We start from the raw sequence: 72089 nt of genomic DNA on the forward strand, positions 1-72089 counted from the left end.
CCTCCAACGAAATCCTTCGACACTTTGCTGTCTTATTTTGCCAAGCATTAACTTGCGCAGTATCAGTAGGATTTGGGACCTCAGCCTCTATGAACTCCTTCAGCCCATTATCATCTAACATTGCCTCCATCCTGTCTTTCCATGCAATATAATTCGAGCTGCCCTCAAGAGCATACTCCAATCGTAATCCATTGAAAGACATTGCAACGTTGACACCAAGAAAACACTGCTGCAAATTCAAATTCCACTAGCTCAAAACTCAACCACCTTTGATCTAAAATTCGTGAGAACAAAGTATTTCTCGTACAGAGATTGAATGTATGGGCTTTTACCGAATATCTCACCTTCCAAAGGTAGGATGAATCTAGAGGCTACCTGGCCCGATTACAGACTCTGCTTGAAGAAATAAAATGTAAACACTTTCTGAATAATAGATCTGATGATCAACTCTGCTCCGATACCATGTAGAAATTTTTTCTACAAATCATCTAGCTCTAATACCATGTAGAAATTTTGAATAATATGACACTTATTCACAGAGATTATCCTGATTATACACTATTGTAGAATGCATGCATAATACATAACCTCCTCTACGTTGATCATCAATTTAGCAGCATTAAAATCAATGAAACATCAATCGCATGCACACATTAACACAGTATGTAACCCAGGGAAAGCATACAGCTGAAAACCCCACACTATCTGTATATTATATTGATTGAGAACATGTAACAATACATAGTAAAATACTCCTCACAAGTACTCAATACTATCTCCACTTGTTACACACAAACTAGCTCAGATCTGATGCCTCAAATCTCCTCCACTGTTTTCCTACCTCCACTGCGCAATCCTGCAAGAGAATAATGATGAATGGTTGAAACAAACTTGTCTTTCCTTGGCTGAACCACGCAATCCTCATTGGAATTACTCAATCCCACTGATTGTGCAAGATATCATGCAGAACTATAGTCATGCAGGCTCGACTGTTAAGGATGCATAAGCAGGCTCGACTGTTAAGGATGCGTAAGAACTGATAGCAATCTCAACCTCTAACACCTGTCTCCACTGAACTATCCATGCACTGAGTTACTTGATGTATTATTTAGTTGCTTTATGAGTTAATAATTAGTGAATTAACTTAACAATTAATTCACATCACTCATCACTAGTGTATTCTGCAGTTAGACTAAATACAACTAGTTTAACCAAGTCAAACTGAACACAACTCCATTAACTCCAAAATCAACTCCACCAAACTCAACCACATGAGTTCTAACTGAAGTCCATCATGCAATAGCTCAACTGACCCACAAGAAAAGTGTATTTCCTTCTGATAGTTGCATGTGCCACATTTGTAGCTCAAACTGAAGTGCTCCAAGAGGATAAGATAATGTTTATAGTCCAAATATTATTATGAGCTAATAATATTCGACTCTTCTATTTTTAGCTTGGTAGTCTAAAAATAGAATCTGTCCATATGTCTAAAAATAGAAGTCCATCTATTTTTACCAACATGAACAATCATCCACAAATAGCATCCTGCAACTCATAGACCATGATCCATATGTCTAAAATAGACATCGTCTAAAAATAAACTTTGCGCCAAAAATACCTTGCTTGCCCACTCAGTGAAGGCGACTTCTTTCCACTAAGCTCCATCATCTTGTTGCATTTTCAACATAACATGCCCCTCTCCTTCAAAAAGCGTTGTCCTCAATGCTTGAGTAGTTATTGATGCTTCTGTATAAAATTCTTGTCCTCCCATGTGGAATCTTCAGCTGGTAAGCTCTTCCACCTGATGAGATACTCTGAAATTGATCGATTTCGTAGCTGTAGGGATCTTGTTTCTGTGACTGCTCCAGGTTCCAATATGAGTTTTCCTTCCTCTTCAATTTCTGGCAATATTGTTTGAATAATTTCTTCTAAGGGGTCATAACATAATCAGAGCTGACATAACAATAATAATGTAAGGGCACAATAATAACAATAGTGGGCTTCTATGGGGCACAATAGTAACAATATGGGCACTACATGGGTACATCAATATAATAAGTGGGTTGTACTAATAACAATAAGGGGTTACACTAGTAGTATAGGGGCCTAACACCCTCTTCCCACATTTACCCAAGCTACTGGCCTACCAGGGTAAACATGTGATGAAGAGTTACTATGATATGATTCAACCTCTAAGATAACCTAGGAGTCTAAGGGGTCATAACATAATCAGACCTGACATAACAATAATAATGTAAGGGCACAATAATAACAATAGTGGGCTTCTATGGGGCACAATAGTAACAATATGGGCACTACATGGGTACATCAATATAATAAATGGGTTATACTAATAACAATAAGGGGTTACACTAGTAGTATAGGGGCCTAAGAGAGGGTGTTACATAGTGATATCAGAGCATGGTTTCATTCTCTTTGGGTGGTGTATGGTTTTTGTTCTCCTTGTGTGATATATGATACCATAGAGTGGTATCAGGACATGGTTTCATTCTATTTGGGTGGTGTCTGGTTCTATTCTCCTTGTGTGATATCTGATACAAGAGATTGGTATCAGATTGGGTTTCGTTCTCTTTGGGTGGTGTATGGTTTCCGTTCCCTTTGTGTGATATCTGATACCACAAAGTGGTATTAGAGCATGGTTCAACACTTGGATTGGATGTGAGGAATGTGTTCATCTTGCATGCATGTAGGTTGTTTATGTGCCTGATATGTATGCTTGGTATTGGTCATTGTTTCTGTTGTGTCGCCATGTGGAAGTTGATGATGTTGTTATTGGGATGTGTTTGTCATGAAGCATGTCAGATGTATATGCATTTGTTATACGTGTCGGTGTCTATATGTTGTTATGCATGCATTTTCATGGTTATAGTTACAGTTGTGCATGAGGTAATTGTAGTCATCTTAGGTCATCATAATGTTGTTAGTATGCTATGATGTTGATGTGTCGGATGAGACAAAGCACCAGATGTAGATCATCATTGTGAAATTGTAGCACTAGACCTCGGAGTAAGAGCAGGTCGTCATATAGGTTTATATGTTTGGCATGCAGGTATGTGGCTAATGGTTGTTATAAGCATTAGGGTTAATTATATGATTTTCATTCTATTGCTTTTATGGTTACATGTATGATAAATTCTAGTTGAACAATAGTGTAGTCATATGCACATGTGTTAGATATTCATGAATGGTAGTAACCTATTGTTGTATGCATTGTGGTCATATGCCTGATGATTATGGTAATTGTAGCTGAGGTATTTATGTTAGATCTAAGAATTTTGTGATCCATAATGTAGATATCAATATTTATGTTATCATGTTTTGTGCTAATTTGGATTGACCTATGTAGATGATTATGGTTATGACATTCAGGTATGAGTTAATACATTGTGATATTATGTCATACTAATCTAGAGTGGTTGTGCATATGAGATTATTAAGCATGAATGACAATTGTTTATGAGTTTATTATGTGAATTTGTTAGCTAGTTACTGTTATGGATAGCATGACCTTATTGATGTTTGAGTTTATGTGTTGTGAAGTTATATCATGCTAATCTAGATTGATTTTGTAGACAAGATAGACTCCCTTGATATACATTAAGATATGAATTTTCTTTTGTCATATCCTTGGTGCTTGAATGTTTGATTATGTCGTCTATTTAGTTTTTGAGAGTTTGGTGTCTATTACGTTGTGTATATGTTGTTTGAGATTAATTGCATGATATGAGTATGTGCCTGTAAGATTGCATGAAGAAATGATCTTGTTTTAATATGGTTGTACTAACACCTATGTGTTGAGATAACTGATATGTACTTGACTGTAAATAGGTGATTGTTGTAGAATTATGTATTTTGAAAAATGAATGTGAGTTTACTATTGATTATTACATGGTTATTAGACTTGGTAAATGTTGATTTCAAATTGATATATATGTTGTCTTGATATTTGGAACATGTGGCTGACATGTGTGTTCAGTTACAAGGTAACGTGTTTGGCACAACAAGGTAAGATAACTGGTATATTGCTATATTTATTTATGTGCTAATAATTATGTGTTTATGGAAGTGTGATGTAGGTTATTGCATGGCAATATAATGCCATGAAATATTGAATACGGCTCGAGTTGAGCTTTCCTTTGGAAGCACTGGGAACCCTGGGGATTGAGTCATGGTGTTTGTTACTAATATTGTGATTTTGGTATTTTGTGATTTTTTGCACTTGATTTGTGGTTTTGTTTATGTCTTGTGCAAGGCCTTACCACTTTGTTTGTGGTTTCGTATTGTTATTGGATTTCATGGTTTTCTTCTTGTCCATTTCTTCTTCCTGCATTTTGTGTTTTGAGAGTCTTGGGAATTGGTTGGGAAAGGAGGAAAGTTGATGGACCTCGGGGAGATTTGTGTGGTGCCCGAAAGGTAATGTAAGACCTGGATGAAACTCAGTGCATGCATAAGGAAAATTAAAGGCAAGAGTATGACATTCATTTGAGCTGGTTGGGTCCATTGGGATAAATGAGCGATGACAGAGAAGTCATGAGAAAGGTGAAGTCAATGGATTTGAGGCATTAGATGCCTTAGCTATGTTGGGAAATGTTGTTCTCGATGTTGTGCATGCATTGCATGGATAAAGGAACTTCTCTTAACCTTAAACCTTATGATATCTATTAAGTGTGATGTGAGAATGATTACGTTTATGTTTATATATGCCTATATGTATGTTGTTGGATGACAGGTTTGTTAGGATTTTTTTGCACTAGTGTTCAGATGTGTGTATATATATATATATATATCTACTTTCTATATATATATATATATATATATATATGTATGTATATGTATGCAGTTGTCTGACATGGTCGTCTTGGATCACGATTATTTTATGTTGATGTTTTTATGTCTATATGTATGTAGGTATGTCATTTTTTGATAAAGTCTCTAGGGATCATTCTTGTGGAGGAATGATTTCTTATGCAAGTGAATGGCATGAAAAGGTTCCTATTTTATGTGGAATCAAGTGGGAAGATCAACCCTGACAGATATGCAAGGTCAGTATCACGTGGATATGAATTGATATTATATGTGTGTACTATGTCTATGTTTATGTTATGGAAAGGTAATGTTGAGGGATACCTTAGCGAAATGGAAAAAGTGTGATTGGAAACATGTTGGAACATGCATGAATAGTGGAAAGACATTAGAAGAAAGGTTTCTTGGTAGAGTTAGTGTGTGGTCTATGGATGTCTAGTACTACTATTGTGTACATGTTATTTATGCAATGCTATGTATAGATAGTGTTGTGTACTGTTGTCTATGCAGTGTTGTGTACATATGGTATTGTGCACATGTTGTTTATGCAGTGTTGTGTACAGAAGGTGTAGTGTGCATGTTGGATATGTGGTGCTGTGTACATATGGTGCTTTGTGCATGTTGAATATTCTGTGTTGTGTACATATGGCGCAATGCACATGTCGTGCATATGGTGATATGTACATGTGGTTTTGTGTGTATGATTATACATGTGGTTTTGTGAGCACATGGTGACGTGTACATGTTGTACATGGGGTGTTGTGTGTAGTTGGTGTTGTGTACAAGTTGTGCATGGGGTGTTGTGTACATGTCATTTTATGTACATGTTGTGCATGTGGTGTTGTGTACATGTTGTATAGGTGGTGTTGTGTACGTGTTTTGCAGGTGTCTTGTGTACATATGGTGTAGGTGGCACTGTGTATAGGTGGTACTTGTGTACATGTTCTACATCTGGTATTGTGTGCATGTCATACATGTCGTGTTGTGCACATGTGGTATTATGTGCATATTATACATGTTATTTTATGTACAAGTGGTATTGTGTATGTACATTGCGTAGTCGTGGTATCATGACTTGTGTATTCATTTTGTTGTACTATGTGTAGGTGCATGTATTATATGATATTGTACACCGGGTGTAGGTGTATGTGTTGTGATTTACAGCACATACAGCTGTATGTGTTGTGTTGTATACCGGGTGTAGGTGTATGTGTTGTGATGTACACCGGATGCAGGTGTATGTGTTTTGTTGCACGTCAGGTGTAGGTGAATGTATCGTATGATGTTGTACATCGGGTGTAGGTGTATGCATTGTATGTCAGGTGTAGGTGCATGTATTGTCTGGTGTTGTAAGATGTATGTGGGTATATGTGCGTGATGTACATTGTATATATGATTACGTGATTAAAGAGAAGGAACTAGGTTCTTGTCAGGTGTGGAAACTAATACGATGTGTGTATGGAAATGACAAGCATAATAGTAGAAACAATGGACTGATTAAAGGATAAGTATAACTATTTTATTTTAGTTTTAATTATACATGTGATATATGATTATGGTTTATGATGATTGTATGCAATTCATGATTCTTGATTTATGATGGTTGAGTTTGAGCTAACCAGATGTGATATGTTTATACATGATGATTTGGTCAAGATACTAGTTTGACTTGTTGTGATAGTAAGTGAGTAGGATTGCAAGTGTACCTTATTAATAGGACATCAATGAGGTATGATTTGGATTTATTTCAATTTATTTTGAATCTAATGGAATTTGTGTGTTTGGTATAGGAAAGCATGGAAATGCCTCGTTGGGTGGTTGAAACTAACTGCAGTCATTAGTAGTAGCAACACAAGGAATTGGAACATGCAACAGTATGTTGGTAAAGCACTAGAGGAGTAGGGCCATTGTGGGACACTGGTACCCAATAGTATCCATTGATTTCCATGAGAATGCTGTGACTAGTATGATGCTTTTGAGGTAGGTATATGCCTTCATTGTTTGATCTTCTGATGCAAGGAAGCCTTTCCAAGGGATGGATCTCCTGGGATAGGGGATGGCAGGGAACTTAGAAGGTGAGTGACTGCATGGAAGTGGGTGACCAGATTTCCCAAGGGACTATGTAGAAGAGAAGGGAAGGTCGGGGAATACATTTTTTTTGGTAATTTGCATTTAAATATGGAATCAGATGCAGATTGGGTTGTGCCCTAGAAGAATGAGTCGGTAATTGGTCACTGAGAAGAGAATTGGTGGGTGATTGTAGCACTAGAAATTAGATACAAGTTTGACTTTGGTTATGGATTGTTGTCATTGGCATGAGTTTTTCTAGGTGTGATAGTGTTCCTCAACCTTTCCTTACCATTTCTAGATAGCCATGGTGTGATGGTGTTTTCTCTTATTTGGTTGAGCTGGATTGTCCTCTGGTATCGAAGCTAAGTGAGGTGGTATCTGAAAAAGAACACAAGGCCTAGGAAACCCAGACTAGAGAAGGTGGGATTGCGGTAAAGTTGTATTTTGTGTGCCTCGATGGGGTTAGGAATCCTCGACCAGTGAATGGAATGATATATGGTAAAGCCTAGAGGTGTGTGTCCCTGATTAGGCCTAGGAATCCTCAACTGGTGAATGGCAGGATATATGGTAAATCTTGGAGGGTGGAGTCTCGTTCAGGCCTAGGAATTCTCTACCAGTGAATGGCGATATATATGGTAAATTGTGGAGACTAGAGTCTTGATTAGGCATGGGAATCCTCGATTAGTGAATGGCGAGATATACTGTAATGCTTAGAGACTAGGAGGAATCCAAATTCCTCACGGTGTAGGTGAAGATATCTAGAGGCATTCATGCTTGTTTAGGGCCTAGTGATTTGGTGGTGATTGCAGTAAATCCTAGTTTTATTGATGATGGTTCAAGCCTAGTGACCCATTGGGGATTGCGATAAAGAATAAGGAAACCTTGGTCAGTTTTGTTGTGAGTCCCACATTCATGCTTGAAATATGGCACAAAGGTGATTGGTTGAAAGAAATATTTGAATCAACCCAATCTATGGTCGAGTGGTTCATGGAAGTCCCAGACCTGGTTGGTTTATGCTTTCATTAATAAAAGCTCTTTCTCCTTGGTATTTCATGTGTAAATGTATTGATTCATATGTGATTTTTATGGTTGTTATATCCTTGTTATTTATATTAATTATATGTTAGTTATTAGTATGTTTTATGACAAACTTGATGTATGGATCTTATCATGTTTTGATTAGAAAATTAATGAACAATGAATATATGAACTAATATATGATAATGCATATGTTATGATGATGCATCAATTCTTCCTTACTAATCTCAGATAAGTATGAGACCCCTATGTTCAAATGTGTATTTATGACGAGTAGATTTCATGTTTATGATATGTTTGATATAATTTATGTCATAGCTAGGCATTTTTAGGTCTAGTTCTTGTTTAAGATTTGTATGGAAGGATTTGTCCTTATGTCATTCACATTTCTAGAAAGTGTCATTAAGTTATGAGCAGAGGTTTGGATCTTAGCTTAAAAAAGTGGCTTAAATCCCATAGTCGTAGGCACATAATTGGGTGAAAAATACTACAGTCGCTCCCTTATAGAAATCATGCATGCGACTAGAGGGTTTCAGTCAAAAGCAGGTAGTGTTGTGTCAGCGTTTGGCAGATCAGGGCACTAAAAAATAGGTTTAATTTAGGGTCTCAGCACTCGAAAAGGTGGTTTAGCCCTTGGGAGTCCTATAACACATAATAGGGAAGTCATTAAGTGTTTTGGTTTGTCAATTACACTTCCTTAGGGTGATCTAGGACGTTGAATCATATCATTGTAACTCTTTGTCACATGTTTACCCCGATAGGTTAGTAACTTGGGTAAATGTGGGACTAGGGAATTACGTGAACCTAATCCGTCTTTGGTTTTTTAGGAGGGTGCTCGTCTTCATGAGAGTACTTCGCCCCTTCTCACCAAGGTTCAGGTGAAGCTTAGGATTAATTGTAACTGTCTAATTTTGGCCAACTTTATCTTATAGTTCTTTGATACTAGGTTTCATCTCTAGCTAGTTGTGACTATCGGACAAAGTTTGATTACTTACTGATATCATAGAGCTTTTTTCCTTTTCAGGAGTGTGCTATTTTGGTTATTGAGATGATATAAGAACATCACTTAATAAAATTTTTGTAAAAATATATATCATTCACCATGGCTTCCACCAGACCTCGTTATCAATCTTGATGACTGCACGGTCTTCCTCCACTTTTTGTGGAGGAATTTATGAGTGAATCGGATTCTCTTTTTACTCAAGGGAGTTGATCTCTATTTTATAATTCTGAATCATTACACATAGACCTAGAGTTAACTATGCTCAAAGTCCCTTTTACTAAAGGTCTAGTACCTCCTTTTAATCCTCCTCTGATAGATCCTCTTATGTATGTTTTGATCCAGGTAGCACCTTTCCCTACAGTGTCTTTGTTTGTTTCCACTCCAAATATTCCAATGACTACTGGTGAGCCATGGTATTTTGTGGAAAATTTTGGTCCATTATCGTATACCCTGGTAGTTTTGGCTTCTACACCATTTGTTGGTTATCCCATTGTCCAAACTATGTCTAATCCAGGAACCTTAGCTATGCCAACTGTGGGTGGTGGGTTACAAATTGTGCCTCCTGCCAACCCTTCTCCTCTTGTTTCGACTCTTCAACCTTCAAATAACACTCCTTTCAGTGTGAATGCTTCACTAACCTTTAATAATCCTTTGGGATGGAATCCACTTCTAAGTTAATTCCCACCTTTACCACAAGGCAGGGGTAACGTTTCTAGATTGATTCTATTCTTGTTTGTGGTTATCTAGTTAATGCTAATACCATTATTCTAAAAGGTGGAATTCCTATGCCTAACTTACCTTATGTTTCCAACAGTGTCCCATATCCTAGGCCTATTTCATCTCCTTGACGCCTTCCAACTCAACCATCAATACTTGTTGGAGAAAACCTCTATTCTGGGGGTAACTAGTTTACTTCTAACCTCCCTCGGGATGGGGGAATACCATATGGCTCGCCAATTTAAACGATTCCACCTCCACCACAAGGGAATTATTATCTGACCACACGCATGTACATTTCCAGAAACTATTTGATCACTATACCTTCTTGTCCTTCAGGTTAACCTAGTTTTCCCTAGTTAGATTCCAAGGTGCCTACTCCATTTGCATTTTTGGCTACTATTGACATCCAAAATCCATACAAGTTAACTAATGACCCCATCAACCAAAAATTTTTGTGGCCTCCAACCCCACACAAAATTCTTACTGAGATTCCAAAGTTTGAAGGAAAGCAGGGAGATCACCCAAAGACACATGTCACTAATACCATCTTTGGTGTGTTTCCAATTCCATGATTGATGGTAATATTCAGCTTAGGCTCTTCCATTATACCTTGAATAGTAATGTTGTTGGGGTGTAGTTGGATCTATTCCATGAAATCCATTGTCTCATCGGTCTTCTGACTTATCTCTTTTCCTTACCAATGAAAAATTGTGACAGTCAACTAACTGTCTTTCTGTGCCCCTAATTTTCAATTGCTTACTTCTAGCAACGTTCCTTCAATGGGTGGTACTCCTGAACCTTTTGTTGGTATTGGTACTGGTCTTTTAAAAGATTCTTGTCTTTTGGAGCATTTCCCTCTACCGTCTGTTATGTTCCTATACCAATAGGTGTCATAATTTATGTTTGACTTAGTTTATCTCTGAAATATGTACATACCTTTGCTTTCTGCAAATGTTTTCCATATTTGTAAAAATATCAAAAAATTAAAAAATGTAAAGAGGGTATGTCCTAAAAGAAAGATCAAAAGATGAAAAAAAGAAATAAAGAAAAGGTCAAAAAAGATGAAAAATATGAACCCCAAAGAAAGAAAAATCGTGAAAGTGTGCAAGCCCAAATGCCACTACTATTTTACTTTTTGTACAATAATGATTGTGTACAAAGTGTTGTTATGCCACAATCCATGGTAACCAAATAGTTTAATCTTGGTTATTCCATGTTTTCAATTTCATACTTAGAGATAGAGAATAAAATCTGACCAAACTGTTTAATCTTGGCAGATAAGTAGATAGGTAGAGTAAATAAAGGAGCTCAACAGTTTAATTTGAGCCCTTGGATGTAATAAGGATAGACTTAGATAAATTTTCGTTGTAAGGGAAAATAAAAGTTTCATAAGTCTTTGCCAGTTTAAGTGCACCCTAATAAAGAGTAGAAAAAATGGTAGGATGTGTAGGTGGGTAAGTAGATGGATGGTTGCAGAATGATGTATGATGGATGATTATTTGAAGCTCATATCATTTACTTTCATCATCATATTACTTTGAAAGTATGGATAACAGAGACATTTACAAAGTCAGGTTATTAATTTCCTCATTTTCTTTTACCCCTAATATCACTAATTTCCCACAAATAACAATCAAGGCACCAAAAACCTTAAACCAAAGGGGCTCAGAGCATTTCTCTGACTTTTGGAGGGACCGAACCCTTGGCCTAATGATTTACAGGTTCCAAGTGCTAAATCATCAACATTCATTCCTCCATAACTCATCCATTTCATCTAAAAAATCCCTTTTCCTAAGGTGAAATCATTATTTGCCTAGGAAAAGTAATTAACCTCATATAAAACCCCTTTTTTTCCCACAAAAAACCCACAACATGCATCTAAGCCTAAGTTATGAATGTTTATATGAGGAAATATAATATTTTTCGAAACATTTTACTTAGCATATTCTCATTTCCACATCCATTTCATATTAACATAATTTACTATAGTTAGCTCCTGAAAAATACACCCCATCCCCTATATATTATTAAAATCCCTTATTCTAATATCCCAGCATGGTTTGAAATATAAAGCATAAATAAAAGAATAATTCGATAGATTGATTAATCAATAGATTAATTAATCTATCCACGATCAAACTAAGCCATATAACCTCTCCGCTGCATTAAAAAGGAATTAATTAATCAACCTGTGATTAATTAAGAACCTTCCGCCAATTGCATCACCCTCGACGTAATTAACCTCCCTAATCCGCAGTTACTACCTCGTCGGGCCCCTCCATTAAATCTCGATCAATTCCTTTCCCCGACCACCGTATCATCTAACACCGTCATACCTAATGGTCCACGCTCATATCAGGCAGGCCCCGATGCCAAACTTTACCTACCTGATACGAGCAGTTTCACTGTTCCCCCACCGCTACGTGTCACCCGATGAATGGAATCGGGCAAACCTCTCCCAATACCACTACACCCTCATAAGTGGTGCGATAGAATCCACTTACCACCTTTGCTAAATGACAAAATGTCCCATCCGTTAACTAGCACCAAATGTCATTTTCATCATACCCGCCAAAACATTGACTTTGCCAAATAAAAACAAAAATACTCATTATTTTGTCCTACCGAGAAAAGAAACTTCTGTTCTCCATGCACACTCAGAGTACATTGGAGCCGCCACCCTGCTTCCAACCATCAACTTTCAGAAGCTGCTGAGTTCCAGATTGCCATTGCAAACCCGTGCACTCCATGCAAATAGTGCACTAGAGCCATTTGTTCTTTCATGCAACCTTAACCAAGTATTTACCCGCTTTACTGAGAAAACCCTATTTTCATATTCAACCTGGACTGAATTGCTATGAAAATCAAGTAAATTTAATGATAGCAAGTCATTCTACAGTCTATAATCTCTTTGAAACGACCCCATTCTTCACAAATTCCCTGAAATTCCCTACCCTTATCCTTGAATCCACAAGAACCAAGGATGGATTTTCAAGTTGCTTTGAATGCCAGGCCCATTACCACTCCCCACAAAGATTTAGACCATCTTCCCCTGGTTGACAAGGATTTCCAGATAAAGAACCTCACCTTTGATGAAACCCCTCTAAAATTGCATTGCAGATACAGAGATAATTACTTAAACCATGTAGATAAGATAGGTCTCTGGGAGTTAAACCTTCCAAAATATCAATTCCTAAGTGTTCACGTCTTCCTTGAAATTATTCATTACCGCCATGCAAATTATGACCCCGTTTTGAAAGCTATAATTTCCTCAGACCAAAAAATCCTTTTCACCATTACAACTGAGTCCATAAATGAGATGTTACAGTTACAACCTGGTCGAGACCTCATCCCCCTGTTCATCCCTAATTTTCTTGAAAGGTTCACCAAACCGTCTAGTTCTAGATGTACTCAAATCCTCCAGACTTTCATTTCCGAAGAAAAATACATGCCAAAGGACCCCCCTCCTTACATGTCAGCCTTCTTTTATGATCTAGGCAAAGATATCACAACAATGCTATCATGCATTCTGGGTTCTACCACTAATGAGTATATAGATGAAACTATTTTTGCTGGCATGTCTATATTTACCTCCGGTCAACCTCCTGCAGTCAAGTTTGATTATGCCAAATTCATAGCAAATAAAATGCATGATTAGTTTATGAGACTCGAAAATGAGAGGGTGTTTAGGTATTCATCAGTCTTGTATCATTTGTTTCTTTATTACCAAACTGATAGGTTTCCCTTCTTTGTACAAAAACTTGATACCAGATGGAATCCTAGATCTGTCATTTTCTGGACTTCTCTTTTCCACGGGTCTTTTGATTCTCCCTATTCATATATAGATTTTATTTACCAATTTATGCATCCAGTAACTACAATGTTGATAGGAAATCCCCCTCGCAACATTAGTGCAGATATTAAGAGGGTTCTTTAGTACAAAGTTGGGGATTGGTATTTATACCAAAACCATACCGAAATCAGGATTTATGGGTGTGAGCTGCCTCCATATAAATTACCTAGATATCTCCCCATTCGATTATTTGCCTTGGAGTACTACAGGAAAATGATTAATTCTGATGAAATTCACTTTGTCAAGACCAAGAAGAAGGCCCAACTGAGGATAAAGGATCATCTAGGCCCATTTATTTGCAATAACAGAGAAGCCGGAAAGGTGGCAGATGAAATCCTTGAGAGATTGAAATTAAAAAAGAGTTTCATCTGGCCCTATGACCCTCATGGATTCATTTGTGACAGAAGGCAGAAACATAAGCTATCACCATATATCCACCATGGGATCCCAAAGTTTGAACAATATGCCAACCAATCAGAATGTGTGGAAGGCACACTGATAGATTAGGATAGCACTCAAGTTGAAGTTGACAGTGTAATGGAGGACTTAGGAAGAAGATTTAATGAGAATTCATTTGTACAGGTGTTTGGAGAAACTTCATCCAGGAAGCAGTCATAGGAACCCAATACACAACCATCAGAGCAAAAAGGGACCTCATAAAGAGAAGAATATTCAGAACAACAGGAAGAATCTGAGCAACCCAAAATCTCAGAGGAGCTAGCTCAACCTCAGCAAATCATGGACAATCCTCCTGTGGTGCAGACTCCTCTCAATGAGGAAAGAAATCCAAAAAGAGATAGAGAAGAGGCCACTCCTTCCAGCAGGCCTATTGATCAAACTTTTCTTAAAAGGCAAAGGTTGAATCCCTATTCAGAAGAATAATATACTGAGGAGACCATAGGTAACACAGTAGCACAAAAGACAGATAGTTTGCAGACTATCCCAGCAGGTGGTACACCATCCACCTCTCATATAAAAGCATTGGAGAGACAACAAAGCACATAAGTGTCTTCTTTCAGAGCTTTCTCTGAACAAAGCTTAGACATTAAAGGGAAATACAAAGAAATCAAAGCAAGGAATGAGAAATTAAAAGCTCAAACCTATGCTCATTACCTCAAAATGGCTCCAACTAATTAGACCAGGCTTATGTCAGCTTTTGACATAAAAGAAGGGAAAATGAAAATGAGTTTCCTAAAACCAACTGTACAGTAGCCGAAGTCAATGGCTGACTATTTGAAAATTGATTTTGAAGTTTTGGCCAAAGATATCCATCCGATTGACCAAATAGAACTACACAAGCAGACTGGTGAGATGGTCTATTCAACATTGACTAGTAAAGCCATCACACCACACCAATTGCAAAATTCTTTCCACAACAAAACAACACAACTGCAATTGGAAAAAGCCTCCTCTCAGGCTAAATACATCAGAATAAAAACCTTATAAGAGTTGGTGATAGATTTGGGACATGATCCCAAGGATTTCAAAGCAGTTGAACAATTTATCAAAAAGAAGAATGATGATATAGCTGCATTGAAGAAGTAGCTTAAGATCCCTCCTCTCCACCATCCCCAAACTGCAGAGGTTAAAGAGAAACATAAGGGAGAAGAACTTATGGACTTAGTAAGTTAAATGAACAACTAATGGAAACTGAGAGGGAATTGGAAAATGCAATACAGTCTAGGTAGAGTGAGCTGGCCACTGCTCCTCCAACTGTCACACCCGCAATTTCTACAGCAGTACCCTCCACTCTGGTAGTATCTTTGTCACCAATACTTCCACCAGTAACAGCACTGCTAGTAGCAGAAGCTATTCCAACTATAGGTACATCGACTAGTGCAGGGACAACAATAGAAAAAATAGATGAAGTGATCAAAGCCATGGAATATATGAGTATCTAGGCTACAAAATTAAAAAAGCTCAAAGAAAAAATATCAAGTATGGAAACAGATTATGAACTGGCACAAATTCAAAACAAAGAAGAAGAAAGGAAGAACAAAAGGATGGAGGAGAGAATCAGAGTCCTAGAAAAGGACTTAACACTAGAAAAGCCACTAGGAGATATGAGAAATATATTGTGGGCCAATATCATTGATTCCATCAATGATATTTGGCCTTCTATCCAGATAATTTTTGAACAGACTGAGCTAGTCAAGATAGCTATGGAAGCTATACAGAAGACCAAAGAAGAATTAGGAGATAAGCCTGAAGAGGAAAATCAATTGATTGAATTCTTGAACAGCAGGAACATGTACCAATTGGATGCATTAGAGATTGAAGATAGAACAACCACCATCCTTGAAATTAAGAAAGTTCTTACTAAGAGGAACTTGATGCTCAACTTGGAGAAAGGATGTCAAAGTATTCAAGCGGATGTAGATGACTTCATGTTGAAGTATGGCATCTTGAGAGAGAAAGGTCTTCCAAGCCCACTGATCATAAATGACAAGCTGATGACACAGGATGACTACATCGAGAAACTAAACAAACAGGCCAGGAGCCAAGCCAGCTCTTCAGCAGTAAAGGCACTACCTACAGGAAAGGTGCTTTATGATGGCTTGGAAAACCTCTTTTACATAGAACATGAAGTGAAACACCTTTTCACCAACATGCCCAATTTTGTTAAGTATACAGAAGCTAATGAAGTGTACTGGAAAATGATCAGAATGAAAATACCAAATGATGAATGGTGGATCAGTATGACCGATATACTATAAAGTTACTATAGTAAATCCATGGAGTAAAAATATTTACTACGGTAAAGTCCAGTGAATATAGGTAAAGAGTATCAACACAGGTAAAGAGTATCAGTAGGTAAATATAAGAGTGAAATCCAACACAGAATTACCAAGATAATTGCATGAGACAAATTCGAGTTCCAGCATCCAGCACATTCACAAAAAGAGGGACAACAAACAATCTGTTTTCCATCTATCTCTACCTTCTTGGGGAAAATAACTTTTGTTTCCTATAATGAATCTCGTATAATTATGAGATATTTTGTAATATTTTTTGTATAAATACTTCAGAAATTGAAGTAATTAGGGTGGATTGAAAAATAATTTCTATAGACTTTCGTTTGAGCTAAAGGAGCTACTGTAATCAAGGCTGGACTGGTTTACTGGATTGAATAAAGTTGAGGGCATTTCACTCGATTCATGTGCACTGTGGGAAACAAATAAGTATCTTTTCTCTAAGTTTGAATATCGTTTTCCTTCATGCTATGAAATATCATATGTATTTTTCTTATAAATTCTTAAAAGAAAACAAGGAAAAATACTATCAGAATTAGCTTGAATGCTCTCTATTTTAACTGTTTGCTAATTTATTGTTTTCTACGAAATCTCTTAAGTTTGGGAATTCTTAGTTGTTGCCTTATTTTTGTGATTCATTCCCTTTATTGGTCCTTGGTATAGGATTCTTAATTGCCCTTTCTATTTTCCAAACTTCCCTTCTTCAGCTTGATCCTTGCTAAGGATTCTTCATTTCCCTTGGCCCTGGTTGAGTTCTCCATCCACTGAAACCTTCAGATTTGCCGTTCTATCTTGCCTTGTGAACTCTTACCTCAATGATTAATATGACCCTGATAAACCTTTCCTACTCGACTCCATAGTCCAATGGCTTGAATATCTACTCTGCCCATCTGTCCACCAAACAAATCAAAACAAATCCCTTGAACATTAATAACTAGCCTAACATCACCTCAAAACAATAATAAATCATAAAGAGAGAGCTCTCTCTAAGTATAGATTGGCTAGGATATGTACTTAAGAGATTGGTTTGTAGTTACCTTGTATCCTTTCCTTCTTTTGGATATCTTCTAAGGAAAATCTGAGTGATAACATAGTGGCGACCATACTGGGGAAGAACAAATCCTCAGTTAAAATAAACCTTTGAGAAACCTAGAAGTTTAATTTAAAGCATCTTGAAGGATTGTTAGAAGTTATTGTGAAAATTCATAAAAGAAAAGCATTTAAAAGACTTGAAATATGGCTTCAGGGAGAACTCATTACACCAGGGCTAACCCTGATCCAAATCCTCCCCTTGTGTTTGAAAATCCCAACCTGATCCCAAGAATCATTAGAAGATAGGAGAGTTCAGTCAACCCTAGACTTTTGTTCGGATCACATTCCTACCTTATTGAGTGGTTGTTCTTGGAAGACCTCCCTTTTGACAAACATTTTGAACTTTCTCTGTTTAGAACCACATATGATAGTGAACTATTGGACCTAGTCCAAGATCTAGAATTCCTCAGAGAACTTGAAACCCAACGAGCCAATTTGTCAATTGATCGATATCTGCAGAACTCCACTCAGTCATCCCTTACCACCAATATAATCCCTGAACTTTCTGAAACAACGTCACTTTCTACTAGTTCATCATTATTTCCTCACTTTTCTAAAGTCCATTCCACCCCTCCATTCATCCCTTCACTTCCTCTCCAGCCAATCATCACCCAACAACCCACCACTACTTCTAGTTCTTCCTCCACAACCCAAACACCTCCTATTACCCCAACTCCCATTCACACTACTACCCAACCTAGAATCATGGCCAATAGATATGCCCCCCTCGTGATGCCTACCCCCCAAGGTGCAATGCCACAGGACTACCAGAGTAAAATTGCTACCTTTGATGGCACTGGAACATACACAACCCTACAACACACTAGGAAAATGACAGATTACTTTGAAATTTATGAGATTGATGTGGCTGATGTCCAAATGAGAATTTTTGTTCAAAGTCTAGCTAGAGAAGTGAGAATGTGGTTTAGATCCTTGACCCCTCAGAGCATAGATAGTCTAAGAGTCCTTTACCAACAATTCTTGAATAGGTGGGAAAAGAAGAAGGATCCCCTCCAAATTTTATTCGAATATAAAAATCTTAAAAGGGGTCCCCATGAAACTGTTCAGGACTATTGTACTAGGTTTAATATTGTGTACAATGCCATCCCTCTTGACCTTAGACCTCCACCTGGTTTAGCCCTGATCAAATTTTCGGATGGATTTGATTCAGACATGGATTTTCAATTAAGAGAAAGAAATCCCCCCACTCTGGAGGAAATGTAGAGCGTAGCAGTAAGTGTTGAAGCTAACCTACTTGCCAAAAGAGCTAGAGCTAGGAGTGAGAGAAGGATACCCTTGAAAGAGGAAACTACCCCCTTTGAACAAAAAATCGATGCTTTAGCTAAAGGGATGGAAATACTATTAGACAAAGTTGAAGTTATTGAAAGGAAACCTCACTGGGATAACCAACAGGCTAATCCAGGAAGAAATCCTAATTTTAGGAAAAACCAGAACTGGAATACTGGAAAGAATATTCCTGACCAGAATATCAGATCACTTTTCCAAGAAAATTATGCAGAGACCTCACACCTAGAAGACCCTAAACATGACACCAAAATAAACTTGATGGGTTTAGACGATGAGGAAGATATTTTCCTAACTCAGGTTGACCATGCTCCAACAGTTCCGAACCCAAACAGGGGAATCATTTGATTTCAAACAGGGGTATGGCTTTGCTATTTTTGAAGTACATAAACACTACAACATAAGAAGCAGAAAGAATACCAATGCCTCGGAAAAAAACAAGAAAACAATTCCTAGTCAGCCTAAGAAAGGAAGAGCCTCAAATCATAATCCTCAAGTTACAAAAACTCTAGACCACCTCAAAATCCTCCTAACCTCACCATTGAAGATGTAATAGATAACCAACCTTCTAATGAGCACCCTTCCACTTCAGTTCCCCTCAAAGGAATAGTGGAACAACCTCTAGAAGATCCAATTGAAAATACTCCCAATAATGAAAAAGAAAAATGCACTGTCCAGAGCTTTGGTTCTAAAATTCCAAATATTCAAACCGATAAATCTGTTGGCATTATGATTCTAGTGTTGTCCTTGATGGCAACTCACTCAGAGGTTGGTACAGATGCTCAGAAGTTGGTACAGGAGATGGCAACTTAATCAGAAGACATATCCTAGTACAGCTTGCCAAGGAAGTTCATACACGCAGGTTTGTTAAGACCAAGTCGCGTGTACACGCAGGTTGGCTTCAGAAAAAGCGCGTGTATGTGGAAAAGTACCTTTGGTCCATGGCGGTTAGTCCTTGGAAGTTGTGCCTATGGTTTCGGACCATTATGTTTCGACGGACGTGTTGATCCCTAGTTTCAAGGTTGATGGTATTGTGTTTCTATGGTTTTGGCTCTTGGTATTGAACAAGGCCTAAGGCTATATAAGGAGAAGATCACTAGGCAAAGGAGTATGGATTGTGGGTGTCTGACGCAGTGAGAAGATCTGGTATTGCTGGTTATCTGTTCGGGACGCTTGGCAAGGGTCGGATCTGACAACAAAGGCAGAAGTAATCATTTCTAGATCTGCACGCGGGTTGCCTTTGGAGAAAGCGCGTATACACGCGGTTTTGGTACAGTGAAGTAGCGTATGCATGATAAGTGTTAATATTTCAGGTTGCTGCTGATTCTGGTGGTTGTTGCAGAGTTCTAGATTCTGGTTTGGGTTCTGTGTTCTTGATGACAGGGTTTCAGTGATTCGGTATTGGGTTGTTTAATGAATTATGATGCAAGTATAAGTTGATGATTGTATTGGGGTAATGTTTGCTTTGTACTCTTGGATCCAGTATGAAAATGTATGAAACGTGGTCCCTGAAGGTTGTAGGGTCAGCACCTACGTACTAGTAAATGGATCAGCTAGTACAAGAGCTGAGGGGGTTGTAGCTCCCTTCCAAAAGTAGTTGGAAAACGAGAGAGGGTTGTAGCCCTCTGCAGGTTGTAGCCTGCGTGCTGGTAAAGGACTGCACCAGTACATTGTAAAAGAAGTTTCTCATTAAAGAAGAAAGAGACAAATTGCAGCAGGTGGTTTTCACCCACATTGGGTTTCCACCTTATATCATGGTGTTCATGTGTGTGGCTTTTGTGTGATGATCTATTCTGTTATACTGCATCTGTTTACTGTTAATATGCTTAATAATATCCTGATGCATTTACTGAAGATAAGATTAACTGAATCATAAGATCTCTGCATATACGCTAGTTGCTTTAGACACAGTCGCGTGTACACGCGGGTTCACTTAACTGAAGTCGCGTATATGTTTCTGAGTATGAAATTGAAAAGTTTTATCTGATCTGATAATACTGATTCACCCCCCCCTCTCAGTATTATTTCCAACAATTGGTATCAAAGCAGGTCCTTCAAAGAAAGCTTGATCGCTTGAAGGAAAAGATCCATCAAATGGCTAATCCAGAAAGAGAGGCACACATCAGGCCACCAGTCTTTGACGGGAACAATTTTACTCACTGGAAGATAAGAACCACTGCATATCTACAGTCGCTTGGAGCAGAAGTTTGGGGAATCGTAGAAGGAGGATACAAATTCCCATCAGCAACTCCTACAGATCCAGCAGAGAAAAAGCAATATGAGCTCAATGCCAAAGTAGTTACTGTCCTATTGAGTACTTTGACTCAATCAGAATTTATGAAGATCATGCATCTCAAATCAGCTAAGGAAATATGGGACAAAATCGTTACAAGCTACGAAGGAGATGATCAGGTAAAAATAGCAAAGCTTCAAACTCTCAGAATCCGATATGAAACTCTTAAGATGCGAAGTAATGAAAGCGTAGCTAATTATTTCCTGCGTATGGATGAGATTGTGAATTGTATGAGGGATCTGGGTGAAGAATTTGAGGAAGTTGTCTTAGTTCAAAAGGTTTTGAGATCTCTGTCTACTAAATTTGATTCTAAAGTATCTGCCATAGAAGAAAAGGAGAATGTGCGGAAAATTACCATGTCACAGCTTCACGGGATCTTAACTGCTTTTGAAATGCGACAAGAGGTACCACCAGAGGCCGCATTCGAAGTGTCAGAGGAAGAAGATGAGGTAAATTTTGTCAAGAATCTTGAACGGGGATCTGGACGGTTCAAAGATAAGCTACCTTTCAAATGTTTTCTATGTGGTAGAGTTGGTCACTATGCTGCTAGATGTCCTCATAACAAAGAAAAGATATATGAAGAAGATGGTAGAAGCTATTATACCCATATTAAAAGTTCATTAAATGATAGTGAGGATATTAGAAGTCTCATGGCACATAAGAAGAAGAATGCTTCATCCAATAATAGCGAGGATATTAAAAGTCTCATGGCACATGAAGAGACGAATGCAGAAACTGAAGAAGTTGCCAAACTAAAAGAACTATTGGAGACAGAAACCAGGGTAAGGGAGAAATTGCAGGATATAGCAAAAGATCAGAGCACAACTATTCAGAGACTTGAATCAAAGATCCTCTCTCTAAAAGAAGATCTTGAAGATCAAGAACATGAAGTGATCAAACTAAAGCGACAAGTGGAAGAAGGGAGAAAAGTTGAAGAAGACCTAAGGAAGAAGTATCTGAAAAAGGAAGAACAACATCAAGTTGAGGTAAATATCTTGAAAGGTAAACTAGAAGAAAAGGATAAGCTTTTACGATTTCAAGATAGTTCTAAAGTCTTGGATGATATTCTTAATAGTCAAAGATCTCCTGCTATCAAGACTGGTCTTGGTTTTCATGAATATGTTGAAGGTGAATCTAGTTCACAAGGTGAGACAAGAAACTCTAATGAGAAATCTGAAATGCTCAAGGAACAACCAAGGAAAGAAATTCCTCAAGGAAGATCCTTTACTCCTAACTATGGACGTGATAGACGATTATTTCCTCCGCTGAATAATGTTGAATGTTATGTATGTCATAATCTTGGACATGTTGCAGCCAGATGCAGAAGTAGAATGGTTCAAGAAAGATCATCGCATCCCAGGTACTTCAGAGGGTATTGCTTTGCCTGCAATGCATATGGACACAAAGCAATTGATTGTGATAGAAGGAACATGAAAAATATAAGGTGCTATACATGCAACAACTATGGGCATAAAGCAAGGGAATGCAGGAGCAGATTTCAAAATTCAAGACAAAAGGACCATACATCATCACAGTTGCAGGAATTGAAGAAGACAGAGACAGAAAGGTGTGGGATAACTCAGTCAGCTGACATAACAGACAAAGGGGAATCTGAAAGTGAAATTCAGTATTCCATCCTGCATACGCTTATATAATGAAGACAAGTCGCGTATATACGCGAGTTACAGGCTGCAAAGATGCGTATATGGAGAAAGGGCAGCAGAACAGACCCAGGTTCAGTCATGGTTGGCTCAGGCTCAGGGGGAGCAGAACAGACTCAGGAAATGGTTCAGACATGGTTGGCTTACACTCAGGGGGAGAATATTCTTCAAATAATGCATTGTTGGCATTATGGTTAGAAGGTGTTGATAAAGTCTATCAAGCTAAATGATACATCTTACTGTTTAGGAATGGTATTGCAGGCTGATGCTTATGGTACAGATCATGATGCTGTTGGTGGCTTTCATAAGTCTTGGTCTAGATATTTCATCACTATGTCATGTATCTCTTTTATGATGTCAAGGTCATGTAACGGCCTATGTTGGTTTCCCCACTATGCCTGGGATGAATGATGAAATGTTCATGAATTATCATGTATCTTCACATGGTTAGGTGGATGAGTCAATATTGGTATATCCCCACTAGGTTGGGTGATGAATGTATGTTGAGTCTTTTGGTGATAGGAAGGTCTTCTATGATGTATAAGTCTTTGTTCTTCTTGAAGAACATCTTTTGCAGATCTTTCCTACAGTCAAGGGGAGCATGAACAGCACAATTCAGCAAGAGCAGGATGGATAGATTGGTACACTTTGGCATACACAAAGGGGGAGCACATTTGGAGATTTCAGCATGTACTCAGGGGGAGTATGGACAGCAGTATGGACAGGAGAGGGTATACCAAAGAAGAGAATATCTTGGTCCACCCTTTGCCCTTGATGTCAAAGGGGGAGAGTGACTTGGTGTGGTGGTTGCCATCAAGTCCAAAGGGGGAGATTGTTGGCATTATGATTCAAGTGTTGTCCTTGATGGAAACTCACTCAGAGGTTGGTACAGATGCTCAGAAGTTGGTACAGGAGATGGCAACTTAATCAGAAGACAGATCCTAGTACAGCTTGCCAAGGAAGTTCATACACGCAGGTTTGTTAAGACCAAGTCGCGTGTACACGCAGGTTGGCTTCAGAAAAAGCGCGTGTATGTGGAAAAGTACCTTTGGTCCATGGCGGTTAGTCCTTGGAAGTTGTGCCTATGGTTTCGGACCATTATGTTTCGACGGACGTGTTGATCCCTAGTTTCGAGGTTGATGGTATTGTGTTTCTATGGTTTTGGCTCTTGGTATTGAACAAGGCCTAAGGCTATATAAGGAGAAGATCACTAGGCAAAGGAGTATGGATTGTGGGTGTCTGACGCAGTGAGAAGATCTGGTATTGCTGGTTATCTGTTCGGGACGCTTGGCAAGGGTCGGATCTGACAGCCAAGGCAGAAGTAATCATTTCTAGATCTGCACGCGGGTTGCCTTTGGAGAAAGCGTGTATACACGCGGTTTTGGTACAGTGAAGTAGCGTATGCATGATAAGTGTTAATATTTCAGGTTGCTGCTGATTCTGGTGGTTGTTGCAGAGTTCTAGATTCTGGTTTGGGTTCTGTGTTCTTGATGACAGGGTTTCAGTGATTCGGTATTGGGTTGTTTAATGAATTATGATGCAAGTATAAGTTGATGATTGTATTGGGGTAATGTTTGCTTTGTACTCTTGGATCCAGTATGAAAATGTATGAAACGTGGTCCCTGAAGGTTGTAGGGTCAGCACCTACGTACTAGTAAATGGATCAGCTAGTACAAGAGCTGAGGGGGTTGTAGCTCCCTTCCAAAAGTAGTTGGAAAACGAGAGAGGGTTGTAGCCCTCTGCAGGTTGTAGCCTGCGTGCTGGTAAAGGACTGCACCAGTACATTGTAAAAGAAGTTTCTCATTAAAGAAGAAAGAGACAAATTGCAGCAGGTGGTTTTCACCCACATTGGGTTTCCACCTTATATCATGGTGTTCATGTGTGTGGCTTTTGTGTGATGATCTATTCTGTTATACTGCATCTGTTTACTGTTAATATGCTTAATAATATCCTGATGCATTTACTGAAGATAAGATTAACTGAATCATAAGATCTCTGCATATACGCTAGTTGCTTTAGACACAGTCGCGTGTACACGCGGGTTCACTTAACTGAAGTCGCATATATGTTTCTGAGTATGAAATTGAAAAGTTTTATCTGATCTGATAATACTGATTCACCCCCCCCTCTCAGTATTATTTCCAACAAAATCTCCTCTGCCTTTCAATTTGGGAGAAGAGGTCGCCAAGCTCAAAATTTCAGTACCTTTGACAGAATTGGTAAAACATGAAATGTACAGATCTCAAATTAGTAAATCTCTGAACTATGTTGAAAATGAAGATTCTGTGAATCTCTTTGACGGCCAACCTGAGTTAATTTTTGAATCAGATGTTAATGGAAAGCCAGTAGAAGGAGGGATACCACCTTTCTACATTAGCCTTAACATCCATGACAAAATCCTACATAATGCCATGCTAGACTCTGGAGCCTCACACAATCTTATGCCTAAGTAGGTAATGGAAAAGCTTAACCTGGATATCACCAGACCTTATAAAGACCTATTCTCCTTTGATTCGAGCCAGGTTAAATTCTTGGGGCTTATAAAAGATTTGTGTGTCTCCCTAGTTCAGTACCCTGCCAAAACCATACTTATGGATATTGTTGTTGCTGATATACCACCCAAGTATGGTATGTTGTTTTCTAGATCCTGGGGTGCCAAACTCCAGGGGTCTCTGCAATTAGATATGTCTTATGCTACCATTTCAGTTTTTGGACATCCGAAGAAATTATATAGAGACTTTGATGAAGTATGTAGTGAGTAGTCAGGAGAGGCCTCAGAACTTCCCTATATATTCAGTACATTAAGAAATGGATTCTTTTATTCTTTATAATGCTGAAATTAATCAAGAAGATACTCCAAGTGATATAACAGTAGAACCAAAAGAAATTATAAAAGAAAATTCAAATGTCCAAATTCGTGAAATATCAGATGACAAAGAAAATCCGGATGCCCTGGTTAAAAAAGATTCCACCACCCCAGATGAAAATTATGAACATGAAATCTTATGGAATCTGGAATTTGATGGTTCAGTAAACAAGCAAGGTGCAGGAGCAGGTGTATGGATTTATAACTTAGAAAATGATCATGCAGAAGGTCATGCCTATAGGTTAAATTTTAAATGCACAAACAATATGGCAGAATATGAAGCACTCTTGTTAGGTCTTAAACTGGTCAAAGGATTAGGAGCTATAAGGGTATCGATTATGGGAGATTCTGAATTGATAGTTAAACAAATTAATGGTGCTTATTTAACTAGAGATCCCAGATTAGGATTTTACAGAGGAACAATTGTAGAAATCCTTAACACTTTTTTGGAAACTAAGCTTGCTACTATCCCTAGAAAACATAACATGCAAGCTCACAGTCTGGCTATGTTTGCTAGTACCTATAAGTTGCCTTTCCATCCCAACCATTAGTATACTACTAAGGTTAGGCATAGACCAGCTATTCCTGACAACTTAAAGAACTGGTAAGTTTTCGAAAATAATAAACAGATTAACAATTTTTTGACTTTAGATAATGAATTTGTAAATACCAACATAGACATTGACATAGCAGTAGATCTTAATTGCTCCAATGAAGTAGAAATAAATGAACTAGAGGAAGATCAAATAAAAAACAAACTTTATCCTATAGAATTCACAAAAACAGATATTCGAGATTTAAAACAAATGGAAATTGATGAAATAATTGATGATGAAACTGAAGTCATAAACCTTAAAGACAATTTCTTACCCAAAGGATTAACTCCTTTGGAGGACTTATTTGACTCAAATGATATTCCTAAAAATCCTAAAATGGAACCTTTGAAAACAGACATTGAGGAATGTAACATAGGATCTGAAGAGAATCCCAAGCTTATAAAACTATCTAAATCATTGCCTCCCAATGAAAAACTGAAATATATGGAACTTATGAAGGAATTCCAGGATGTTTTTTCCTGGAGTTATGAGGATCTGAAATCCTATGATACCAACATTATACAACACACTATCCCTTTAAAAGAAGATCAGAAGCCCTTTAGGCAGAAGCTTAGAAGAATTAACCCTATTCTACTACCGTCTATTGAAAAGGAAATCAAACGAATGTATGAAGCAAGAATTATTGCACCAATTAGGTTTTCAGATTGGGTATCTAATCTTGTCCCTACAAGAAAGAAAACAAGAGAAATAAGACTGTGTGTTGACCTAAGGAATTTAAACAAAGTTTCGCTCAAAGATAACTACCCCCTACCTAAAATGGATCACATATTGCAAAGGGTAGTAGGTTCCACAAGGATCTCATTGTTAGATGGTTTCTCTGGTTACAACCAAATCCTAGTCCATCCTAATGATCAAGCAAAAACTGCATTCACAACCCCATGGGGTACCTTTATGTACGTTAAAATGCCTTTCGGATTGAAAAACACAGGAGCCACCTTTCAAAGGGCAATGGATATTTCCTTTGCCAAAGAAATCCATGATTTCCTGGTTATATACCTTGATGATATCACAATGTTTTCCAAATCAGATCAACAACATTTGGATCATCTTAGACAGGTCTTTATTAAGTGCAGGAAATATGGTATCTCACTGAATCCTAAAAAGTCTTTATTTGGTTTGGAAGAAGGCAAACTATTAGGCCACATCATCTCCAAGGATGGAATCCAGATTGATCCAACCAGGATTGAAGCTATTTTGCAAATACCTCACCCCAAGAACATTAAAGAACTTCAGGCATTTTTAGGAAAAATAAATTTCTTAAGAAGATTTATCTCGAATCTAGTTGAACTGATTAGACTATTAAATAACATGTTGAAGAAAGATTCGGCTATTAAATGGACAGTAGAGGCTAAAAAATCATTCGAAGACATAAAACTAGCCTTGACTCAAACACCAGTCCTCATAAGTCCAATGTTTGACAGAGAATTTATCATTTTTTCTTTTGCATCTGAACATAGTATTGCTGCAATTTTACTACATAATAACAATCAAGGATTCAAGCAACCAATAGCCTTCTTTAGTAAAGCTCTAAGAGATGCATCCTTAAAGTATAACATAATGGAAAAACAAGCTTTTGCTTTGATACAAGCCATCAAAGATTTCAGAGTCTATATCTTATATTCTCACATTGTAGCTTATGTTCCTAATGCTGTAGTCAAATACATTCTGACACAAAATGGAGTTGATGGAAAAAGAGGAAAGTGGATAGCTACCATATTAGAGTATGACATAGAGATTAAACCTACAAAGTTAATCAAAGGCCAAGGGCTAGCTAAACTTATGGCTGAAACCAATTTTCAAGCCCTAGGCATAAATTTTATAGCAGAACTGGACAACGAAGAGGAGATGGCGACTCCATAGATCAACCAAGCCTTTTTAGACTCACCCTGGTATGCTGACATAATATACATCCTACAAAATTTACAAGCTCCTCCAGGGTTGTCTAGAACTAAAAGTAGGTTCTTGAAAATGAAATCTTTGAAATTCTGCATAATGGATAATACTTTATTTTGGAAAAATCATGAAGGCATTCTGTTAAATTGCTTATTAAAGGAAGAATCTGACAAAGTACTCCAAGAATTTCATGCAGGTGATTGCGGAGGGCACCTCTACTGGAAGATGACAGCTGATAAAATCCTAAGAGCAGGATTCTACTGGCCAACCTTGTTTTCTGATGTAAAAAAGTTTGTAACATCCTGCCACAAGTGTCAAATCTTTAAAGGAAAAAGAAAGCTTCTGCCTTTACCGTTGAAACCCATTTCTACCGAGAAACAATTTCAACAATGGGGTCTAGAATTAATTGGTGAAATTCACCCCCCTTCTTCTGCTCAGCATAGATGGATACTGACTGCCACAGAAGTGGATAGAATCCATTCCCTCCAGACAAGCCACTGACACTGTCATCATAGGTTTTCTAGAGGCCAATAGTTTGTCTAGATTTGGTTTCCACAAAAAATTATCATAGACAATGCTACAACATTTAAATAAAAAAGGATGATTGATTTCTGCCATAAATACCATATAACCCTTGGTCACTCTACTGTTGGCATTATGGCATAGATTTGGAGCTATGGCACAGGTGTTGTCCTTGATGGCAACTCACTTAGGTGACAGATTTCAGTTCAGGCTTTCAGAATGAAGGAAAAGACATATACGCAGGTTCTCCTAGATGATACACGTATACACGCGGGTTATACGTTACAAAGGCGCGTATGCGTATACATGCACTTTCATGCAAGGAAAAGCACGTACATGTTGGAGAACTTACTTTTGGTCCGTGGTATTTAGTTCTTGAAAATTGAACCTATGGTTTTGGGCCATGGTATCTTGTCAGAAGTGTTGATCCCAAGTATTGGGTCCATGGTATTGTTTCATTATGGTTTTGGACTGTGGTATTGTGAAAGGCCTAAGACTATAAAAGAGGAAGGAGATCATTTGGCAAAGGATCATCTGAATTAATTGAATATATAATAAGTGCTAGATCTAAAATATTGGTGATTGGGGTTATGGTGCAGATCTGTATCTGAATGAAGCAGGAACCTTAGCGCAAAGAGAAGGATAAGTTCTATTGATGGGTCATAATCTTAAGGCTTGAATAATAGTATCTTTGTATGATTTTGATCTGTTATATGTGGCGCATGCTTGATCTATAAATATGATAATCTAGGTTAATTAGTGTCTAAATATTTGAAAGAGTGAATTATCCTTTATAGATCTGTGCGTAGGTTCAGTGAAGCGAAGACGTGTATACACACTGGTTCAGTGAATAAAAACAACGTATACACAGGTTGGTCCAAACACAGAAGCGTATGCACGCATGTTTTAGGTTATTGAAGTAGCGTACATCTCTTGAGTTGGGTTCTAGATGCTTCTGTTTATTGTTGCAGTGTTTTGGGTTCAAAATTTAGTGTGTGGTTACTGTTATTGTGTTTTGGGTACAGCCGTCAGAGAAGTGTCTACTTGATTCAGTTCTAATTGGTGAAAAGGAGATTGTTTGATGCAGAAAATATTGATGATTGATTGATGTTCATGGATCCAGTCTGAAAATTAATGAAATGTGGTCCCTGGAAGAAAGAGAAGGTTGCAGCCTTCTGTAGGTTAGCACGTACATACTAGTATCTTGGCTAGTGCAAGAGCTAAGGGGGTTGTAGCTCCCTTCCAGGAGAAGCTGGAGAACAAGAGAGGGTTGTAGCTCTCAGCAGGTTGCAGCTTGCGTACTGGTAAAGGACTACACCAGGACAGAATCATTGTAAAAAGAATTTTCTAATTAAAAGGAAGATAGAGACGAATTGCAGCAGGTGGTTTTCACCCACATTGGGTTTCCACCTAATATCTTGTGTTCTTGTGATCCAGATTTAAACAGGAACGCAATAAAATACAGAGATAACCATAAAGACAAATATGTAGTGGAAATAATACTTCATTTCATTACTGTAAAATACTGAAATATGCTTACAAATAGGAATGGAAATAGCCCATCTAGGGCGATGATAGCTTATCTCTGAGAAGAGATGTGTCGGCTACATGCCTCTGAACTGTTCTCCAAAAACTGTGTTACAATGAGGCTTGAGGGCCTATTTATTGTTGAGAAACAATGGAAAACCCTTCACATTCCAAAACCTAACCCTAGAAGATGAAACGCCAAATTGTGGGCCCTGTTTTTGGGTAAGTTGGTTCATCAACTTCCCGGGGTCGCGAATTGGTTGTACTATCTCCGTTTGACGCGCATGATAGCCCATTGGAAAGATCTCTCCGAGGACTACGAAGGAAAAGACGATTTTTAGAAAGAAAAATTGTTGGCGGTGGATTTCCCAAAAAACATCGTTTAGGGCCTCAAAACGGCTCCGGAAGTTTAGGACCCGAAAAACTGCTAAAAATAGTAAACTGTGCAATAATTAAGGAAACAGAAGAACTGAAAGAGACAGTTGTGGGGGTCCAAATGGGATAGGTGGGTGGCCACCAACATCCACCTGGATCATCTTGTGTGTGGTTGTCTTCTGCTTTGTTTTACTGTTTCTGGTTACTGTTTATTTGATTTTGATACACAGATTAATAATCAACATTTGTAAGATAAAGTAAATTATAAGTTTGCATGGTATACACAGGTTTCCTTCTAAGTAGTTGCGTATATACGCGGTTTTCACTAACTGAAGTAGCGTATATGATCTGGATTTGAAAAAGGGAATATTTGACTTGATAATACCGATTCACCCCCCCCCCCCCCCCCCTCTCAGTGTTATTTCCAACAATTGGTTTCAGAGCAGGTCCTTCTAAAGAAGCTTGATCGCTTGAAGGAAGATCCATCATCATGAGCAACTACGAGAGAGAAGCATCTATCAGGCCACCAATTTCTTATGGGACCAACTTTGTCTATTGGAAGGTAAGAGTCACAGCCTATATTCAATCTCTTGGTACATAAGTTTGGGATATCATAGATACAGGGTACACTTTTCCATCCACAACTCCTACAGATTCGGCTGGTAAGAAGTAATATGAAACAAATGCAAAGTCTGTCAATACTCTATTAGGATGTCTATTTCAATCATAATTCGTCAAGGTTATGCAGTATAAATCCGCAAGAGAAATATGGGACAAGATTTTTCTGAGCTATGAAGGAGATGAATAGGTAAAACGAGCAAAACTTCAAACCCTCAGAATTCAGTATGAAAATCTCAGAATGCACAATGATGAAAGTGTGGCTAACTATTTCCTTCGTGTAGATGATATTTTTAATTGTATGAAAAATTTGGGTGAAGAAATAAAAGAGGCTGTTGTGGTTGAAAAATTTCTAAGATCTTTGTCCCCTAAGTTTGAATCAAAAGTTTCTGCAATAAGAAAAGGAGAATCTACGGAACCTTACCATGTCACAGCTGCACGAAATTCTAACTACTTACGAAATGAGGAAAGGAGGACCATCAGACAGGAGAAGCTGCATTCAAGGCATCAGGCAAAGGAGATTACTATGAGTCAGGACATATGTCAGAAGAAGAGGAAGAATCAAATTTTGTTAAGAACCTTCAACGGGGTGCTAGCAGATTCAGAGGTAAGTTACCTTTCAAATTCTTTGCTTTTGGAAGAGTCAGTCACTATGCTGCCAAGTGTCCTCATAAAGATAAGCTTGACAAAGGTAAGGAACCTGTTAGATGGAACAAGAAATAGAATGTAAATAAGAAAAGCTATTACACTCATGAAGATAGTGATGGACTTTCAAATAATGATGAAGAAGGCTATAATTATAAACTTTTAATGGCTTTTGAAGATGATGATTTTGTGGATGCTATAGATGAAGGAGGTCTTTATGAAGAGATTTCTAGACTCAAAATTTGTTTAGAAGAGAAGAATGTGATCATAGATACTATACAATTCCAACTTGCTGAAAAGGAAAAACATCATGAAAAGTTATAATGTGAAATTGTGGGACTGAGAAAAGAGATTGAGAAAACAAAAGCTCTTAATCTTAGATTTGTTAAAGGATCTGACACTTTAGATGAGATTATTAAAGTGTAGCGCTCTCCACTAATCAAGACAGGTCTGGGATATAATGAAGAAACAACTCAAGCGTAGAAACCATCTACCTCCAAGAGTTATCTTGATGCTGCAAGGAGAAGTGAACAAAGACCCAATGGAAATCACCAGGTAAATCAGGGATAATTTACCTCAAGAATGAACAAAGACTACCAGGTAAATCAGGGGCAATCTACTTTAAGGACAAACAGAAGCTACAACCAGCCACAGGTAAAACCTTCTCAATTTGCCTCAAGAATGGATGTCGATAGGAACTACAATCATTTGGCTGGTATATTTGATAATCACAGGAGTTTTTTCAATGGCCAATGTTTTTCTTGTCATAACTTTGGTCACAAAGCAGCTCAATGTGTTGCCTATAAGACAATCATGACTAGAGAAGCTCATAAACATAGGAGTATGACTGGGATCATGAAAAGGACCTACAACAACTTCTCTGCTCTTGAAAATGAAATAGAATGTTTTATTTGTAACAACTTCAGTCATGAAGATTCTGAATGCAGGAGTAGGTTTCGGCAGACAACTCAAAAGGAGCAAGCCTCAAGTGCCAAATCATGGAGAATAAAACGACCACAACCAGAAAGATGTGGTATAGCCTTATATGCGGAAGGGCAAGAAAATCAATGGTACATCGACAGTGGATGTTTGAAACATATGACAGGCGATAAAGAAAAACTTCAGTCATATAGTGCCTTAGAGAAGGAGAAGAATGTCTCTTTTGGAAATGACACCCCTGCTCTCATAAAAGGTAAAGGTTCTGTTCAGTTGAAAGAAAGGGTCAAAGCTAGAAATGTCATGTATGTTGATGGCTTAAAGCATAATCTATTAAGTGTCAGTCAGATGTGTGATCAAGGAACTGAGGTAATATTTCGATCAAATGGATGTAGTGTTCATGATCTTGATACAGGAAAAACAGTGATCAAAGGCGTAAGAACTCCAAATAATTTATACATATTCAAAGAAGGACAACATCGATGTAATCTAAGCAAGAATGATGAACACTGGCTATGGCACAGAAGATTGGGGCATCTTAGCTTCTCACAGATAAGGAAAGCATGCAAATACCAGGCAGTGCGTGGTCTTCCAGACATCAAAATTCTAGACAATACAATATGCAAATCGTGTCAGTTTGGTAAGCAGACCAGAACTAACTTCCCTGAGAAGGAAGGATCAGATAGCAGGCTGCTTGAACTTGTCCATACTGATGTATGTGGTCCTTCTAGGAAAAGGTCACCTCGAGGAGAAGAATACTTTATATTATTCATTGATGACTATTCCAGGATGTTTTGGATAGGACTTATGAAGCACAAAGACGAAGCCTTTGAAAAGTTCAAATCATTCAAAGCCTTGATGGAGAACGAATCAGATCACAGAATCAAATGCCTCAGGTCTGATCGAGGAGGAGAATTTACCTCGAATGAATTTTTCGATTTTTGTGAAGAACATGGAATAAGAAGGGAATTCTCTACAGCTCGGACTCCTCACCAAAATGGAGTAGTAGAAAGGATGAATAGAACGGTTCAACAAATGGCTCGTGCTATGCTTGATGAGTCTGGAACTCTTGCAACCTTCTGGGGTGAAGCCGAATTTGTTGTAGTTGTTATTCTCAACAAAACAAATGTCCGGGTGAACAACACTCAAGCTCCACATGAGCTTTGGTATGGTGAGACTCCTTCGGTAAAATATTTTAAAATTTTTGGAAGCAAATGCTATATCAAAAATACTGATGAGAATCTTGGCAAGTTTGAACCTAGAGCATATGAGGGCATTCTCCTTGGTTACTCTCCTCACAGCAAAGCTTACAAGTGTTACAATAAAAGGCTTGGAAAATTTGTTGAAAGTATGGATGTAGTAATTGATGAAGAAGAAAACACTCCTAGGTAGGTAAGGTCTGAAGATTTTGAAGATGATGAGGACTATCCTTCAACATCAAATCAAACTTATGATGAAGAAGAAGCTCAAGAGGCACCAGAAGAACAGATAAGGATAGAAGATAAGACTCCATCTAGGTATGTTCAGAAGAATCATCCAGAATCTCAAATTTTGGGGCAGAAAGAGGCAGGTATACAAACAAGAAGAACAATTGCAGAAGCCTCAAGCTATTTGGCATTGCTCTCCTCCATTGAACCACAAAATGTAAAAGAGGCATGCAAAGATGAATGCTGGGTCAAGGCAATGGATGAAGAACTTGAGTAGATCGAAAAGAATAACACTTGGGAGTTAGTGCCTAGACCAAAAGATAAGAATGTCATTGGGACAAAATGGATATTTAAAAATAAGCTGAATGAAAATGGGGAAGTTATTAGAAACAAGGCCAGACTAGTTTGTAAAGGGTATGCTCAACAAGAAGGGATAGACTTTGAAGAAACTTTTGCTCCCGTTGCTAGACTTGAGGTCATCCGAATGTTCCTTGCTCTCTTAAGCTTTCATAAGTTCAAAGTATTTCAAATGGACATGAAATCAGCTTTTCTGAATGGAGACTTAGAAGAAGAAGTGTATATTGAAAAACCAGATAGATTCATCCTTGGAAATGATCCAAAACTTGTATGCATGGTCTCAAACAAGCCCCAAGGGCTTGGTACTATCGTCTGGACAAATATCTTCATCAACAAGGTTTCTCAAAAGGATCAGCAGATAGCAATCTTTATATAAAAATTGAAAATAACAAATTGCTAATACTTGTTGTGTATGTTGATGATATCATCTTTGGCAGCAATGAAGAAGCTATGAGTCAAAACTTTGCCTTGGTAATGCAGAAAGAATTCGAAATGTCCTTGCTTGGAGAACTGACATATTTTCTTGGATTACAAATCCAACAAAATGAAGGTGGTATCTTTCTATCTCAAACCAAGTACCTCAAGCAGATTTTGAAGAAGTATGGCATGGAAGATTCGAAACCAGTATGTACCCCCATGGTTACAGGATGTAGCCTCAGTACAAATGATGAATCAGCAACAGTGCATCAACCAACTTATAGATCCATGATTGGAAGTCTTCTCTATTTAACAGGTACCCGCCCAGAAATCTTGCATGCAGTGGGAATGGTTGGAAGATTTCAGGCAAATCCTAAGGAAACTCATCTTCAAGCAGTAAAGAGAATCTTCAAGTATCTTCAAGGAACTCAAAACTATGGCCTGTGGTATCCGAGAGATACAGATCTCACTCTTCATGCTTATACAGATGCAGATTGGGCTGGAAGTGTGGATGATAGAAAAAGCACAAGTGGCAGTGCATTCTTTATGGGTTCCAGACTAGTATCTTGGTTCAGAAAGAAACAGAGTTCGATTGCCTTATCTATAGCTGAAGCAGAGTATGTGGCGGCCGCATCTTGCTGCACTCAACTCCTTTGGATGATGCAAACTTTGCAGGATTTTCAAATCACTTGTGCTCCTCCTATCTCCATCTTATGTGATAATACAAGTGCTATCAGTATCTCAAAGAATCTTGTCATGCATTCAAAGACTAAGCACATACCGATCAAGTATCATTTTCTTCGAGAAAAAGTATTGGAAAAAAAGGTCAAATTGGAGTATGTTCCCTCTAAGGAACAAGTTGCTGATATTCTCACCAAACCACTGCCCAAGGAAACTTTTGAATACCTCAGACAGAATCTGGGAGTATTTGATGCGTCATCTTGCTGTTGAAACTTGTCTATTTCAGAGAAAAGTGGTTGTACGCGAGTTGGCTGAAGAGGATCCGTGTACATACGCTGGTTTATACAGATATAGTCGCGTATATGGAGGCTTGATGGATATCAGTAGGGACAGGCTCTGGTTGAAGATATTCTGATATGGGTCTGACAGAGACCATCTAACATAGGTTCAGGGGGAGTAGATAAACTTCTAATGATGCATTGTTGGCATTATCTTAGAAGCTTTTGGTTCAAGTTCACAGCTGTTGTTGGTTTCAGGTGGAACAAATGCAGAGGGAGAACAAAAGGAAAACATGGTTGCTGATCTGAATAGTGATTAACAGATGCTGCTGATATCAGTTATTGGTGACCTTCATAAGTCTTGCTCTAGATATTTCGTCTCTATGTCATGAATCTCTTTTATGGTTTCAAGGTCATGTAACGGCCTATTTTGGATTCCCCACTATGCTTGGGATGAATGATGTAATGTACTTGGTTGTCATATGTAAATTTTTGGTGTATCCCCACTTGGTTGGGTGATGGATGTATGTATAGAGTCTTTTGGTGATAGGAAGGTCTTTTATGAGGTATAAGTCATGGTTCTTCTTGAAGAATATCTATTTGCAGATCTTGCCTTCAGTCAGGGGGAGCATGGTTAGCACAGCAGAGCAGAGATTTTAGCATGTACTCAGGGGGAGCACAACCCTTTGCCCTTGATGACAAAGGGGGAGAATGACTTTGAGGATCTTGGGGTTGCCATCAAGTCCAAAGGGGGAGATTGTTGGCATTATGGCACAGATTTGGAGCTATGGCACAGGCGTTGTCCTTGATGGCAACTCGCTCAGGTGACAGATCTCAGTTTAGGCTTTCAGAATGAAGGAAAAGACATATATGCAGGTTCTCCTAGACAAGTACACGTATACACGCAGGTTATACGTTACAAAGGCGCGTATGCATACACACACACTTTCACGCAAGGAAAAGCGCGTACATGTTGGATAACTTACTTTTGGTCCGTGGTATTTAGTTCTTGAAAATTGAACCTATGGTTTTGGGCCATGGTATCTCGTCAGAAGTGTTGATCCCAAGTATTGGGTCCATGGTATTGTTTCATTATGGTTTTGGACCGTGGTATTGTGAAAGGCCTAAGACTATAAAAGAGGAAGGAGATCATTTCACAAAGGATCATCTGAATTAATTGAATATCTAATAAGTTCTAGATCTGAAATATTGGTGATTGGGGTTATGGTGCGGATCTGGATCTGAATGAAGGAGGAACCTTAGCGCAAAGAGAAGGATAATTTATATTGATGGGTCATAATCTTAAGGCTTGAATAATAGTATCTTTGTATGATTTTGATCTGTTATATGTGGTGCATGCTTGATCTATAAATCTGATAATCTGGGTTAATTAGTGTCTGAATATTTGAAAGAGTGAATTATCCTTTATAGATCTGTACGCAGGTTCAGTGAAGTGAAGACGTGTATACACGCTGGTTCAGTAAATAAAAACAACGTATACGCAGGTTGGTCCAAACACAGAAGCGTATGCACGCAGGTTTCAAGTTATTGAAGTAGCGTACATCTCTTGAGTTGGGTTCTAGCTGCTTTTGTTTATTGTTGCAGTGTTCTGGGTTCAGAATTTGGTGTGTGGTTACTGTTATTGTGTTTTGGGTACAGCTGTCAGAGAAGTGTCTACTTGATTTAGTTCTAATTGGTGAAAAGGAGATTGTTTGATGCATAAAATCTTGATGATTGATTGATGTTCATGGACCCAGTCTGAAATTTTATGAAACATGGTCCCTGGAAGAAAGAGAAGGTTGTAGCCTTCTGTAGGTCAGCACCTACATACTAGTATCTTGGCTAGTGCAAGAGCTAAGGGGGTTGTAGCTCCCTTCTAGGAGAAGCTGGAGAATGAGAGAGGGTTGTAGCTCTCAGCAGGTTGTAGCCTGCGTACTGGTAAAGGACTGCACCAGTACAGAATCATTGTAAAAAGAAGTTTCTAATTAAAAGGAAGATAGAGACGAATTGCAGCAGGTGGTTTTCACCCACATTGGGTTTCCACCTTATATCTTGTGTTCTTGTGTGTGATTGTCTTCTGCTCTGTTTTACTGTTTCTGGTTACTGTTTATTTGATTCTGATACACAGATTAATAATCAACATCTGTAAGATAAGTAAATTATAAGTTTGCATGGTATACGCGGGTTTCCTTCTATGTAGTTGCGTATATACGCGGTTTTCACTAACTGAAGTAGCGTATATGATCTGGATTTGAAAAAAGGGAATATTTGACTTGATAATACTTATTCACCACCCCCCCCCCCCTCTCAGTATTATTTCCAACATCTACAAGCTACTATCCCCAAGGAAATGAACTTGCAGAATCCTCCAATAAAAGCTTAATGAATATAATTAAAAAATTGCTGGAAGACAATAAGAAAACATGGAACAAAAAAATGATTAATGCTTTGTGGGTAGACATGCTTACAACTAAGAAATCTATTGGGACCAGTCCCTATCAGTTATTCTATGGGATGGAAGTTGTTTTCCCTTCATCATTAGGAATTCCAGTAATGAAACTACTCCAAGAATCTTAAGTTGAGCCAAATGATATTCAGAGCAGAATCAATCAAACCATTCATTTGCAACAAACTAGAGAGGAGGTATACATCAGAGCCCAAATACTACAGGAAAAACTTAAGAAAGTTTTTGATAAAAGGACCAAAGTAGAAGACTTCTATCTTGTTGACAAAGTTTTGAAGTGGGACTCCAGAAGAGAAGACAAATGGAAACATGGGAAGTTTGAATTCCTATGGAAAGGTCCATACATTATATATGCCTTTAGAGGGAATAATTCTTATTTTCTCAAAGAGTTAAATGGTGCAGAGATAGAAGGAGGACCAGTCAATGGTCGAATGTTGAAACACTACATCGATCCAAGCTACTAATTCTACTCACTTCAGTTGTACATAATATATCCTTCAAAACGTTTAAGTGTTGATTGGATGGTTAAGTTTTGGAGTTAAAGCCTGAGGAGAAGGCCCTAAGCTTCAAGATTATCACTGTCATAGATATCAATAAAACAACATAATCAAAGGAAATTGCAAAGTGAAAACACAGTCTCTCAGGAGGCCATTGGTCTACATTTCTTGACTTTCAACTAGGGAAAGCCATCCCCAAGTGGAGCCATTGTTATGTTCCTATACCAATAGGTGTCATAATTTATGATTGACTTAGTTTATCTCTAAAATATGTACATACCTTTGATTTCTGCAAATGTTTTCCATATTTGTAAAAAACTTAAAAAATTAAAAAATGTAAAGAGGGTATGTCCTAAAAGAAAGATCAAAGGACGAAAAAAGAAATAAAGAAAAGGTCAAAAAAGATGAAAAATATGAACCCCAAAGAAAGAAAGACCATGAAAGTGTGCAAGCCCAAATGCCACTACTATTTTACTTTCTATACAATAATGATTGTGTGCAAAGTGTTGTTATGCCACAATCCATGGTAACCAAACAATTTAATCTTGGTTATTCCATGTTTTCAATTTCATGCTTAGAGATAGAGAATAAAATCTGACCAAACTGTTTAATCTTGGTAGATAAGTAGATAGGTAGAGTAAATAAAAGAGCTCAATAGTTTAATCTAAGCCCTTGGATGTAATAAGGATAGACTTAGATAAATTTCCATTGTAAGAGAAAAGAAAAGTTTAATAAGGGTTTGCCAGTTTAAGTGCACCCTAATAAAGAGTAGAAAAAATGGTAGGATGTGTAGGTGGGTAAGTAGATGGATGGTTGCAGAATGATGTATGATGGATGATTATTTGAAGCTCATATCATTTACTTTCTTCATCATATTACCTTGAAATTATGAATAACAGAGACATTTACAAAGTCAGGTTATTAATTTCCTCATTTTCTTTTACCCCTAATATCACTAATTCCCCACAAATAACAATCAAGGCACCAAAAACCTCAAACCAAAGGAGCTCAGAGTATTTCTCTAACTTTTGGAGGGACCGGACCCTCGGCCCAATGATTTACAGGTTCCAAGTGCTAAATCATCAACATTCATTCCTCCATAACTCATCCATTTCATCTAAAAAATCCCTTTTCCTAAGGTAAAATCATTATTTGCCTAGGGAAAGTAATTAACCTCATATAAAACCCCCTTTTTTTCCCACAAAAAACCCACAACATGCATCTAAGCCTAAGTTATGAATGTTTATATGCGGAAATATAATATTTTTCGAAACATTTTACTTAGCATATTCTCATTTCCACATCCATTTCATATTAACATAATTTACTATAGTTAGCTCCTGAAAAATACACCCCATCCCCTATATATTATTAAAATCCCTTATTCTAATATCCCACCCTGGTTTGAAATATAAACCATAAATAAAAGAATAATTCGATAGATTGATTAATCGATAGATTAATTAATCTATCCACAATCAAACTAAGCCATATAACCTCTCCGCTGCATTAAAAAGGAATTAATTAATCAACTTGTGATTAATTAAGAACCTTCCACCAATCGCATCACCCCTGACGTAATTAACCTCCCTAATCCGCAATTACTACCCCGTCGGGCCCCTCCATTAAATCTCGATCAAGTCCCTTCCCTGACCACTGTATGATCTGACACCTTCAAATCTAATGGCCGACGCTCATATCGGGCGGCCCCCGATGCTGAACTTTACCTACCCGATACGAGCAGTTTCACTATTCCCCCACCACTACGTGTCACCCAATGAATGGCATCAGGCGGACCTCTCCCAATACCACTACACCCTCATAAGCGGTGTGATAGAATCCACTTACCACCCTCACTTACCACCTTCGCTAAATGACAAAATGTCCCATCCGTTAACTGGCACCAAATGTCATTTTCATCATACCCGCCAAAACATTGACTTTGCCAAATAAAAACAAAAATACTCATTATTTTGTCCTATCGAGAAAAGAAACTTCTGTTCTCCATGCACACTCAGAGTACGTTTGAGCTGTCACCCTGCTTCCAACCATCAACTTTCTGAAGTTGATAAATTCTAGATTGCCATTGCAGACCTGTGCACTCCATGCAAATAGTGCACCAGAGCCATTTGTTCTTTCATGCAATCTTAACTAGGTATTTACCCGCTTTACAAAGAAAACCCTACTTTCATTTCAGCCTGGACTGAATTGCTTTGAAAATCAAGTAAATTTAATGATAGCAAGTCTTTCTACAGTCTATAATCTCTCTGAAACGACCCCATTCTTCAAAAATTCCTTGAAATTCCCTACCCTCATCCTTGAATCCACAAGAACCAAGGATGGATGTTCGAGTTGATTTGAATGCTAGGCCCATTACCACTCCCCACAGAGATTTAGACCATCTTCCCATGGCTGACAAGGATTTCCAGATAAAGGACCTCACATTTGATGAAACCCCTCTGAAATTGCATTGCAGATACAGAGATAATTACTCAAACCATGCAAATAAGATAGGTCTCTGGGAGTCAAACTTGCCCAAATATGAATTTCCAAGTGTTCATGTCTTTCCTGAAATTATTCATTACTGCCATGCAAATTATGACCCCATTTTGAAAGTTGTAATGTCCACAAAGTAGAAAATCCTTTCTAGGATTACAACTGAGTCCGTAAATGAGATGTTATGGTTACAACTTGGTCAAGACCTTACCCCCCTGTCCATACCCAATTTGCTTGAAAGGTTCACCAAACTGTCTAGTTCTAGATGTACTCAAAACCTCCAAACCTTCATTTCTGAAGAAAAATATATGCCAAAGGATCCCCCTCCTTACATGTCAGCCTTCTTTTCTGATCTAAGCAGAGACATCACAACAATGCTGTCATGCATTCTAGGTTCTACCACTAATGAGTATATAGATGAACCTATTTTTGCTGGTATATCTATATTTACCCTTGGTCAACCTCCTGCAGTCAAGTTTGATTATGCCAAATTCATAGGAGATAAAATGCATGATCATTTTATGAGACTCGAAAATGAGAGGGTGTTCAAGTATTCATCAGTCTTGTATCATTTGTTTCTTTATTACCAAACTGATAGGTTTCCATTCTCTGTACAAAATCTTGATACCGAAGGGAATGCTAGATTTGTCATTTTTTGGACTTCTCTTTTCCACAGGTCTTTTGATTGTCCCTATTCATATATAGATTTTATTGACTAATTTGTGCATCCAGTAACTACAATGTTGATAGGCAATCCCCCTCCCAGAATTAGTGCGGATATTAAGAGGGTTCTTCAACTGTCCAAACAATACAAAGTTGGGGATTTGTATTTATACCAAAACCATACTGAAATCAGGATTTATGGGTGTGAGCTACCTCCATATAAATTACCTAGATATTTCCACATTCGATTATTTGCCCTGGAGTACTACAAGCAAATGATTAATTCTAATGAAATTCACTTTGTCAAGACCAAGAAGAAGGCCCAACTGAGGATAAAGGATCATCTAGGCCCATTTATTTGCAATAACAGAGAAGCCAGAAAGGTGGAAAATGAAATCCTTTCGAGATTGAAATTAAAAAAGAGTTTCATTTGGCCCTATGACCCTCATGGATTCATTTGTGACAAAAGGCAGAGACATAAGTTATCACCATATATCCACCATAGGATCCCAGAGATTGAACAATATGGCAATCAATCAGAATGGGTTGAAGGCACACTGATAGATCAGGATAGCACTCAATTTGATGTTGACAATGTAATGGAGGACTTAGGAAGAATATTTAATGAGGATTCATTTGTATAGGTGTTTGGAGAAACTTCATCCAGGAAGCAGTCACAGGAACTCAGTACACAGCCATCAGAGCAACAAGGGACCTCAGAAAGAGCAGAAGATTTAGAACAACAAGAAGAATCTGAGCAGTCTGAAATCTCAAAGGAGCTGGCTCAACCTCAGCAAATCATGGACAAACCTCCTGTGTTGTAGACTCCTCTCAATGAGGAAATAAACCCCGAAAGAGATAGAGAAGAGGCCACTCCTTCCAGCAGGCCTATTGATCAAACTTTCGTTAAAAGGCAAAGGTTGAATCCCTATTTAGAAGAAGAATATACCGAGGAGACCACATGTAACACAATAGCACAAAAGATAGATAGTTTGCAGACTATCCTAGTAGGTGGCACACCATCCACCTCTCATATACAAGCATTGGAGAGACAACAAAGCACATAAGTGTCTTCTTTCAGAGCTTAGACATTAAAGGGAAATACAAAGAAATCAAAGCAAAGAATGAGAAATTAAAAATTCAAACCTATTCTCATTACGTCAAAATGTCTCCAACTAATCAGACCATGCTTATGTCAGCTTTTTACATAAAAGAAGGGAAAATGCAAATGAGTTTCCTAAAACCAACTGTACATCAGCTGAAGTTAATGGCTGACTATTTGAAAACTGATTTTTAAGTTTTGGCCAAAGATATCTATCTGATTGACAAAATAGAACTACACAAGCAGACTGGTGAGATGGTCTATTCAACATTGACTAGTAAAGCCATCATAGCACACCAATTGCAAAATTCTTTGCACAACACAACAACATAGCTGCAACTGGAAAAAGCCTCCTCTCAGGCTAAAGACATTAGAATAAAAACCTTAGAAGACTTGGTGATAGAGTTGGGACATGATCCCAAGGATGTCAAAGCAGCTGAACAATTGATCAAAAATAAGAATGATGATATAGTTGCATTGAAGAAGCAGCTTAAGATCCCTCCTCTCCACCATCCCCAAACTACAGAGGTTATAGAGAAATAGAAGGGAGAAGAACTTATGGACTTAGTCCTTAATTTAAATGAACAACTAAAGGAAACTGAGAGGGAATTGGAAAATGCAATACAGTCTAGGTAGAGTGAGCTGGCCACCGCTCCTCCAACTGTCATACCCATAGTTTCTACAGCAGTACCCTCCACTCTGGTAGCATCTTTGGCACCAACACTTCCACCAGTAATAACACTGCCAGTAGCAGAAGTTATTCCAACTATAGGTACATCGACCAGTGCAGGGACAACAACAGAAAAAATAGATGAAGTGATCAAAGCCATGGAACAGATGAGTATCCAGGCTACAGAATTAAAAAAGCTCAAAGAAAAAATATCAAGTATGGAAACAGATTATGAACTTGAACAAATTCAAAACAAAGAAGAAGAAAGGAAGAACAAAAGGATGGAGGAGAGAATCAGAGTCCTGGAAAAGGACTTAACACTAGAAAAGCCACTAGGAGATATGAGAAATATATTGTGGGCCAATATCATTGATTCCATCAATGATATTTGGCCTTCTATCCAGATAATTTTTTAACAGACTAAGCTAGTCAAGATAGCGATGGAAGCTATACAGAATACCAAAAAAGAATTAGGAGATAAGCCTGAAGAGGCAAATTAGTTGACTGACTTCTTAAACAGCAGGAATAGGTACCACTTCGATGCATTAGAGATTGAAGATAGAATAGCCACCATCCTTGAAATTAAGAAAGTTCTTACTAAGAGGAACTTGATGCTCAACTTGGAGAAAAGATGTCAAAGTTTTCAAGTGGATATAGATGACTTCATGTTGAAGTATGGCATCTTGAGAGAGAAAGGTCTTCCAAGCCCACTGATCATAAATGACAAGCTAATGACACAGGATGACTACATCGAGAAACTAAACAAATAGGCTAGGAGCCAGCCAACTCTTCAGCTGTAAAGGCACTACCTACAGGAAAGGTGCTTTATGATGGCTTGGAAAACCTCTTTTACATATAACATGAAGTGAACTTTTCACCAAAAAGCCCAATTTTGTTAAGTATACAAAAGATGATGAAGTGTACCAGAAAATGATCAGAATGAAAATACCAAATGATGAATGGTGGACCAGTATGATTGATATACTATAAAGTTACTATAGTAAATCCATGGAGTAAAAATATTTACTATGGTAAAGTCTAGTAAATACAGGTAAAGAGTATCAACATAGGAAAAGAGTATCAGTAGGTAAAGATAAGAGTGAAATCCAACACAGAATTACCAAGATAACTGCATGAGACAAATTCAAGTTCCAGCATCCAGCACATTCACAAAAAGAGGGACAACAAACAATCTGTTTTCCATCTGTCTCTACCTTCTTGGGGAAAATAACTTTTGTTTCCTATAATGAATCTCGTATAGTTATGAGATATTTTGTAATATTTTTTGTATAAATACTTCAGAAATTGAAGTAATTAGGGTGGATTGAAAAAGCATTTCTGTAGACTTTTGTTTTGAGCTAAAGGAGCTACTGTAATCAAGGCTGGACTGGTTTACTGGATTGAATAAAGCTGAGGACATTTCACTTGATTCATGTGCACTGTGGGAAACAAATAAGTATCATTTCTCTAAGTTTGAATATTGTTTTCCTTCATGTTATGAAATATCATATGTGTTTTCTTATAAATTCTTAAAAGAAAACAAGGAAAAATACTATCAGAATTAGCTTGAATGCTCTCTGTTTTAACTATTTGCTCATTTAATGTCTTCTACGAAATCACTTAAGTCTAGAAATTCTTAGTTGCTCCTTTATTTATGTGATTCATTCCCTTTATTGGCCCTTGGTATAGGATTCTTAATTTCCCTTGCTATTTTCCAAACTTCCCTTCTTTAGCTTGATCCCTGCTAAGGATTCTTCATTGCCCTTGGCCCTAGTTGAGTTCTCCATCCATTGAAACCTTCAGATTTGTCCCTACTGTTCTATCTTGCCTTGTGAACTCTTACCTTAGTGATTAATCTGATCCTGATAAACCTTTCCTACTCGACTCCATAGCCCAATGGCCTGAATATCTGCTCTGCCCATCTGTTTCCTTTAATTCCACCAAACAAATCAAAACAAATCCCTTGAACGTTAATATCTAGCCTAACATCACCTCAAAACAATGATAAATCATAAAGAGAGAGCCCTCTCTGAGTATATATTGGCTAGGATCTGTACTTAAAAGATTGGTTTGTAGTTACCTTGGATCCTTTCCTTCTTTTGGATAACTTCTAAGGAAAATTTGAGTGATAACACCGCCACATGAGGTTCCTATGGCCATTTCTATGGTATCTATTGTACCTGATGGATCTTTGGATCCATGGATCATACCCCTTATAACCATTAGATGAAAACTAAGTTATCCAGCAGCCACTTAGGTCCATCACATGAAAACTAATTTTTTAGAAACAAGAAAAAAACTATTGCTAATAAATATCAATGACACCAAACCATCAAACCCTAATAAAATTAACTATTTTTATTCTTTTTATTGCTCAAATGATATTTGGCGAGTTCATTTTAGAAACCATCAAATATCATTGATATACCTAACAACAATCTAATCACTCCCATCACTTTGTTCATATATTATGAACAAATTATACAGTTCCTCAATGTATTTATGTATTTTCATTTCTTTTTGCTTCATGTTTTGCATTTTTCTAGATAGATTTAGTAAATAGTCCACAAGAAGGTACTCACCCTTCATCATGGTAATCATCTTATTAAGCCCTTGTAAAATTATTTTTCAGCCCATCTTCATCCATTTTAAGGCACTCTTAATTCTAAGAACAAGTGGTAGCATCCCCTTATAGCCATCACATGAAAACTAAGTTTTTAGGAAAGAAAGTTAATAAAAAAAGGCTATTGGTAATAAATATGAATGACACCAAACCATCAAACCCTAATAACATTAACTATTTCTATTGATTTTGTTTCTCAAATGATGAGCGAGTTCATCTTAACAACCATCAAATGTCATTGATATACCTAGCAACAATGTATTCACCCCCATCACTTTGTTCAGATCTTATGAACAACCTATACAATTCTTCAATGTATTTTTGTACCATCATTTCCTTTTGCTTCATGTTTTTCAACTTTCTGCATATATTCAACAAATATTCCATAGGAAGACTTGTAAAAAACAACCATGAGAACATAATATATAACGAATATGATATCATGACAATTGTAGGAGGACAAAAATATCTTTATTAACAACCCTCTTATGTTGGAGGAATGGGTATCTTCCTTTTTCTTGTTGGTCTTTTATTCTTCTTGGAGTTATTCTCTCTAAAATATTTGTTATGGAGTACTATATCTTTTGGCTTTTGTTTGTGGGGAAAATTTTGAAGTTATGTTTTGAATATTGAGCTTAAAGAGTACAAGGAATGAAGCCTGAGATTTAAAATCCTCTCCAAGGGTTTCCACTCTAAAAATATGAAGCAAGTCAATAACTCATTGAATTTTAGTTTGAGCCGAGATTTAGCACACAATTTTTCTTCATATTTTAGACAAAGGGGCTATTGCTTAGTAGTTTACTTTTAATGATATATACAAATTATGATCATTTGAACATCTTCAAGAAGGGGAAATAATATGTTTTGTTCATGGTATTTGATAGGGGCCAAAATAAGCTTCCATCAACCACCTATTTGGAATTCCAATATTGACTATCAAACATTGGCATTTTAAGCTTCATTTCCACTTCGAAAGGAACAATGAAAGATGAAGAAAAAGTGTTGTCATTACCTAAGTATCCAAGCTTCTTGGAATCTTTTAGACCAACCCTGCATTCTCAATGATCAGTCTCTATTGAGGATGCTTCCTTACCCATCATTACCAACAATTGTGTTACCATCTACATTAATGAAACAATTGTTTGGTACATCCATGTACACCTAGCATCTAGATCTTATTTATCATGTTCCTCTTGAGGACATACTTCTATTGTCAGTCTATTTCTTCTCTGTAGACCTAATAGCGATGCTTGTACATTGTTTCAGTATTCATTGCATGTCTTTAACATACAAGTTTCTCTAATTTTTTAATTTTTTTCTTCAAATTGGAGTTCTTCTACCAGATGATCCATAGGCCTATGCCCTATCCACCTAATCAAGAAGAATATTATTTACAAAATAAAATATTCTATCCTTTGTAATCACCATGAGACTAAAAATACATTTTGCAAATCTTAAAAATAAGGAACTGCCTTGTAAAAATTTAAATTGTGGTCTAAGTTCTTGCTCATTGGTGATTTAAGACAACAATACCAATTAATATTAATAGGAACTTAGAAACAAGATTTTATCAAGAGGAATCATCCCAACAGAATAAGAAAGAAATGTATCACTGTGTGAGGGTTATATCCCAATCAATGATACAAATGTTGTATATTCAACCAAGAGTGTTATTTTTAAATACAACTTGTTTTATGTGGGGGTATTAACTCTAACCATTAAAACAATGCTTTAAATCCAAACCACAAGCACTACAGTTTGTTGTGCATGTAACCACAACATAAATTTTCAAATAGAATTGTATCAAATCGATATAGCCTATTGTCAATTAATATAATGACATTGACTTAAGATTTTCTTGCACACATTGTCTCTAAATGGTAACCAAATTATGTGAATGAGTTGCGAACAATGCATAAGGAAACATCATTAAAAGAATGAATGACGAATATATTATCCTAGCCAAGATGACTAGTCAAAGAAAATGATGTCTGTGTAACTAAAGAGATTCTTTACAGTTTTGGTGATGGTCACATATGGACTAGAAGGAAGCATGTAGTCTAGTTCTTTTACATGTATGCTATTTGACTTAGAAACCTTATATTCAAGAAGGATCTATCATATAGTCAATGTACTTTTAGAAGATAACTTTATTATTACCTTGGAAGCTACCACATTTCCTCCAAGAATAATTCATAAAAAGGTATTAGAAGATCTTACCAATCACTAGTGTTTAAGTCCAAAAATATAACCAGAAAATTGTTTAATGCTCTTCTGCTTGCTAGCTTCAGATTTCCCCAAGACTAGACAATGTACTTGCATTAGACACTTCAAGGTGAGCCTGAAACTAAGTTCACTGCATACTCTATTTAATTGCAACTTTCTAGTTGGGATTTATCATACCATCTTAAAAGTGCCAATGGATTTTTATTTCTAGATGGAAGATGTGCATAAGCTCCAGAACACACATAAATCTCAGGGTCCTCTTTTTGAACTTCTGTAGGAGCAGTAGGAACATTTTATGTCGATGGATTTTCTTTACCGGCAACATCTTCACAAGAAATTTCACTCAGACCATCACAATTATGTATCAACCTCAGTGGATGTGCTTTCCTCTACTTGTAGCTCAGAAGGGAGTGGCATCTTAGATTCTAGAGAGCTTAAAGGAAATATTTTCATTTCAGAGGATGAGTGCTCCCGTGGTTACTTTTCTTTCAAGATTGATCAAAATGGTAAAGCTAAGGATTGTGATCACTGTCAGAAAATTGAGATGGTTGAATCTTCAATGGGAACCCAATTATGTGATATTACTTGTTATGAGTTTGAAGCTTTTGTTGTGTGAATAGAGACCATTCAAAACGATTGCATACATTGTTGCTCCAAATCAACGACCAATAGTACTATGAATTATGTTGGTGTGAGGAGCATGTATGATATGATGAGGTCACCGGATAGACTCCATTTTGGCTATACTGAAGTTGAGGTGAGCGTTATTGTTTTTATGGTTCACTATGGCATGTAAAGTTTCTTTACCAACGATTTTATTTTTTCCAAAAAGATTCTCAAATGTGGTTTAGAAAAGATCTTCAGATACTGGAGATCTATGATTGTTGATGTTCTTGGTTCTTGGCCATCTACTCCATATCTCCCTGTATGTTTGCAGTTGTGTTTACACTTTCTTTTTCTTTAAAAATGTTTATTTGTAAAAAGTAATTTTACTAGTTTATGGAATCTACCTATTTCTTTTGGGCTGACAGATTTCCTGTGTTGCTCTTACATAATGCTAAGACCATGGAAGGAAAAAAGTGACAACATATTGCCAACTCTCAGTAACTTAAAAATAATAAAACCTCTCAAAGTTGTTTGATGTAAGGTAATGAATCTATTGATAATACCAAACCCCATAACTTCAAAATTAATAAATACACCTATATGATTTATAAATGAATGGTTAAAACCCATAAATAAAAATTAATAAATTCCTCTATATGCTTTATAAATGCATGGCCATCCCATGGGACTTTGTTATTTTTTATTTTCTCTAGTTGTAGAATCCTTAGTATTTGAATTATTGATGGCGTTAGGTGGATCTTGTAACCAAGAAGAAAATAAAGAAATGTCTCCCATGGATGATAGCGACAACATATTGCTGACTTTTAGTAACTTAAAAAGAATAAAACCTTTCAAAGTTGTTTGATGTAAGGTAATAATCTATTGATAATACCAAACCCCATCACTTCAAAATTAATAAATACACCTATATGCTTTATAAATGCATGGTTAAAACCCATAAATGAAAATTAATAAATTCCTCTATATTCTTTATAAATGCATGGCCATCCCATGGGACTTTGTTATTTTTTATTTTCTTTAGTTCTAGAATCCTAAGTATCTAAATCATTGATGGCATTGCATGGATCTTGTAACCAAGAAGAAAATAAAGAAATGTCTCCCATGGATGATTATATTTTAGATAGAACTAGAGATGGTTGTAGTCAGAATGATAATTGTGAAGTATCAGATAGTGGTTATTTTGAAGAGGTTGAAAAACTTGGTCCATTTTTTGTATTGGATTCCCCTTTTGAGGACACTCCAAGCTTTGAAAATACATATGCTACTATCCAAAGTAAGTTCTAAATCCATCCTTAGAATCTTTTGTCTCATTTTACTTTCCATGCACATTTTGTTTATTGTTTTTATGGGTGTTGTTTTTAGTTCCTTCATATTTTTTCGAGTTTGAGCATGATAAGTTTTGTTTTGATGGTAGAAAAAAATATTTCAATTTGCCTCAACATATTATAAATACGACATTTACTTAAGTTGGTTGGTAGGTTGCTCTCAGATCCTCATTGAAAATTTCAAGTTTGTGGTGTGAAAGAAAGAGAAAGAAGATCAGTAATGGCTGACAAGTGAGTTGGCTCTCGATTGACTGCTCTTTTCCTACTTGTGCTGCTCGTTATAAGAATTGGTAAATATTTTACTCCTTTATCATTTGGATGGGATTATATATATATATATATATATATATATATATATATATATATATATATATATATATATATATATATATATATATATATATATATATATATATATAGACCGTTGTAACATTTGTTGTTGAAATGTTGGGTGAATCATGTGAATGAAAATGTGTAATGTTTAATGTGATGTGGAGATGATGGAGGTTCAAGTGGCAGAGGGTCGAATGTGCAAAACCCCAAGCGGTAAGATCAAAGGGTATTATGTGAATAACACCAACTGCAAAAATGTTTGCTGAACTGAGGGATTTCCAACGAGAAGTTGTGATTTACATGTGGCTAGCAGAAAGTGCTACTGTTACAAGCCTTACCCTTGATCTATAGTGGCTACTACTGATAATAGTAACTATTTTTACTGTCGAAGAATAGCTTAGTTGTATTTTCTACCAGTTATGGAGAATAGATGTCGCGAGTGTTCTTCTGAAGCACTCTAAACTGATGTCATCTTATTGCATAGTGTGCCAAACATTCTTGTTGAAAATGACATTATAGTCAAATCTTTAATATGACATTGTTAAGTGGAAAAAAAAATGAGATCTTGTCATTTTGTCTTTATGTGAAAGTAATTATTAAATATTTTATGTATATGCATGGTTTTTTTGTGCAAATTTGGAAGGTTAGACACATTATTTTGCACAAGGGATATAAATTTATTTGCGATTGAATTTACAACATTTGAATGATAATGCTCGATCCCCTTAAATTATTAGCAATTTAAAAAAGTCATGTAATTTCATTAACTACATGATTAAATTTTTTATTACAAATAATGAATTAGTTGAAGTTGATTTTTAAACTCTTTTTTCTTAATCAAATGAATTTTAATTAAAAAATTAATTAAAATTTTTTCTTACACATACGTGCACACACACACATATTGAAATTCATGAAGCCTCAAGGGATAGCTCAGTTGGTCAAGTTCCTATTGCTAAGTATCTCGCTTATTGGGAGGTCATGGGGTCAAATCTCCTTGACACCCTTGGGGTTAGGCCTTGCTAGTTTTCCTTATGAGTAGATCCCTTCAGGTTGATCTACCTATATTTTTGCATGGATGTAGTGACCACTCAATGTCCGTGAACCACCCTTAAAAAAATAACAATTGAAATTCATGTTATGTAATTGTACTATTTTTTAACATTTTAGTTTCTAATTAAACATTTTTTTAAAATTGAAATTCCAATCAGAAATATACTAGCAGTAGGAAATTTACATTTTTTATTAACCATAATCTTTGGATCTCCATGCACAATGCTAAAATAAAACATATGTAAAGAAAAACAAACACAGTGACATTTCCCCATGTGGCTCGTGTTTCCCAAAGAAAATAACCTAATCATATTATTTACTAAGGGAGTACCTATATATGGCCTTTTAGCCTATACAAGTGTAAAATAGTAACTTTTCATTGGTCCCATATTTTCAGAGTTTAGTTTGTAGTAGATGTACATTACATGAAGTATTTCATCAATATTTTTTTTTCTTCTAAAAGGGATGTTTATTTAGTGAAAAGAACACCCCCTGTGCTGAAATAGTCAACAAGGGACCATGGTAATACATGAATTTGGGAGGGTTTGCTTAAATATATAGCTTCACTTATATTAATAGAGTAAAAATAGGACTATGGTACATGGAAGAGAGAGACCAACCAATGTGCTCTCAATCTGTAACCTAGTAGAACTATCACAACATGTACTACTAGTTATTAGGCTTCATTGTTAAGCTTCTTTTATATAGGAGTAAGAGATTAGGATGGAATTTGGAAACAATATTGCATGCAAATCTTATCTTGCTTGATGGAAAATATAAATAAATGTGGAGTCACCCGAAATCTAACCTAGACCCACTTTTGAGTGCCCAAATCTACCAAGGAATATCAATAAGTGTGCACACTGCAATGAGTTATGCTCTATTGTCAATGGAACTTCCAAGTCCATGTTTGAAAGATAATGTCTCACTAGAGGGTATCCTCTAGTGTTGTTAAGTCTCATGTTCCCTTGAGAGGCACCATCAAAATATCCTCTAGAAATTTTAGAATTGTATTTCGAAGGTATTGTTAGCACTTGAAATTTCACCTCAGGCTGAGAAAGGTAAACATCAAGGCAACATCAAACCATTTAGCCTCGTAGCTAGCCCTACGAGGCAGGAGAAGGCTCTCTCCGGTCTATCTCGGTAAAATCTTCAATGGATGAGATGACCAATATGTTAACACTGATTTTAGGCTAGTAAACTGATCAGAAGGGTTGATTTAGGGTTTTTAGGGTTTTTGGTGGCAAATTTGAGGGATGGCAATTTTGGGTGCGGGGATTGGACACAGTTTCTGCAGGGGGTTCTTTGGGGCGAGGTAGGAGACAGTATTGATGCCTTTGATTGAGGTGGATGATCAGGAATGATAGGTGAGGAGCCAAGGAGAGCAAACAATAACTTTGAATTCCCCTTAGACAGTAGAAAACATTGAAATTAAACAAATTTAAAAGCAGAGCATGGCAAGCATGAATTCTTACTTTAACACTTCATTTGTTTAATGTGCAGAAGTAAAAGAAAGGAAATGATTCACATAACACACTTACAAGAACATTGAGAAACACACCATCAACACATGAGTCCACAAGAATCCCAAAAAGGACTGCAAAACCCTGGTCTTCCTTAGCCAAAAATTGCAGAGATACAGTGAATAATACAATGATAGCTTCTCCCTCAAAAGTCACACCATGAAAATGAGCAAGAAAGTACATAATATAGATGATCTAACCTCTTTCCCTGCCTCCATGGGTCGAGCTCCCTATCCTAGGAGCTGTTTCAACCACTTCTAAACTAAGCACTACAAACTAGGCAGTCAAAACAACTTGCCTCTATAAGCTAGGAAACCAATTCATTCATTTAATATTTACCCTTTTCATGAATGAATATTCTAGAAATGTTACATAAGAGTAAAAGTGTCTAAAAATTACAATAATTACATCAAAGAGGATCACAATTCATCCCAAAAAGTCAAACTGGGTCAAACTGTGCTTTTCCGAGCTGTACAGTGCATTTTTGGACAAAACTGCCTGACAGGTCGCGCGCCCCTACCTGACGGGTCGCGCGCCTTTGGAGCCATCTTTGGGGCACTTGCAGGTGGAAAAATTGAGCAAAAGTAGGCTTGTTGGAAAGGTCTGTGAGTATACTTTCCAACCCAACTAGAATTTCTGAATTTGGAGCTCATTTGCCCTGTCAAAAATCAAATCTCCCAAGACTGCTTTCTGCAATTCAAAAAAGTGGCAGAAAGTCAATTATAGTTTTTTGACTTTCTGGAGGCCCAAAACTTCACCAAATTTCAAGTCCATCCATGAGAATATGTAACTTTGCATGACAAATCTGGAAATGCTGAGTTTTGGTCAAAAGCAGTTGCCCTGATGTAGGGTCGCGCAGGGGGTGAGACCCGTTAATGGGAAAAACCTGCAAATTGCCAAAAAATGCCAAAATTCACCCAAAATTCTCAAAATTTCTTGGGATTACTGTTGTGGCTAGGCTATTTAGTGCCTTGATCCTTGAGTGAAGCCTCAGCCAAGATACAGAGGGGATTGGGTCTCTTTCTCCGTTTCAGTGCCTCGGTCAACCGCCTTTGAAACATTTTCATCTTTGCCTTGCACACATGCATTCTTGCCCATTAATGGTTCTTCATGTTCCTCAACAATCTCTTCTCTTGGTTGGCCTTGGCCAGCAGCCTCTCCAAGTGTGCATTGACCCAGATGAGCATGGACTCTCTCTCAGCAGGCAATAGGTGACCGAGCCTCCTTCTGTTCAAGATTCGGTCTCCTCGAATCCTCCATAGCTCATCAAGGACTTTCTCATCCTCCAACTGTTTGTTGCGCTGCTCCAGGTATGAGATTGTCCATTGTGCTCCCTCTAGCCTCCTCTGCAAGGCATCATTTTCAGCTCTGAGATGCTAAATGACCTCCTTTGCCTCTCGGCTAGGAGAACTAGCCTCAAGATCCACAAGCTCAATATCTGGAACTCCTGATGGCCCCTCATCGATCATGGGCTGCTTGCCCCTCCCTGGTACCTGTGCTGGTGAAGAAAACGAGGCCCCTTCCACCTGATGTGGAGATAACACTCGTTGAGCTGATGATGAAGGCGAGACCCCTTCCACCTGCTGTGGAGATAGTACTCGCCGAGCTGCTGCAAATAAGGCCCTTGGGCCTTTCTGATAGGTAACCAGAGGTGAGAAGCTGACATGTCTAGTGACAGGGATGTCATGCTACTGAGATGGTCCTCCCTCCTCGTGAACAACCTCAGGATGTGGCGAGGGTGGTGCTGTGAAAAACTCACGAGAGATGAACTCCTCCCATGAGATGCCCTGTTGAGCCAACTGATGCTATACTACAAGCTGAATCAAACCATAATGGTACAGGCTCCTATACTGCTATGCCGGGCTCTTCCTCTGCAACATGGGCACCATCCTCTGAATGTTCTAATAGAAGAAAACAGGGATGTTCATCATCATCACTCAGGTGAAGTGCATCAAGAGGCGAATATGATATGAATATACCTGTGAAAATCTGCCCTCACAGGTAAAATAGTGCATGATGAGCCTCATCATGGGAGCATACTCGCTCCTGAGAAACCTGGATGGAAACACACCTGCCAAATGTCTCATGAATGGTGGTCGGACAAAAGGCTCAAAGTGAACATTATCCAGCACCTTGCGCTTGTTCCACACCTCCCCAACATTAGGTATCCTTGTGGCATGTGAGATCACCTCGGGTGTCAATGTAAAGTTTACCCCTGCAAGGTTGACATGTCCATCATGCAAGTGTAAAGCAAATAGGCGAGCCAACTCTCTGTGGTGCTGAATCCGTGAGATCCTCTCACAAAACTCATAGCAAGACATATACTGAAAACATGTGACTGCCATAGGACAATCCTGTAACTCTGCTAGAGAGGTGGGCTCCTCTCTCTTATGATGTCCACCCTTACCACCCTTATGAGGCCTCCTCTGCACCTCAATCTCTGAAGCTGATGACTGGTCATCACTTTGCTCATAGGTTTCGGTTTCTGACATTGTTTGAAAGAGCAAAGTGGACAAAATGTACTGCTGCTTCTGCTTTATAAAATGTTGATTTATATGCTGTTTCAAGGGAACAAGGAACATGAGGGAAATGTTAATGGAGGGACATTTTTACAAGGAAAATGGGAATACATGTATATAACAGGGAATTTAGGGAAAAAACAATGCAAACATCACTGCACATGCATCATCAAATTCATGTGTTTACATGGGTATTATGAGGGGTAGGGTTTAGGGCTTGATTTTTTATTTTTTAGGGAAAACGGGTAGGGTTTATTTTCTTTACATATTTAAAAGGGAAATTTATATGGACATATAGGGAAAATGAAATGGGAATGAGGAAGAATGAATACAAGGGAGAAAACCATTGAAACAGCAACAAACCCTAGCATCTTTTTGCAACTTTACTATACAAGCATATGGAGCGATTTCTCATGCACAATTTGATCATTAAAAACACACTCATGATGTCCTTCACATAACCAGCAACCATTTCCAAGTTTAGAGAACCTACCTCAAGCAATTTGATGATTTAGAGCGTGCTTGAGCAAATTTGAAATGAGTTTGAAGGGAGGTTGGCTTGACGGGTCGCGCACCTCGCCCAACGGGTCGCGCGGGCCTAACGGGTCGCGCCTGTTGTAAAAATGCATTGCAGAAACCCCTCTGACGAGTCGCGCGCACCTGACGGGTCGCGCACCTAGCCTGACGGGTCGCGCGCCTGTCAATCGCCCGAATTCGCTTCAATTTTCACTCCTTTCCCTCAATCACTCGCCCAACTCTCTTGCAAGTGTCTTGGATGCACAATGAGAGTAAAAGGAGGGAGATTGGGTATTTATAAATTCCATTTGAAAAAATTTCATTTACAAACCCACTTTCTAATGTTTCTCTTTGACACTTTATAAAATTGACTTTTTGGTTTCCTTTGTCCTGAAATTGACTCATTTAGTGCTTTGGCTTGATTCTTTCTGCAGGTAGATCATTTGAGGGATCTAGGCAAGGGGACCAGGGTTGCATATTGTCCGCTGAAGTCTTTTGAAATTTCATCACTTTTTACAAACATTTGAAAAATGACCTTGGCTTTAAAAACAGGGTTTTTAAATCCAAGGTGAAAATTAACTGTACCAGATAACATATTTCGAAGAAACATCTTTACAATCATCCCTCTGGCTTGCTGAACATTCATTGACTTTCACACACATTACCTTGTAAACATATTTGACCAAAACCCTAGACCTAGGCAATTGTCCTCAAGACAAGACAAGACAAGCTTGAAAGAGCTTAATGACTGAAATGACCTGATCCAGCAATGCCAAGAGGGGTATAAACACACCAGCTCCTCTATCAGGGTTATGGCATGCCTAATGGGATGCAAAAATTGACACTGATGAGACACCTACTTATGTAAATGCAAAGAGTTTTGATCGCTGATGGAGGGCTCAAGACCGACTCTAACATTGGCTCCAATGGGGATGGGAGCTCCTTGGAGGTACCAAGAACCTTAGACCTCTGGGAGAGCACACCAGTGCTTTATTAACATTGGGCAATGGAGTCAACTTTTACACATGTGACCAAATTTGCATAACTTTATTCAATTTGACATTTGACTAAAATTTAAACTAACTTTGACACAAACCGACTCACTTTATGCAGAAAACAAACTGACTGAAACAACTTGAAAAACTCACACCAACTAATCATCATCTTTAGAATTATAGCCTTCACCGCGGGCCCCAAACTAAAGATGGGAGATCAGTTTCACACTTGCTGCAAAATGAAAGTAAAATGGTAATTACAATGAGAGTGATTAGTGCAGAAAATGCTCAAGCATGATACCTTTTGAGCAGCCGGCCATTCACCGACCCACCAAGACATTCATCACCGTTCATTTCTTTGAGAAGAAAAGCATTTGGACCACGGTATGCTGCAATTTTATAGGGACCTTTCCACAAGTTGTCAAATTTACCATGTTTCCCTTTATCTTCGTTTCGGGCATCCCATCTCAAAACAACATCATCGATCTGAAAATCATCTGATTTGGCCTTTTTGTCATAGATTTTCTTTATGCGCTCCTGCAACTTAAGGGAATTTTGATGCACTTCCTCTCGTGTCTGCTGTAAATGAATCATTTGACTGATCCGCCCTTGCATAGGATCCTCCTCGCCACCATCTTCTTGAAACAACTTGGCTACTGGAACACTAAGTGAAGTAGGAAACATTGCATCAACTCCATAAACGAGTTCAAAAGGTGACATACCAATTGACTTCTTTTGACTTACCCGATCAGCCCATAATGCATTTACTAACTTTTTGTGCCAGCTCTTCTTATTTATTTCCAGCAATTTCTTTATGATGTTCACTAGTGATTTGTTCGAAGATTCAGCCAGCCCATTACCTTGAGGATGGTAGGCGGTCGAATGCCCCAAGCTGATGTTATATTTATAGCAAAAATCAACCATTTTCTTCGATTTGAATGCTGTTGCATTATCTGTAATCAACTTGTGTGGACAGCCGAAACGTGACAAGATATTACTTTCAAGAAAAGAGATAATTACCGAGTCCGTGGCTTGCCGGGTGGGAATGGCTTCTATCCATTTCGTGAAGTAATCTGTGGCGGTCAAGATCCATCGATGTTGCCCGGAAGATGCTGGGTGGATTTCGCCAATAAAATCCAAGCCCCATTGCTGAAATGGTGCGCTGATTTCAACAGGCTTGAGAGGCAACGGCTGTAATTTCTGCTTTCCTTGAAAAATTTGACATTCATGACAGCTCTTTACCGCTTTATACACATCAGAAAATAAAGAAGGCCAATAGAAACTAGCTCTCAAAATCTTATTAGCCGTGGTCTTCCAAAACAAGTGACCCCCACAGTCACCTTTATGAAAATCTTCTACTATTGTCTTAGCTTCTTCTTCAACCAAACAGTTCAGCAATATGCCACCGGGATCTTTCCAATAAAGTGCTGATTTAATAATGCAAAATTTGGCAGCCTTTAGCTTTAATGTTCTAGCTTTGTTTCTAGGCATCCCAGGGGGTGAAGACAAATTTTGAAGCACATAAACTATATCAGCATACCAAGGAGAAGACACAAAGATATCGGATACCTGTAGAGCTGAATTTTCTTCGTCTTCATCGGACAAGGCAGCAATCAAATTGATGTCAAGGACGTGGAGATTTGTTTCAGCCATCAACTTAGCAAGACCTTGACCTTTAATCAACTTGGTAGGCTTAATTTCTACATCATACTCTAATAGTGCAGCAATCCATTTACCCCTTCTTCCTTCGGGTTCCGTTTGCACTAAAACATCCTTAACAGCTGCATTGGGAACATATGCTAAAATATGAGAATTCAATATGTATACCCGGAAATCTTTCAAGGCTTTGATCAGCGCCAATGCTTGCTTCTCAATAATATCATAATTCAGCGCTCCATCCCTTATGATACGGCTGAAAAAAGCGATGGGCCTCTCAACCCCATCTCTCTTTTGCATCAACACAGCTGCCAACGTATGCTCAGAAGCAAATGAAAATAAAATAAAATCCTGTTTATAATCTGGGCTGATCAAAGTTGGGGCTGAAGACAAGATTACCTTTATCAAATTAAAAGACTTTACCGCCTCTTCGGTCCATTTGAGCTCGCTGTCCTTCTTGAGCATATTGGTTATCTCTCTAATATGTTTGGCAAGATTGGGGATAAAGCGACGCAGAAAATTCAATGTGCCATTAAAGGACTGGATTTCTTTCTTGCTTCAGGGCTGCTCTAATTGTTGAATTGCTTCCACTCCTGCAGGATCTATACGTATGCCATCTTTAGAAATGATATGGCCCAGCAGCTTGCCTTCGCTCATAGCAAAAAGACTCTTCTTTGGATTCAATGAGATGCCATACTTTTTGCACTTTTGAAACACCTTAGTCAAATGAAACAAATGCTCTTCATCTGATTTAGAAAACACGGTCAGATCATCAAGATAAACAACCAAAAAGACATCCTTCTCATTTGCAAAGGCCATGTCCATTGCCTGCTGAAATGTGGCACCAGCGTTCTTCAATCCGAATGGCATCTTGGCATAATGAAATGTACCCCATGGAGTAGTAAAGGCTGTCTTGTCACGGTCATCTTCATGCACCAAAATTTGATTATATCCGGAATAACCATCAAGAAATGACATCCTTGATGCCCCCACTACCCGCTGCAATATATGATCCATTTTGGGCAGCGGATAATTATCCTTTAATGACACCTTGTTCAGATTTCTGAAGTCAATACACAAGCAAATTTCACCGGTCTTCTTTCTCACGGGCACCAAGTTGGAAATCCAATCAGAAAATCGGATTGGCACTATGATTCCAGACTTATATAACCTATTAACTTCCTTCTCGATCAGTGGCAGCAACTTAGGATTAATTCTTCTCAATTTTTGTTGGAAAGGCTTTTGATTTGGCTTTATGGGAATGGTATGCTGAATGATACTTGTGTCATAAGTTTTCAAATCTGAGTAGTCCCATGCAAAAACATTAGAAAACGAAGACAATAATCTGATATACTCATTCTTTACCTTTGGCGGCAATGCTTTCGAGAGCTTCACCATCTTTGGATTTTCAGCTGTCCCAAGATTCACATCTTCAACGCCTTCGTCCGTTGGCCTCAAAGTTGGCTTGCGGGCCACATCATCTTGATCAAACAATTCTTCTAAAGGAATTAATCCTTTAGGAATGTAATTGTCCTTGAGCTGCAAAACATCCATATGATTTACTCCTTCAGCTTCCGTGTCTATTGAAATGTCTTCGAATTTACCCTCAATTTGCAGAAAATCTTTGATTTCTTCATCATCTTGGAAAACTTGCCAACACCTTTGATTATCTGGAACCGTAGGACGATGCTTCACATATATTTCAAACTTATTGCTGGAATTCATGGGTATTTTCAGATTACTTGCTGCTTTAGCTAATGCATCCGCAACACCATTTTGAATCCGGGGCACACAATTCAAAGTATGTTCTGAAAACCGCTTTAAGATGTCTAGGACAGCATTTCGATATGCTCGCATACGAGGATGTTTGGCCTGAAATTCACCTTTTACTTGCTTGATAACCAACTCGGAGTCGCCATATACCGCTATCTTCTTTGCCTTCAACTTCCGAAGGATTTTCAGACCAGCAATAAGGGCTTCGTATTCCGCCTCATTATTTGAACAATCAAATGCCAATTTATAAGAACATACCCGTACCTTGCTTGGGGCTTGGTTTTGAACTGAAAATGGGCTTCGAATCCACACACCTATACCAGCACCATCGCTACCCACTGCGCCATCAAAATCCATGGTCTAAAGACCATCCTCATCATCTTCTAAGTGCTGAAAATTTGATGCTGATGCATTCTCTGTTTGCTGCCCATTTGTATCAGCAATTGGCCGTATGACAGCAGACCTTTCTTCACTTTCCTTTCTCAAAACTTCTCTGAAATTTTCTGAAATGTCTGGTATATCTTCTACTTGAACTAACTGACTATCTACCTCATTGAAATTATCCGCAAACAAAACAAAAGATTCTAAATCTGTTTGTACATAATTTACAGGATGATTGACTGGCTTTTCCTTACTAGTGATCATGTATTTCATCTTTTGTTCCCGATATAACTTCCTCATTTGACCGAAAACTGGAATTGTGGCATATGAAAAATCAAGCTGAAGTGTACCTTTGAGCTTGGCTCCCCATGATCTCGAAAGCAACATGCCGAATCGCGGAGGAATATCCGCCACTACCACATCCATCAAAACATTCTTCGCTGGAATTTGATCAAGACTCACCACCAAGTCTTTGATCAAACCAATACATTTCACGCGGCTGGAATCAAATGAATACAAATCATGATACTTCCTTGTGATGTCAAGTCCCAGCTTCTCCATAATCGCTTTCGGCATCAAATTATGTGAAGCTCCCGAGTCAAACATGGCATTGTGCAACACATACTCATGCAATCGTAAACTGATATAGAATGGAGGAACATCACTTTCAGGGGACTCACCATTTAAAGCTGGCCCAAAAATCAACTCCGGCTGATCATCTTGTACATTCACCATGTCTAGCATTGGATCAAAATTCAACATCTTGGAGAGCTGGCCTCGGTAGGTGCTATTCTTCATGATTTCTGTTAAAGGAATGGGCACTTTCAACTTTGCAATCTCATTTTCCAAACTGAAAACTGAAACCTTCTCACCTTCTTTAGCCGAATTATCTCTCTTTTCAGTTTTATCTTTTGGTGCATTTGATGGCTGATACGTCTTAGCTGCTGGTGATGATTGACTTGTTGAAGGACCGACTATGTCTTTTCCTTTTGCGTGTGAGGAAACCGAATCATTCTTTGCTGAAGTATCTTTCCTTTTCTGAATGGGATTTATGGGAATAGCTCGGTTTCTCAATTGCCTTTGCTGGCCTTGCTGGGCTGATAAAGCATGCAAATATCCTCTTTGATACTCCTCAGATTCTTCTTCAAGTATTGCATCGTTTGACAAAATATAATGCTCATCTTGGGGAATGATGGAATTACTCACCAACTCATCTTCTTCTGTAATATAAGTGGGCATATCATCAGGAGTGAAGAAGTGATTTTCCTCTCCAACATTATCACCTTCATCCTCTGATTCTTGGCTAACAAAATTCTGCTGAAAAGGAGGTTTCATTTGCTGCTGAACTGCTGCCTCTTGTGCCTTTGTTTCACGCTGCTTGATCCTATATTGTTGCTGCTGTTGACCTCTGAAATTTGGATTACGGATCTGCGGTTCCGGCTTGACAATCTGAACATTTTCAAATGCTCTCTTAAGCTGCTCAACCTCACGAAGAAGCTGATTTGAGGTGGATGCTTCTTCCTTAATTGTGACTCGTTTTTCAGCCTTCATTCTTGCTCTTTTGTCATTTAAGTTTGCCTCAACGCTGACAGCAATCTTCTGCATATCCTCCAAGGTAGGAGGATCTCTATCTCTCAATGAATAAGCCATCTCCGGATCAAAACCATCCGGGAACTTAAGAAGTGCAGATTTTCTAGATGGCCTCAAATCATCAGGAATAGCATTATAAACTGTATTGAATCTGATTATGTAATCTTGAACGGACTCACCCGGATTACGCTTGAGGTTGTTGTATTCGGCATTAATCTGAAGCGGATCCTTTCTGATTTCCCATCGATCTAAAAACTGATTCTGAAGTGCTTCCAAAGTGGCAATGCTGTTAGCTGTCAACCCTCTGAACCATTTTCTAACTTCTCCTGCAAATGTTTGCACGAACAACCGCATGGTAACATCTTCTTCATCTAACTCATATAGATCGAAGAAAGTGGTCATTTTGTCGATATGTTGCTGAGCGGTAATACTTTGTGGAGTGCCATCAAACATAGGAATTTTACTTTGATAATCAGCTGGCATATCATGAAGATTTGCAGGCAAAGCAAGTGGGGCAAACCGAGCAGCCATTGCTCTAGGAGGGGGAGTAGGATGAGTATGAAGAGGAGGAGCTGTGATAGCAGGGACTATAATTAGCGGAGGTGTAGTTTGTGGAGTTGGGGGAGTAGGAGGGGTAGGAGATGTAGGAGGGGTATGGGGTGTAGGAGGAGAACCGACTGTGGATTCGGGATATGTGATTATAGGCGAAACTGAAACATAAGGGGGATAAGATTCTTCGTGAGCCATGATAGTGGATCCAATGTGATCAGAGATATTCTCAACAAAATCAGCAAGGGTAGTAGCTTGAACACGTGACTGGAGATGTCTCAAGATAAAATTTTCAACCAATTTGTTATGTTTCTCAAATTCAATAGCAGCTGCAAAATCAGGGTCAAGGACTAGAGAATCGAGCGCACTTTCAGACTTGGCTTTAAACAGAGACAACTCAAAGCTTTTGTCAAAATCTAAATCTTCAAGATAATCAAAAATAGCTGGGCATGAATGAGATCTGGAAATGGGTCTAGGATCTGTAGCCAGCTTGTTTTTCTCAAAAAACTAGGAAAGAAAAACCATTCAGCCTGTGAAAACTCTCAACCTATCATCAACGGCTCAGAGTTAACAATTATACTGGGATAAAGTGTCAATGAAGCGCTACGTCCACAAGCTCATGGAGATTGACTGAAGCAGCGTTTATCTACTAACGCTGATGTAAAAAAAGAGCGTTTTCGAAGGCTACCTGGCGTAACTTCAGGCTCCGTCTAAGACTTATGAAATAACACGTCAATGAGCAAACGATTAGTTGTTCTCCCCAGTATGGTCGCCAGTATGTTAGCACTTGAAATTTCACCTCAGGCTGAGAAAGGTAAACCTCAAGGCAACATCAAACCATTTAGCCTTGTAGCTAGCCCTACGAGGCAGGAGAAGGTTCTCTCTGGTCTATCTCAGTAAAATCTTCAATGGATGAGATGACCAATATGTTAACACTGATTTTAGGCTAGTAAAGTGATCAGAAGGGTTGATTTAGGGTTTTTAGGGTTCTTGGTGGCAAATTTGAGGGGATGGCAATTTTGGGTGCGGGGATTCGACACAGTTTCTGCAGGGGGTTCTTTGGGGCGAGGTAGGAGATAGTATTGATGCCTTTGATTGAGGTGGATGATCAGGAATGACAGGTGAGGAGCCAAGGAGAGCAAACAATAACTTTGAATTCCCCTTAGACAGTAGAAAACATTGAAATTAAACAAATTTAAAAGCAGAGCATGGCAAGCATGAATTCTTACTTTAACACTTCATTTGTTTAATGTGAAGAAGTAAAAAAAAGGAAATGATTCACATAACACACTTACAAGAACATTGAGAAACACACCATCAACACATGAGTCCACAAGAATCCCAAAAAGGACTGCAAAACCCTGGTCTTCCTTAGCCAAAAATTGCAGAGATACAGTGAATAATACGGTGATAGCTTCTCCCTCAAAAGTCCCACCATGAAAATGAGCAAGAAAGTACATAATATAGATGATCTAACCTCTTTCCCTGCCTCCATGGGTCGAGCTCACTATCCTAGGAGCTGTTTCAACCACTTCTAAACTAAGCACTACAAACTAGGCAGTCAAAACAACTTGCCTCTATAAGCTAGGAAACCAATTCATTCATTTAATATTTACCCTTTTCATGAATGAATCTTCTAGAAATGTTACATAAGAGTAAAAGTGTCTAAAAAGTACAATAATTACATCAAAGAGGATCACAATTCATCCCAAAAAGTCAAACTGGGTCAAACTGTGCTTTTCCGAGCTGTACAGTGCATTTTTGGACAAAACTGCCTGACAGGTCGCGCGCCCCTGCCTGACGGGTCGCGCGCCTTTGGAGCCATCTTTGGGGCACTTGCAGGTGGCCAAATTGAGCAGACGTAGGCTTGTTGGAAAGGTCTGTGAGTCTACTTTGCAACCCAACTGGAATTTCTGAATTTGGAGCTCATTTGCCCTGTCAAAAATCAAATCTCCCAAGACTGCTTTCTGCAATTCAAAAAAGTGGCAGAAAGTCAATTTTTACTAGTTTTTTGACTTTCTGGAGGCCCAAAACTTCACCAAATCTCAAGTCCATCCATGAGCATATGTAACTTTGCATGACAAATCTGGAAATGCTGAGTTTTGGTCAAAAGGAGTTGCCCTGATGCAGGGTCGCGCAGGGGGTGAGACCCGTTAATGGGAAAAACCTGCAAATTGCCAAAAAATGCCAAAATTCACCCAAAATTCTCAAAATTTCTTGGGATTACTGCTGTGGCTAGGCTATTTAGTGCCTTGATCCTTGAGTGAAGCCTCAGCCAAGATACGGAGGGGATTGGGCCTCTTTCTCCGTTTCAGTGCCTCGGTCAACCGCCTTTGAAACATTTTCATCTTTGCCTTGCGCACATGCATTCTTGCCCATTAATGGTTCTTCATGTTCCTCAGCAATCTCTTCTCTTGGTTGGCCTTGGCCAGCAGCCTCTACAAGTGTGCATTGACCTGGATGAGCATGGACTCTCTCTCAGCAGGTAATAGGTCACTGGGCCTCCTTCTGGTCAAGATTCGGTCTCCTTGAATCCTCCATAGCTCATCAAGGACTTTCTCATCCTCCAACTGTTTGTTGCGCTGCTCCAAGTATGAGATTGTCCATTGTGCTCCCTCTAGCCTCCTCTGCAAGGCATCATTTTCAGCTCTGAGATGCTGAATGACCTCCTTTGCCTCTCGGCTAGGAGAACTGGCCTCAAGATCCACAAGCTCAATATCTGGAACTCCTGATGGCCCCTCATCAATCATGGGCTGCTTGCCCCTCCCTGGTACCTGTGCTGGTGAAGAAAACAAGGCCCCTTCCACCTGATGTGGAGATAACACTCGCTGAGCTGATGATGAAGGCGAGACCCCTTCCACTTGCTGTGGAGATAGTACTCACTGAGCTGCTGCAAATAAGGCCCTTGGGTCTTTCTGATAGGTAACCAGAGGTGAGGAGCTGACATGTCTGGTGACAGGGATGTCATGCTACTGAGATGGTCCTCCCTCCTCGTGAACAACCTCAGGATGTGGCGAGGGTGGTGCTGTGAAAAACTCATGAGAGATGAACTCCTCCCATGAGATGCCCTGCTGAGCCAACTGATGCAATACTACAAGCTGAATCAAACCATAATGGTACAGGCTCCTATACTGCTGTGCCGGGCTCTTCCTCTGCAACATGGGCACCATCCTCTGAATGTTCTGATAGAAGAAAACAAGGATGTTCATCATCCTCACTCGGGTGAAGTGCATCAAGAGGCGAATATGATATGAATATACCTGTGAAAATCTGCCCTCACAGGTAAAATAGTGCATGATGAGCCTCATCATGGGAGCATACTCACTCCTGAGAAACCTAAATGGAAACACACCTGCCAAATGTCTCATGAATGGTGGCCGGACAAAAGGCTCAAAGTGAACATTATCCAGCACCTTGCACTTGTTCCACACCTCCCCAACATTAGGTATCCCTGTGGCATGTGAGATCACCTCGAGTGTCAATGTAAAGTTCACCCTTGCAAGGTTGACATGTCCATCATGCAAGTGTAAAACAAATAGGCGAGCCAACTCTCTGTGGTGCTGAATCCGTGAGATCCTCTCACAAAACTCATAACAAGACATATACTGAAAACATGTGACTGCCATAGGACAATCCTGTAACTCTGCTAGAGAGGTGGGCTCCTCTCTCTTATGATGTCCACCCTTACCACCCTTATGAGGCCTCCTCTGCACCTCAATCTCTGAAGCTGATGACTGGTCATCACTTTGCTCATAGGTTTCGGTTTCTGACATTGTTTAAAAGAGCAAAGTGGACAAAATGTACTGCTGCTTCTGCTTTATAAAATGCTGATTTATATGCTGTTTCAAGGGGACAAGGAACATGAGGGAAATGTTAAGGGAGGGACATTTTTACAAGGAAAATGGGAATACATGTATATAACAGGGAATTTAGGGAAAAAGCAATGCAAACATCATTGCACATGAATCATCAAATTCATGTGTTTACATGGGTATTATGAGGGGTAGGGTTTAGGGCTTGATTTTTTGTTTTTTAGGGAAAAGGGGTAGGGTTTATTTTCTTTACATATTTAAAAGGGAAATTTATATGGACATACAGGGAAAATGAAATGGGAATGAGGAAGAATGAATACAAGGGAGAAAACCATTGAAACAGCAACAAACCCTAGCATCTTTTTGCAACTTTACTATACAAGCATATGGAGCGATTTCTCATGCACAATTTGATCATTAAAAACACACTCATGATGTCCTTCACATAACCAGCAACCATTTCCAAGTTTAGAGAACCTACCTCAAGCAATTTGATGATTTAGAGCGTGCTTGAGCAAATTTGAAATGAGTTTGAAGGGAGGTTGGCTTGACGGGTCGCGCACCTCGCCCAACGGGTCGCGCGGGCCTGACGGGTCGCGCCCGTTGTAAAAATGCACTGCAGGAACCCCTCTGACGGGTCGCGCGCACCTGACGGGTCGCGCACCTAGCCTGACGGGTCGCGCGCCTGTCAATCGCCCGAATTCGCTTCAATTTTCACTCCTTTCCCTCAATCACTCGCCCAACTCTCTTGCAAGTGTCTTGGATGCACAATGAGAGTAAAAGGAGGGAGATTGGGTATTTACAAATTCCATTTGAAAAAATTTCATTTACAAACCCACTTTCTAATGTTTCTCTTTGACACTTTATAAAATTGACTTTTTGGTTTCCTTTGTCTTGAAATTTACTCATTTAGTGCTTTGGCTTGATTCTTTTGCAGGTAGATCATCTGAGGGATCTAGGCAAGGGGACCAGGGTTGCATATTGTCCGCTGAAGTCTTTTGAAATTTCATCACTTTTTACAAACATTTGAAAAATGACCTTGGCTTTAAAAACAGGGTTTTTAAATCCAAGGTGAAAATTAACTGTACCAGATAACAAATTTCGAAGAAACATCTTTACAATCATCCCTCTGGGTTGCTGGACATTCATTGACTTTCACACACATTACCTTGTAAACATATTTGACCAAAACCCTAGACCTAGGCAATTGTCCTCAAGACAAGACAAGACAAGCTTGAAAGAGCTTAATGACTGAAATGACCTGATCCAGCAATGCCAAGAGGGGTATAAACACACCAGCTCCTCCATCAGGGTTATGGCATGCCTAATGGGATGCAAAAATTGACACTGATGAGACACCTACTTATGCAAATGCAAAGAGTTTTGATCGCTGATGGAGGGCTCAAGACCGACTCTAACAAGTATGATAGTGCAAGGAATCCTTGTTTTTGGTGAGTTGCATGATACGTTAATGCTTGCCTTCAACATGTAAACAATCTTATAGATGCTTGGAGGTTTATTTTGGAATAAACCATTGTTTTGAGCTAGCCAAATGGAGCATATCACCTCTGGAACGAAAATTTTATCCTCTTATGTTCTAGCTGTAGTCCATTCATTTAATGCCACAATGTTATCTCCAATCCATTACTATTATATTTTACATAGTCTATGAGTGATAGCCCATATCTCATTGGTGAGATGAAACTGAACCAAGAGGTGATTTCATGCTTCCGTGTTATTCCCTTAAGAGTACAAGTGCTGGGACTTGTCAATACTCTTTTTCTAAGCATGTCTAGGTTGGGATTGCACAATTTATTTGAGATTTGGGGCCCCAACCTTGGTTGTAGATAGTGTTATTGCATCTAGAGGGTCTAGACTTGTGGTTGAACACCTTATTTGGTGCAAACCTATTCATAAAAAATCATCAATTGATTTTTATCATCATATAGATCAATTTATATGTTATTTTATATACATGCACATAATCAATCTTCCTAAAACATAATTTATATTTGTGTACCTTAGACAATTAAATGCAAAAAATCATAGTGATATGTGCTTGGTGTGAGTTGAGTAGTTGCATTGTGGGAGAACTAATATGCATATACAATGTATATCAAAACAATAAATGTGCATTGTAGAATGCATGTGGGGTCATAAGAGAGGCATCATGTCATTATACTAGGGATATAAATATAAAGGGGTATAAAAAATGTTAATGAAAAAATGGATACATACAATATCTACTGAAAATAGGGCTTTTTTAAATTATGAAGGTGTATTGGGTTCCTATTGGTAGGGGGTTAAATAAAGTTATTTTTAGAGGTATTTTCCAATATGTAGTCAAATTAAGGGTATTGTTGAGTATGATTTGAATGCACGTACTATGTCATATGTTCATTGAGTGAAGCCTTTGTGACTAATCCCTAGTTGTCCCTAATTTTATAAGTTTGAAAGGCTCTGAAGAATCATTGCATTAACCTCATCTTGTTTTTCTTGAGCTTTTGCAAGTCTTTGTTGTGCCTCAATAAACTTGTTATTATCTTCTTTGCAACTTCTAATATTTATCCTCAGACTCCTCATTGTATCTACTAGACAAGGAGAATATTCCTCTCCTTGTTGCTCAATTGACTTCTCCCATTCCATTGATTTCACTTTGGGCCTGTACGGGGAGTCATGTGAACTATAATCCACCATTTGAATCTTCATATTTTTGCCTTCTATTTCCTAGAAACATACCATGTTAGAAAAACCAAATAGAAGACATAATAAAAAAACATACAACAATGTATCTCAAGAGAGACTATTACATTTGCATAAGTCAATCCAGATTAGCATAATATATAATAATAATAACAACATATCAGCATCATTCATAAATCAAGATGACCATACAAAATTGAAACAATAACTACATGCATGATAACAATAACCATCTGCATTTACCCTAAGGTCAAGTATTGTAAAGCTAAGTTTGATACCACTCTATAACATCGGTACCAAAGAAAGGTTTACAGGGAACGAAACTGCTTTAATACCACCATATACCACCCCACCCCACATTTACTTGCTTTTACAATCTCTCAAGGGTAAACATGAGCCAAGAGTTAGTATGCATGACCCAACATCAGAGTTCTAGTTATGGAAGTGGGGCCTACTATCTTTAAACTTTAATATAACCTCTAGGAACACCTAATCACCCAAATTTCAGACAACATCAGCTGATCATCTTTTCCTCGAATGAAATACCTTTTTGACTCACTTCACAGCCTAGTAAGATGCATGCCAAGCCTTCCTTACAGCCAGAAGGCCAACCGCATTCACAGGCCGTCCTTCATGTGGCTACAACAAAAAATACCTAGCTTTGTTCATCTGACCATGGATTCAATACCACAATTTCAAAGGCTATCCCATAAGCCACTACCTAGAATTGCCCAGAACTTTCCAGAATCAAGTCTAAGATAATGACAAGAATGCATAACATATTCTTAGGCTCATTTCTTACCCAAAGATTAAAAACACATGATCAAAATTTAGAGAAACATATGGAAAACATAGTAACTACAGGTCATGAATGCATATCTAACCATTGTCTCTTTCATTTCACTAGAGAATCACTAAGGAGACTCACTGCCCTCTCAAGCTAGTTGCATCAAGCACTTGTTAGCTCTTACATACATATATCCTTTCACTAACTTATCGAATCATGAACCAGATCCATAATAGGAGCACATCATTTAATCATGTTTATAACCAGTGTTTAACCAAAATGAAGCCATGACAAACCAGTCATGAAATAAATACAATAACCAATACATATGCTCATTGACCTCAATAAGTAATAACACTTAATAACATATACATCAATTCAACCAAGTCAGGGACTTCCATGTACCACCCGACCATAGATTGGGCTAAACCAATCTCTCTTTCAAACAATCTGTTATGAAACCATCTCACAAAAAGATAGAAAAGAAAGATCAACGCCTTAGAAATCAGCCTCTTCGAGGGGGCAACCTCCTTTACATTACACAAATGAACAATTATTAGATGATACATGACGAAACCTCCTTTCTATATATAGGAGTCTAAGGGGTCACAATATAATCAAAGCCGACATAACAATAATAATATAAGGGCACAACAACAACAAAAGTGGGTTCTATGGGGCACAATAATAAAAATATGGGGCCAATAGGGGCACAACAATAACAATAAGGGCTACAATGACAATAGTAATTGGGGAATCACTAGTATTATAGGGATCTAATATGTCCCTCTCCTTCAAAAAAGTGTTGTCCTCAATGCTTGAGTTGTTTTGGATGCTTATGTATAATATTATCATCCTCCCATGTGGAATCTTCAGTGGGTGAGTTCTTCCACTTTACAAGATACTCCGAAATTGATCTATTTCACAGCTGTTGAATTCTTATTTCTATGACTGCTTCAGGTTCCAATATGGTTTTTCCTTCCTTTTCAAGTTCTAGCAATATTGTTTGAACCGGTAGCTTGTCACCAATAACCTTCTTGAAGCATAAAACATGGAAAATTGGGTGCACTCGGGAAGCTGTAGGAAGCTCCAATTTGTATGCCACAGTACCAATCTCCTACAACACCTTGTACAGACCATAATACTTTGGTGATAATTTATTATCCTTCTTAGCTTGATTGAGGGACATTTGTTTATATGGTTATAGTCATAGAAATACGCAATTACCTATATCAAAACTTATTTCGCTGAGATGTTGATCTGCCTATTGTTTTATTCTATTTTGTGCCAAAGTTAGGTTATCCTTTAAGAGTTGGGGAACTTGTTGTTGATGCTCGATGTGATCGTCCACTACTTGAACCTTATAATTTTCTCTTAAATATGATGTGATGGATAGTGGGTGATATCCATAAAGTGCCATAAATGGGGTCATTTT

This window comes from Pinus tabuliformis, chromosome 8, assembly GCF_031772625.1.
Source record: "Pinus tabuliformis cultivar Carrire ecotype Pingquan chromosome 8, CPIR1, whole genome shotgun sequence".
Taxonomy (NCBI): Eukaryota; Viridiplantae; Streptophyta; class Pinopsida; order Pinales; family Pinaceae; genus Pinus; species Pinus tabuliformis.